General features: G+C 42.8%; 4 protein-coding genes and 5 non-coding genes across 16 annotated transcripts in view; 1 reads left to right on the top strand and 8 right to left on the bottom strand.

Moving 5' to 3' along the window:
- gpr34l (G protein-coupled receptor 34 like) overlaps positions 1-1,318 on the bottom strand; it is a 1,633-nt gene extending 315 nt beyond the window's left edge. Inside the window, exons 1-2 of the mRNA XM_023987182.2 lie at positions 1,210-1,318; positions 1-954 (exon numbers count right to left, since the gene is read on the bottom strand). The exon at positions 1-954 is cut by the window's left edge and continues 315 nt beyond it. Coding sequence (XP_023842950.1) covers positions 1-867 — 867 coding nt within the window. The 5' untranslated portion in view covers positions 868-954; positions 1,210-1,318. The remainder of the gene's footprint in view (positions 955-1,209) is intronic.
- A 28,455-nt stretch (positions 1,319-29,773) lies between these two features.
- Positions 29,774-48,489, top strand: LOC111964145 (55 kDa erythrocyte membrane protein-like). The gene is made up of 12 exons (XM_023987893.2): positions 29,774-30,091; positions 43,418-43,546; positions 43,718-43,796; positions 43,973-44,058; positions 44,203-44,271; positions 45,626-45,822; positions 46,385-46,488; positions 46,627-46,707; positions 46,823-46,903; positions 47,001-47,203; positions 47,316-47,390; positions 47,609-48,489. The coding sequence occupies exons 1-12, from the start codon at positions 29,969-29,971 to the stop codon at positions 47,783-47,785; spliced, it is 1,404 nt and encodes a 467-aa protein (XP_023843661.1). The 5' UTR covers positions 29,774-29,968; the 3' UTR covers positions 47,786-48,489.
- A 288-nt stretch (positions 48,490-48,777) lies between these two features.
- LOC111964144 (H/ACA ribonucleoprotein complex subunit DKC1) lies at positions 48,778-55,672 on the bottom strand. Of its 2 annotated transcripts, none has more exons than XM_023987891.2 (15): positions 55,574-55,672; positions 54,448-54,506; positions 54,247-54,333; positions 53,806-53,897; positions 52,657-52,841; positions 52,479-52,543; positions 51,942-52,068; positions 51,715-51,845; positions 51,292-51,435; positions 51,060-51,180; positions 50,743-50,861; positions 50,412-50,515; positions 50,026-50,065; positions 49,729-49,881; positions 48,778-49,284 (listed from the first exon to the last, which is right to left on the bottom strand). In XM_023987891.2, the coding sequence occupies exons 1-15, from the start codon at positions 55,623-55,625 to the stop codon at positions 49,219-49,221; spliced, it is 1,545 nt and encodes a 514-aa protein (XP_023843659.1). In that variant the 5' UTR covers positions 55,626-55,672; the 3' UTR covers positions 48,778-49,218. The 2 variants fall into 2 exon arrangements, with proteins under 2 accessions (XP_023843659.1, XP_023843660.1); XM_023987892.1 differs by lacking the exon at positions 55,574-55,672 and adding an exon at positions 55,261-55,291.
- Positions 50,933-51,010, bottom strand: LOC111964539 (small nucleolar RNA SNORD83). The gene has a single exon (XR_002877395.1). It is a non-coding gene; the product is annotated as a small nucleolar RNA SNORD83 (small nucleolar RNA).
- Positions 51,523-51,655, bottom strand: LOC111964541 (small nucleolar RNA SNORA36 family). The gene has a single exon (XR_002877397.1). It is a non-coding gene; the product is annotated as a small nucleolar RNA SNORA36 family (small nucleolar RNA).
- Positions 52,141-52,351, bottom strand: LOC111964547 (small nucleolar RNA SNORD17). The gene has a single exon (XR_002877402.1). It is a non-coding gene; the product is annotated as a small nucleolar RNA SNORD17 (small nucleolar RNA).
- Positions 53,681-53,760, bottom strand: LOC111964540 (small nucleolar RNA SNORD83). Its single transcript, XR_002877396.1, has one exon. It is a non-coding gene; the product is annotated as a small nucleolar RNA SNORD83 (small nucleolar RNA).
- On the bottom strand, positions 53,980-54,192 carry LOC111964546 (small nucleolar RNA SNORD17). The gene has a single exon (XR_002877401.1). It is a non-coding gene; the product is annotated as a small nucleolar RNA SNORD17 (small nucleolar RNA).
- A 504-nt stretch (positions 55,673-56,176) lies between the features above and the next one.
- LOC111964143 (trimethyllysine dioxygenase, mitochondrial) lies at positions 56,177-65,678 on the bottom strand. Of its 7 annotated transcripts, none has more exons than XM_070443650.1 (8): positions 65,578-65,678; positions 65,022-65,470; positions 62,004-62,180; positions 61,018-61,297; positions 60,119-60,237; positions 57,531-57,768; positions 57,061-57,199; positions 56,177-56,874 (listed from the first exon to the last, which is right to left on the bottom strand). In XM_070443650.1, exons 2-8 carry the CDS (start codon positions 65,191-65,193, stop codon positions 56,743-56,745), a joined length of 1,257 nt encoding a protein of 418 aa, XP_070299751.1. In that variant the 5' UTR covers positions 65,194-65,470; positions 65,578-65,678; the 3' UTR covers positions 56,177-56,742. The 7 variants fall into 7 exon arrangements, with proteins under 7 accessions (XP_070299751.1, XP_070299752.1, XP_070299753.1 ...); XM_070443651.1 differs by lacking the exon at positions 65,578-65,678 and having other exon boundaries at positions 65,022-65,199; positions 65,372-65,571; XM_070443652.1 differs by lacking the exon at positions 65,578-65,678 and having other exon boundaries at positions 65,022-65,196; positions 65,372-65,571.
- Positions 65,679-70,952: the final 5,274 nt, after the last annotated feature.

The following is a 70,952-nucleotide window of genomic DNA, read 5'->3' as shown; positions in this document are numbered from 1 at the left end:
GTCCAGACAGCTGTTGAGGGCAGACAGGAGCAGAGTGAGCTCGTTGAGGATGTGGAGAATCTGTTTACTGCCCAGGGCCTGGATCACATTCATCTGGGCCAGCACGTAGGGCACTCTCACCAGGTGGTATGGCAGGAAGCAGAGCGTGAAGATTACCGGCACCACAAAGGTCTTCAGGATCACCCTGCTCTTCCTCCGCTGGGCCTTGGGGTCCCGGTTGCCTAAGGACATGTTCCTCAGCTTGGTGGTTATCCGAGCGTAGAAGCAGATAAAGAGGAGGAAGACAGCATAAAAGAAGGCCACCACGGTGAGGTTGGCCGTGCCCCCCAGGAGTCCTTTGTGGTGGAAGTGGAAGCAGATCCTATCACAAGGGTGCTCCTTGTCTTTCTTTAGGGAAAAAATAGACATGGCCAGGACCAGAACTGCCCACACGGATAAGGATGCCCGGTGGCTCCACCGCACCTTGTGGATGTTCAGGACCCACACAGGCTTGATGATCTTCAGGTAGCGATCCAAACTGATCAGGCTGAGGAACAGGATGCTGGCATACATGTTGACGTAGAAGAAGACYCCCAGTACCTTGCAGAGGTAAAAGGGTCCCGGGCTGTTGTGGTAGTAGACCCGCAGGGGAAGACACATCACCAGCAGGAAGTCAGCCATGGCCAGGTGGTTCATGTACACAGCCATGGACGAGTCAGAGTGTTTCCTCAGGAAGAACACAAATATGGTSATGATGTTGCTGACCAGGCCGAAGAAGCAGATTATTGAGTAGAGAATTGGTAAGGCAGGAGAGAGGATGCTGTCATGGACCTCACAGGAGGTGCCGTTCACATCAAGCCCACTGGAGTTGTCTCCTAGTTGCCTCATCGTCCCACTAACAGGGTGGTATTCAATCTAGTCCCACTGGCCGAGACACAAGCTGAATCACAAGGACGACGCACTCTGATCAATCACCTAAAGAAAGGCAAAGCTGTAATTAAAACCCATGCATTTCAAGGACATAATTTTATAAACACCATGCATACATGGATTTTCTTTCAATGGAAGGAAACAAATGTTGATCAAATCATTTGATCAAATCAAATTTTAAAAATGTTAAAATTGATGAAAGTTGCAATATTTGTATAATATATGCTGTGTTGATTGAAGTCTGAAATAAACTATTATCAAGCCATGTTATTACAACAAGAAATTTAAGCGAGAACTTACCTGGGTAGCTGCTCTGCCCTCCGCTCCGCTCCACTCTCAGTCTCAGACTGAAATGAATGAGTTCCTGTCCATGAGCAGTGCTTTCGACAGAACTAAGTCCCATCAAGAAAATACTGAAGTAAGTCAACCATCAAATATCCCCTGTCGCGGTAGCTTCTGTGACTTCCTCTATCGCACAGCTTTCAGCAAAGGGAAAATGACACAGACGTTTCTGAGTGCCCTGTCTTGACGTGGACAAGCTAGATGTGGAGGAGTAATACTTGAAGAAAAAACAACATTGTCTTGACATCATTGTTTTGGGGACTATAAGAGGTTATGATATTCTGCTCCTGGGTCTATGGAGTACAATCATTTTGCAGCAGATTCCTTTGCTTGTCATATGTGAATATGATTATTAAATAATATTACACATTATTGGAATACAGGTTATGTTTCACCAAGGGAAATACTACATTTACAGAAGTATTACAAGGTGCAACGATTTACCATAATCAATTTACCTCTGCTGAGAACACTATGGTTCATATTCCATCAGCACAACTACCTCTTGTTATGTAACTTATTCATAAAGAACAGTGATTTTATATGTTGTTGAGGAACACAAGAAGAGCATACTGGAAGTTCTAACTTCTGCTCAAGAAATGATTGGACTATCATATGTCATATTTAAATCTCCACAGGACTGGCCACCCCTCAGAGCCTGGTTCTTCTCTAAGTTTCTTCCTAGTTTCCTGCCTTCTATGGAGTTTTTCCTAGACACTGTGCTTCCGCATCTGCATTGCTTGCTCTGGGATTTTATGCTGGGTATCTGATGTAAAAAAGGGTTTATAAAATGTAGAACAATTTTGAAAGAGTTGGGCCTCACAATTCAAAGATTGTGTCAGCTTTCTCAAATACTGTGACATGATGATTTGATATCTGCCTTATTCAGACAATAGTATGTCCTATCAAGCATCACTAACAATGAATGACCAATGGCACACAACTATTTATGAATAGGAGGAACAAGAATATTACTTCCTATGCTTATTAAATACTAAAATAGTCTCAATAGTAAATCTGATCAAGTAAGGGGAAGTTGGAGATTTGTGTGAATATTTGGATGCTTCAAGTGACTTCCTACTTCATGAACACTTCATCAAGATATCACGGGAGACTAAACTATGACTCTTCGGTGTCTTGTTACAGGATGTAGCAGCATGTTGTGTTCTAGATACAGAGTCTCACTTCCCGTCAAGACAAAACCTCAGACCCTTCACCACACTAACCTGATAGAAGATATAGCTGGACCTGCAGTGACCATCCTATGTTGCCTAGTTAAGTAAAGGTTAAATAAAAAATATATCCGGCTAGAAGGGGTACAGCTTTCATCAGATTAACGTCAAAAGCTGATTTTTTTGTGCATTTTAGCTAACCATAACCCTAACACCTTTCCTAACGTTAACATAGTTATCCTAACCTGCTATGTTCATTTTCCTAACCTGCTGAGTAAGTTCTCCTAATCTGCTATGAAATGTCAAATCTGACAAAAGCTGTATCCCATCTAGTCAAATTTCTATAGCAGTGTTTCCCAACTCCGATCCATGACTACCCCCAACAGTAKATMTTTTGTTGTGGCCCCGAACAAGCACACCTGATTCTACTTGTTGACAACTAATCATCAAGCCCTTGACATGTTGAATCAGGTGCTGTTGTCCGGGGCTACAACAAAAATGTGTGCTGTTGGGGGTACTGGAGTTGGAACATACTGTCTTATAGGATCCAAGGTGATGTCCACATGCTGCCATCCCTCCAGTGTAGTCTGATTAATCAGGCTGTAATACACAATTCATTGGTTTATACAGCCTGAAACMAATGCCTCCAGAATTGTGTAAATGTTCCTTAAAAGCCAGAATGTTGAATAAAATTACATTTAAAATGACTCTACCGCTTGTCTGTGCGGTTTGTACTTCAGCTGATTAGTCAGACGACCTCTAGAGTAGCTACTGACCCGAGTGGAGCAGCAGTCCAGGGCACTGCATCTCAGTGCAAGAGGTGTCACTACAGTCCCTGGTTTGAATCCAGGCTGTATCACATCTGGCTGTGATTGTAAATACCATAGGGGGGTGCACAATTGGCCGAGTTTGGCTGGGGTAGGCCATCATTGTAAATAAGAATTTGTTCTTAACTGACTTGCTAGTTAAACAAATAAAAAATACAGACAGAAGGCAGAGAGCTAACAACCTTTGTGGTGGGCTTGATTCTACTGACGGTGCATCACTTTACGTGCTGGTTCATGACAGACAGATTTCCTGTTCAAGAGGATGGAAGTTTTCAGGGTTTTTTCATTTGTGGTATAGCAGCTTGAACCTTATACTGGATTAGCAAACCACATATTGAAAAACAAACATGTAGAACAGGAAAGTACATGCCCTAGCAGTCTGCAAAAGCACACAAAAAACGAAACATTAACAACAGCCCACTTTTTGTTATCTTTAAGTCTGGTTTCAACACCCTCACCGCCCACATGCTAAAACTCCCCGAGTCACCTACCGCCAAATTCAGTCATCAGATAAGTTTATGTTATCTATAGTGCCTTGCAACTTTCCTTCTCAGTGTACTTACAAGAGGTGAAGCTACTTCATACACCAGTATGTTTTCAGCAGTTTCCCTTCTCAGTTGTCTTCTGGAATTTCGGAAGCATACTTTAGGCATCTGGAAGCATTTATCATTTGTCATCTGATAGAATGGACTGTGGCCAGGGAAGTAGCTAAATTGGGTGGGGGGACCTCAGTCGGCAACTCAACAACTGTTGAAAGCTAGAATAGTATAATATACCAAATGCAAGTTCTAAACATGGTTGCGCATCAGCAGTTTTCCTCTTGTAATATATCAGTCACTGACAGTCATTCAATTAGTCAATCAGTTAAAGGTAGACTCAGCGATATTACGTAGATGCGTAGATGAAGCGAACCCCTGCTCATACACAGATACTGTGTGTGACAGTGTGAGAGTGAAGTCTTGCATCTCGCTCATCTCAATATCTGCGGTCCTGCTCGTTGCAATGTCATTTCTCTGAGTCTACATTTAAACATTTTTAGATTGGTAAATTAGCCTAGTTAGTCTAGCCAACTATCTAAACTTGTAGTAATCATGGTCGAATTACCGATCAGGCACACAGGGCAGGTGCCCAGCAGACCCCGATTGATTTTGTTAGTCACTCTCACTCAGATATCATATTAACATAAGTGACGGCAAAATGTGTAGAATTGCAAGGAATTCGCTGTAAAACTGCAACAACAAAAAGTTATGCAAAGCAAACATACCTCACTAAAACTCAGACCCTGGCTACAGCCCTACGACTGTGGCTGGGGATTCAACCTGTTTACACCTGGGTCTGCACTAACACACCTACAGAGGATGGCATTGGGACTGTTTGAGTGGTACCAAATAAATACACTGTCTATTATTATTACCAGTCTCCCCTGTGTCACTCTGTGGGACATGTAGTGTAGAGGCCTCCAATCTTTTTAAGATACACCTACCCGAGGTAGAACAAAACACAAGCATGTTTTTTCACATCTCTAATGTCTCCCATGTATGAAATAAATGGTTGCGTAAAAATATTTTACTGCAAAAGTGGTTAAATTGATAGATATTGTGACACACCCCGTAAACTAAAAAAAACAGAATAATGCCTGGCTGGAGGTGGGATGGGCCACATAAAGAAGTGTAACCCAATATTGAAGCTCTGATGTTGCTAGACTTTGAAATACAAGTAGTCAGTTGTCTGCACTACATACACAAACAAACATCGTCAGGATATCTTAATGCATCTTGGAATTACAGTCCTGGAGACACAGAGATACAATAGGCAGAAATATCAACTATGAATATTTATGATGAATGTAAGCTTAACTTTTTGGTGGCTAATTAATAGGCAGGTCAGATTTGCTATCTTTCAGTGCTGTTTGGTCCTGCCTGACAAAAATACACTGTATTTTGATGTTGCGGCTATTGTAATCGGGTCTAAGGAAAACAAGTGGGCTCAGACATCGTAATTACCTTTTTGGGGCTCCAAGGTTCTTTGAAGGATTTTCTATCTTTAGCCGCTACTCCTGTAATTTAGTCAGGGGGCCAGCACAGATTATCTTTGGGGCCACCCTGCCTCAAATCCAATATGGCATCTAAAATGCAATATGGCTGCCATAATAKCATTTGATGGAAGTCAAATAACATATAAATATGAATTTTATTGATGAATTGTGTACAACCCTCATGCCCTTAAAGACTGTTTTGTAAATACAATATGGCCAACATAATTACACTCAGACACCTTCGCCTGCATATAAATTGCCCTGGTTTATTTAGTATTGTCACGACTTCCGCCGAAGTCGGCTCCTCTCCTTGTTCGGGCGGCGTTCGGCGGTCGGCGTCACCGGCTTTCTAGCCTGCGCCGCTCTATTTTTCATGTATCCATTTGTTTTGTCTTGTTCCCTGCACACCTGGTTTTCATCCCCCAATCAATTCATATGTATTTATTCCTCTGTTCCCCATCATGTCTTTGTGTAGGATTATTTGTGTTACGTGTATTTTGATATTGTGGATATTGTTACGCACATTACTTGTTGTCTATGTTCCGTGTTTTAGGCACATTTTATGTTATTTTGTGCTGTCATTTTGACCGGAATAAAAAGTGTGCCTGTTCACTACACGTTGCTCTCCTGCACCTGACTTCGCCTCCGATACACACTCCTAACAGAATCCTACACCTAACCATGGAGTCAGCAGGAGCAGGTACCCCGGTCAGAGGAGTCGAGGAACGRGTCCAGGAACACGCGGCTATGCTACATCATCTCGGTACCATGATGGATCGTGTTGTCCAGACCATGGACCGCTGGGAGAGACAGGAAGTCTCAGGCGCATTCATTGCGCCTCGACCAGCTCAACCGGGGTTATCTCTACCCGTCCCGTCCGGATCCAGCTCCAGTGTAATAAGTCTCTCCCTTCCCAGGGAGTATGATGGGACAGCGCACAGTGCCAGGGGTTCCTTTTACAACTGGACCTATACCTGGCCACTGTTCACCCAGCTCCCTCAGGAAGGGAGAGAGTATCCGCCCTTGTCTCATGCCTCTCGGGMAGAGCTCTGGAGTGTGCAAGCGCCGTGTGGGGAGAGGAAGACGCGGCGTTGGACCACTTCGAGGAGTTTACCCGCCGTTTCCGGTCCGTCTTTGACCATCCGCCCGAAGGTAGAGCGGCGGGTGAATGACTCTTCCATTTGAGCACGGGGACGAGGAGTTCACAGGATTTCGTGCTGGAATTCCGGACTTTGGCCGCCGGAGCAGGATGGAACGACAGGGCCCTCATCGACCACTATCGATGCAGCTTACGTGAGGACGTCCGACGGGATTTGATCTGCAGGGATGCCACCACCACCTTTGACCAACTGGTGGATATGTCCATCCGGTTGGATAACCTGCTAGTCATCCGTGGACGTCCTGAGGGGGCTCTGTCGGTTCCATCTCCCAGCACTCCCGCTCCAGTGCCCATGGAGTTGGGAGGGGCTGCGTGTAGGGAGGCTGGAGGAGGGGCCGTCACGTGCACCATCTGTGGCCGCAGAGGGCACACTGCCAGTCGGTGCCGGGTTGGTCCCTCTGGGAGTCGAGGCAGCAGGCAGGGCACTCTGACGTCACCCCATGTGAGTACGCACCACTCTCATCCAGAGTCCTCTATTGTCCACCTGTTTGTACCTGTTTGTTTCCCTGAGTTCTCCCCGCATTCCCAGCATAAGGCGCTCGTCGATTCAGGCGCAGCTGGGAATTTTATTGACAGAGCGTTAGCACTTAGTTTAGGGATCCCCATTATTCCTGTGGATAGACCTTTTCCGGTTCACACTCTGGATAGTCGACCATTAGGGTCAGGGCTAATCAGGGAGGCCACCATCTCTCTGGCCATGGAGACGCAGGGGGTTCACGATGAGAGAATCAGTCTCTTTCTCATTGACTCTCCTGCGTTTCCCGTGGAACTAGGCCTTCCCTGGTTGGCTTGTCATAACCCCACCATTTCCTGGCAACAGAGGGCTCTCACGGGGTGGTCACGAGAGTGCTCGGGGAGGTGTATAGGGGTTTCCGTTGGTGCTATCACGGTGGAAAGTCCAGACCAGGTCTCCACCGTGCGCATTCCCCCAGAATATGCCGATTTGMCTCTCGCCTTCTGTAAGAAGAAGGTGACTCAATTACCACCCCATCGACGGGGGGATTGTGCGATAAATCTCCTGGTAGACGCTGCACTTTCCAGGAGTCACGTGTGTCCCCTGTCACAAGCGGAGACGGTGGCTACGGAGACATATGTCTCCGAATCCCTGCGTCAGGGGTACATTCGGTCCTCCACTTCACCCGCCTCCTCGAGTTTCTTTTTTGTGAAGAAGAAGGATGGAGGTCTGCACCCGTGCATTGATTATAGAGGTCTCAATCAAATCACGGTGAGGTACAGTTACCCGCTACCTCTTATCGCCACGGCGATTGAGTCAATGCATGGGGCGCGCTTCTTCACTAAACTGGATCTCAGGAGTGTGTACAATCTGGTGCGTATCCGAGAGGGAGACGAGTGTAAGACGGCATTTAGTACCACCTCAGGGTATTATGAGTACCTCGTCATGCTGTACGGGTTGATGAATGCTCCATCAGTCTTCCAATCCTTTGTAGACGAGATTTTCAGGTACCTGCATGGGCGTGGTGTAGTGGTGTATATCGATGACATTCTGATATACTCCTCTACATACGCCGAGCATGTGTCCTTGGTGCGCAAGGTACTTGGACGACTGTTGGAGCATGACCTGTACGTCAAGGCTGAGAAATGCCTGTTCTTCCAGCAGTCCGTCTCCTTCCTAGGGTATCGCATTTCCACATCAGTGGTGGAGATGGAGAGTGAACACATTGCAGCTGTGCGTAATTGGCCGACTCCCACCACGGTAAAGGAGGTGCAGCGATTTTTATGGTTTACCAATTACTACCGGAGACCTCACTGCTGAAGAGGGGTCCTGTACGTCTGCAGTGGTCGGTTGAGGCCGGACAGGGCTTTTGGGCAGCTGAGAGCTCTGTTTACCTCGGCTCCCGTGCTGGCCCATCCGGATCCCTCTTTGGCATTCATAGTGGAGGTGGACGCGTCAGAGGCTGGGATCGGAGCCGTGCTCTCTCAGCGCTCGGGCACGCCACCGAAGCTCCGCCCCTGTGCTTTCTTCTCGAAGAAGCTCAGCCCGGCAGAGCGGAACTATGATGTGGGGGACCGGGAGCTGTTGGCTGTGGTTAAGGTTTTGAAGGKGTGGAGACTMTGGCTTGAGGGGGCTAAACACCCTTTCCTCATCTGGACTGACCACCGCAACCTGGAGTACATCCAGGCAGCTAGGAGACTGAATCATCGTCAGGCAAGGTGGGCCATGTTCTTTACTCGTTTTGTGTTTACCCTGTCCTACAGACCAGGTTCCCAGAATGTTAAGGCAGACGCACTGTCCCGGCTGTATGACACAGAGGAGCGGCCCATGGATCAGACTCCCATTCTCCCGGCCTCCTGCCTGGTAGCGCCGGTCGTGTGGGAGCTGGACACGGACATTGAGCGGGCATTGCATACTGAACCCGCTCCACTCCAGTGTCCCGTCGGACTTCAGTACGTTCCGTCTGCTGTCCGTGACCAGTTGATCTATTGGGCCCACATATCACCCTGCTCTGGTCATCTGGGGATCGGTCGGACGGTGCGCTGTCTGTCTGGGAAGTACTGGTGGCCCACCTTGGCCCGGGACATGAGGGTTTATATTATGGTCACCTCCAGCAGGCCGCGCTGCACCAAAAGACCAGCGCGGACCGTCACCGCAGTGAGGCCCCGGTGTTCGCACTGGGGGACAGGGTCTGGCTCTCGACACGAAACCTGCCCCTTCGCCTGCCCTGCCGGAAGCTGGGCCCGCGGTTTGTGGGGCCATTCAAAGACTTGAGGAGAGTGAACGAGGTATGTTACAGGTTACAGCTTCCCCCCGGTTACCATATTAACCCCTCGTTCCATGTGTCTCTCCTCAGGCCGGTGGTGGCTGGTCCGCTCCAGGAGTCTGAGATACGGAAGGTTCCTCCGCCCCCTCTGGACATCGAGGGAGCCCCGGCGTACTCCGTCTGTTGCATCCTGGATTCAAGGCGTCGGGCGGGGGGCCTTCAGTACCTCGTGGAGTGGGAGGGGTACGGTCCGGAGGAGAGGTGCTGGGTTCTGGTGGCTGATGTATTAGACCCTGAACTACTGCGTGAGTTCCACCGTCGCCGGCCGGAGCGCCCTGCGCCTCGCCCTCTGGGTCGTCCCCGAGGCCGGTGTCGACGCACCGCTGGAGCCGCACGTCAGGGGGGAGGTACTGTCACGACTTCCGCCGAAGTCTGCTCCTCTCCTTGTTCGGGCGGCGTTCATCGCCGCTCCATTTTTCATGTATCCATTTGTTTTGTCTTGTTCCCTGCACACCTGGTTTTCATTCCCCAATCAATTCATATGCATTTATTCCTCTGTTCCCCATCATGTCTTTGTGTAGGATTGTTTGTGTTTTGTGTATTTCAATATTGTGGATATTGTCACGCGCATTACTTTTTGTCTATGTTCCGTGTTTTGGGCACATTTTTATGCTATTTTGTGCTGTCATTTTGACCGGAATAAAAAGTGCGCCTGTTCACTATACTCTGCTCTCCTGCACCTGACTTCGCCTCCGATACACACTCCAAACAAGTATTGTGTTATTGTGTCTTTAAACGGGTATGCTACGGCTCTTGGTATAACTAGAACTATGAGTGGCACTGCCATGCCTCTGTTGTGTTTGAATAGCTGAAACCAGCTAGCTGTTCAATGTGCATTCATGTATTTCACAACACATGCACATAGTAGTGTAACCAAGTTACAGGAAAGCAACCTGTAATACAACAGCCAGCTACTCTAGTAGCGTATATGTACAGCTTTAACATGTTTCCTCTTTTCCCTACTGAAATTAAGTGTGCAAGGTTGATTCAAAGTCTTTCAGGTGAGGAGACAAAGTAGTCGGTAGTGGTTGTAGTTCTGGGGCCTGACCAGCTTGCACAGCTAACTGGTGATTATGGGCAAGCTGCAGTGACAAAGCCAGTATCCTTCCTGTATGACTGGCAGGGTATTCAGGGTGATCAGTTTCCATTTCTACCGGCACTCAGATGCAGCTTGCATGCCAACGAGACCCACTAACCAACTGGAATGTTAGCTCAGCCTGAATGATGCAGGGGATACTCCAGTATTGGAATGGTTAGTTGTTTGGTTGTGAAGGATAGTCTGTAAAAGGGTTGTCACAAACAGACCGGCCCTTAGATCTTCATAATGTGGAACGCTGTTTGGGTCGTTCCGTGTCAAAAAAGATACACGTGTCAAATAACCCTATTTGACATGTCAAATAAGCTTGTTGGCCAATCAGGACCTGAATATGACTGCACGTCACATAATAATTTAACGCGATCATTATTTTTGTACGTAGTTATTACACATTGAGTACACTATCACTCGTATTTCATATGTCACAACGATTAATCGATACGTATGCTGTGATGCTGGTAAAGRTGTCTTGTGCACCTACAGTGCTGGTCATAAAAAAAAGCTAGCTAGCTCYWMGATYCAAACAATGTTCTTCCCCAAAAACATAGCAAAACGACATAATCTGTTTCAGTAGCTATAGTTAGCTAGCTAACTATATTGCTAGGTGTCATCATCTAAAATAACCCTAATTTATAAGACAGTTCTTATTTGATTAATGGTGGTCGGACCCATCTATGTGAAGCTAGCCACAATAAGGATTAGCCACAATAGTGGACTTTGTGGTTAGCCTTCAATTTTTTATTTATTTATCCTTTATTTAACTAGGCAAGTCAGTTAAGAACAAATTCTTATTTACAATGACGGCCTACCCCGGCCAAACCCAGACGATGCTGGGCCAATTTATGGGACTCTCAATCACGGCCGGATGTGATACAGCCTGGATTCAAACCAGGCACTATAGCCTCTTGCACTGAGATGCAGTGCCTTCTATCGCTGCGCCACTCTATGCCATAATTGAATAGATTTTGCTAAACGAGGTTGAAATGTTGTTATATAAAATCAACAAAAGACAATCATTTGTTAATTTGACAAAATCTGTTGAAATCACACTGGATGTATTTGACTTTAGAATTGCATTGGGGGCATACTAATTTCACTGTACAGCCTTACCTATGAAATATGGATCAATGACATGGGGTATCAGTCTACTCAGTGACACCCAGAGAACATTAGTGTTGTAGCTCTTATTGCGGGACTCTGAAACAACTGTGAATTGAGACACATTTATTGTCAACCTACTATGTGTATTGACCACTATTCACGAGAAAAAACAATACTGCGTGGATGTTTTGGAGTCTGATAACTCTTGAGGAGAACGATGGGAAAAAATATATTTGGTATTGAGTAGACTGATACCCCATTTCATTGATCCCCAATCCTTAGGTAAAGCTGTACAGTGCAATATGAATGTCAATACACACAATAGGCTGACTGGGGAGGTGATATTTGCGTAAACTCTTCACAGTTGTGTTCTGTGGGTGTCACCGAGTAGACTGATACCCCATTTCATTATTTCACATTCCAACCTTGTTTAACATTATCTAGTCTAAATATGGCACGATTCCACCAATTGTACCCTTCCGCATCACTTTCAAAGAGTTCCTTTTATTTTGAAGGCAAACCGCAAATTCCACTATTGTGCCTAATCCTTATTGTGGCTAGCTTCACAACACATTACCCGGTCCGGTCGTGCCTCACTAGCTAGATGAAGCTAGCTGGCTGCTTATAACGTTAGCTTTGGGCAACAGGGTTAAGTAGCTGGCTAGCTATTTATTTTCATGAACTGAAGTTCAATGTCAATAAGCGAACAACAAGTGGCTACCTAGCCAATACTACGCACAAGGATTCCTAAATCATTGCTAAGAATAATGAAAATGACTGCAGTTTCAACTGGTCATTGTTTTCAGGCTGGTAGTATTGGCGCTAGCTAGGTACCAAGCTAAAGCTAGCTACCTACCCCAGAAGTTGCGGTCGAACAAATAATGTTGTATTTCCAATGATCGTCGTGACCAGTGTGTGCTTGCTTGCAGACTTTTTTGTACAGCTTTGACAGTGCTACTGATAGTAGTGGTGGCGTTTGGCTTGCACGTGCAAATTCGGCACACAACATTCTATAATAGAATTGTGTTTTTMGACGTGTCAAATTAAAAGCTTATTTAACACGTCAAATAGTGTTATTTGACATGTATCTTTTTTGACTGGCAAATACCAAAAGGCGTTCCATATTCCAACACCTAATTGACCTGTGGTTGGAGTTTTTAGTGTTGAATGTTGCAAAAAGTCCTGCCATTACTCACGTTCTAAATATTCCTTTGGAAGTCGGGTAGGATGATTATGATGCCAATATTTACTGTGGTTAGTTGGCTGTGGTCGGGCAGGAGATAAAGAGAGTGACAGAACCAGTAAGGGCAAGCTCAGGTTAACTAGAGATTACTGAGATCGTAGGTCATAGAGTACGACTAAGAAGCATTGTGAGGGTCGTAACACAGCTCCACACACATACATTTGAAGATGATCCCTGGGCTTTGACAGTAAAGGGGTTGCAGAAGTGGTGGAGCCTATCAAGCAGCCACCATACATGGTGACATACAGCATCTTTGTTTATGTTTGTGTCATGCCCTGATCTGTTTCACCTGTCCTTGTGCTTGTTTCCACTCCAGGTGTCGCCCATCTTCCCCACTTATCCCCTGGGTATTTATACCTGTGTTTTCTGTCTGTCTGTGCGAATTCGTCTTGTTTGTTCGAGTCAACCAGCTCCTGTTTTTCCCCCAGTCTCTCTTTTTCTCCTTCTGGTTTTGACCTTTGCCTGTCCTGACTCTGAGCCCGCCTGCCTGACCACTTTGCCTGACCCTGAGCCTGAGCCTGCCTGCCATCCTGTACCTTTGCCGCTACTCTTGATTATCGACCCCTGCCTGCCTTGACCTGTCGTTTCCCTGCCCCTGTTGTTGCAATAAACATTGTTACTTCAACACAGTCTACACTTGGATCTTACCTGATAGTARGAATTGGCCATGACTGACCCAGCAGACTTGGACCAGCTCCGCAATGCCATCTCCTCCCAAGGAGCCATCATTAGTAGACACGAGGAGTTTCTTCGCGGTTTGATGGAAGGGTTCCAGGACATGGCTGAACATCACGACCTAGCATTGGCCACATTGCGGGAGCAATTCCGTGGGTTGCCTACCAGACAGCCTACCACGACGGTAACCTCTCAGCCCCTCAGTAACCCGACTGCTAGCAGCGCCGTGACCCCGGTTTCCCGGGAACCCCGCTTACCTCCCCCGGAGCGCTACGATGGAGATTCCAGAACCTGCCGGGCCTTTATCTCCCAGTGCTCCCTCGTTTTCGAGCTGCAGCCTTCTTCATTCCCCTCGGACCACTCAAAGATTGCGTACAATATTACGCTGATGTCCGGGAGGGCAATCACCAGGGCATGGCGGTGTGGGAGCAACAATGCACCGTCTGCCTCAGTCTGGAGCCTGAGATTTGTGGCGGAGGTGAGAAAAGTTTTTGAGGCTCCGGTGTCCGGGAGAGAGGCTGCCCAGAAGTTACTCCAGCTTCGGCAGGACGCCTTCAGTGTGGCAGACTATGCGGTGGAGTTCTGCACGCTAGCAGCGGAGGGTATCTGAAACCCGGAAGCGCTGTTCGACACGTTCCTGCGCGGATTATCAGAGAAGATAAAGGATGAGCTGGCAGCCCGAGAACTACCGTCGGATCTCGACTCACTCATCGGTTTAAACCATCCGGATCGATGGTCGGCTATGGGAACGTAGGAGGGAGAAGAGTTCCGATTGCAGTCCCAATCGCTCACTCAGGGATCCCATCTTGCATCTGATGAACTCCGGATGTCCCTAGCATCTACATCCTCGAGAGGATCCGAGCTTACCTGAGTCCCTCCAAGAGCCTCCGGAGACTGCCGATTCACCTCTTCCTGAGCCGATGCAGCTCGGCAGGGCTAGGCTGTATCCAGCCTAACACGTACGCAGACTTGAGACCCAGAGTTAGTTGTCTGTATTGCGGTACTGCCGGTTATTATGTGTCTACCTGTCCCTTCAAGAGACCTAGCTCATTCGTTGGAGTGAGTACTCTGGTGGGCCAGAGTCTCCCCTTGCTCGCCCCCCTCTCTGTGCCATCCTGCGGTGGGGCGACCAGTCCAAGTCTCTCCAGGTACTCATCGACTCGGGGGCCGATGTGAGTCTCATGGACGTTACCCTGGCATCRGAGCTGGGCATCCCCACTCAACCCCTCTCCATTCCCATGGGTGTTAGAGTGCTGGACGGGCGCTCTATAGGCCGGGTCACCCACCAGACCACCCCCGTCAACCTACGAGTGTCGGGAAACCACAGCGAGACGATCCAATTCCTGCAGGTTGAGACTCCGCAGGTTCCCGTGGTATTGGGATTCTCTTGGCTCCAGCAACACAATCCCTCCATTGACTGGGATACTGGTGCCACCTGCCACACTCATTGCCTGATGTCAGCTCTGCCTGCCCCAGGACGTCTTCCTGGGGGCTTGGAAATTGCCAGCGTTCTGGAGAGGTTCCAACCAACTCAATGCACCATAGTAAACGTCAATCAGGAATTCTGCCTGGGCAGTCCCAGCAGTTGTCTTATATATGGCTATACACAGACAAGTTATATTTGCATGATTTACGATAATTAATTCATCATTACRGTTTTGTTTCATTCATGTGACAGACCAATACTGGTTCATAACATGAGACAGACCAATAGGCTTCTCTTTAAGCTGAGACCTTGAAACTGAGATATCGTTCGTTCACAAAACAAGGTCTAGGCGTACTGCCAAATTGCAGCTACTGGTAGTGAGGATTTGTACAGTCAGCCACTTGCATGAACACAAAAATTGGTTTATAGAACAGCACATGAATAGAACACAGAAATTAGTTATAAAAAAAAAGCACAAACATTAAAATTCCATTACAACAGTTTCCCAGACCAATGCATAAGTCACCACAGCCATGCGAATCCAGTTCAGGTGTCACATGTGCTGGCCAGCCATGGGTGGTAGCACATAAGGGCAATTCACTTTCCAGATGGCATTTTGGTCGGTTGAATGGCCAACTGATGGTCCAGTTGCATGGTGTCTCTTTCTGTAGTAACTGCCAGAGGGGAGTACTGATGGTGGAGTGTGGCTTTCAATGTCAGTTCTGGGAGATTCAGGATGAGATTGACATTGGAGACGTGTGTTGGTTCACTATGATGAACACCGGCCTTATGATCTTGTGGTTGCATCCTCCCCATACACCATAACGTCACCAAATCAACATGTACGGCAACTCCAAGGCAGACTGGAGAGGTGCAATTCCTATGACATGTGATGACCCAGTAAATTGATGGTTGTGTTACACCATAATGTCACCAAGTCAACATACAGCAACTCCAGGACAGACTCCCAGGATGGTGGACAAGATTTTTAAACTGTTTTAAAAATGTGCCAGCTCAACCCAAGCAGAAGAGTGCACCGGAACATCCCAATGTGCATCACAAATTCAGTGAGGCAGCGGAAGGTCATGTTGGATTCAGGCAGCTGTTGTGGACTAGCATTGAGTCAAAGCTTAAGGAGACACAAGTTATACCACAGTCAGTATACCGCAAGTTGTAGAGCTAGGGYGAGGGTGTCCAGAGTTCTCTTTCCTTTCGTTGGAGCCTCCGAGTTGCCTCATTGATCCTAAAAGAGGCTTGTGACTTGGAATACTAGGTGTTTAAATGCCAAGCTGTCTGCTGCCTTTTCTATATTCAGATAATCCCAGCTAACATCAAACGTTCCCACAACTTTAGAGAAGGCTCCCATTAGGTCATTAACTAACGTTTTCATAGGAGTGTTCCTGTGATGTGCGAGGAATGTTTCCAAGAGACCATTCCCTTAATGTCAAATAGAACTTACCCAGAATGTGGTTACCATGTTCTCAAAATTTAAGATATGAATGTTTTAGACACATTTCATGGGAATGTTACAAGAACATTAATGTGTCCAGTTTTCTGAGGGTTAGAATATTCCATCAACTTCCCACCAAACGTACACTGATCACTGATTTAATATACTCATTTCAGCAATTTAAGGCCTTTCTGTATAGTTGTCTTATGTTGGTGGGGCATGTTAACCTGTTTTAATGACAGTACTGAATCACTATGATCAATAAAATCATTTTTCTTCAGTGTACTTCTAACAGAGCTGAGATTTACTTAAAAGTGCATTCACCCTTTTTCTTAAGCCTATCAAGTAGTTTCATCTACATAAGTGCCTATGGAGGAGGGGTTCAGGTTTCTTCTGGACAGTGCCTAACTATTCTGGCCCAATAAGCAAATGCCTTAAAAATATATTTTATTGGGACCGTGGTTGGGGCATTTGAAATTGGTGCTGGTGGTCTGGGTTCAAGACCCAGTAGGATAGTCACCCTACTCTGCCCTTGACCAGCACAAAAACATTCTGTGGCATTCTGCATTATCATCGAATAGCCCCCGCAATATGCAACTTTTCAGGGAAGTTAYGAACCAATATACACAGGCAGTTAGGAAAGCAAAGGCTAGCTTTTTCAAACAGAAATTTGCATCCTGTAGCACAAACTCCAAAATGTTCTGGGACACTGTAAAGTCCATGGAGAATAAGAGCACCTCCTCCCAGCTGCCCACTGCACTGAGGCTAGGAAACACTGTCACCACCGATAAATCTGCGATAATTGAGAATTTAAATAAGCATTTTTCTACGGCTGGCCATGCTTTCCACCTGGCTACCCCTACCCCGGTCAACAGCCCTGCACCCCCCACAGAAACTTGCCGAAGCCTCCCCCATTTATCCTTCACCCAAATCCAGACAGCTGATGTTCTGAAAGAGCTGCAAAATCTGGAACCCTACAAATCAGCCGGGCTAGACAATCTGGACCCTCTCTTTCTAAAATTATCCGCCAAAATTGTTGCAACCCCTACTACTAGCCTGTTCAACCTCTCTTTCGTATAGTCTGAGATCCCCAAATATTGGAAAGCTGCCACAGTCATCCCCCTCTTCAAAGGGGTAGACACTCTAGACCCAAACTGCTACAGACCTATATCTATCCTACCCTGCATTTCTAAGGTCTTTGAAAGCCAAGTTAKRAAACAGATCACCGACCATTTCGATTCCCACCGTACCCTCTCCGCTATGCAATCTGTTTTCCGAGCTGGTCATGGGTGCACCTCAGCCACGCTCAAGGTCCTAAACAATATCATAACCGTCATCGATAAGAGACAATACTGTGCAGCTGTATTCATCGAATTGGCAAAGGCTTTCAACTCTGTCAATCACCACATTCTTATCAGCAGACTCAACAGCCTTGGTTTCTCAAATGACTGCATCGCTTGGTTCACCAACTACTTCTCAGACAGAGTTCAGTGTGTCAATTCGGAGGGCATGTTGTCCGGACCTCTGGCAGTCTATGGGGGTGCCACAGTGTTCAATCCTCAGGCCGACTCTTTTCTCTGTATACATCAATGATGTCGCTCTTGCTGCTGGTGATTCTCTGATCCACCTCTACGCAGATGACACCATTCTGTATACTTCTGGCCCTTTTTTGGACACTGTGTTAACTAACCTCCAAACGAGCTTCAATGCCATACAACTCTCCTTTCCTCATGGCCTCCAACTGCTCTTAAATGCAAGTAAAACTAAATGCATGCTCTTCAACCGATCGCTGCCCACACCTGCCCGCCCGTCCAGCATCACTACTCTGGACGGTTCTGACTTAGAATATGTAGACAACTACAAATACCTAGGTGTCTGGTTAGACTGTAAACTCCCCTTCCAGACTCACATTAAGAATCTCCAATCCAAAATTAAATCTAGAATCGGCTTCCTATTTCGCAACAAAGCATCCTTCACTCATGCTGCCAAACATACCCTCGTAAAACTGACCATCCTACCGATCCTCGACTTAGGCGATGTCATTTATGAAATAGCCTCCAACACTCTACTCAGCAAATTGGATGAAGTCTGTCACAGTGCCATCCGTTTTGTCACCAAAGCCCCATATACTACCCACCACTGAGACCTGTATGCTCTCGTTGACTGACCCTCGCTTCATATTCGTCGCCATCTCAGCTCACTGGTCACCATAGCAGCTCCCACCCGTAGCACGCGCTCCAGCGGGTATATTTCACTGGTCATCCCCAAAGCCAATTCCTCTTTCGGCCGCCTTTCCTTCCAGTTCTCTGCTGCCAATGACTGGAACGAATTGCAAAAATCACTGAAACTGAAGACTCATATCTCCCTCACTAGCTTTAAGCACCAGCTGTCAGAGCAGCTCACATATCACTGCACCTGTACATAGCCCATCTGTAAATAGCCCATCCAACTACCTCATCCCCATACTGTTATTTATTTGACTGTAAATAGACTATTTCTATGTTATTATTGACTGTATGTTTGTTTATTGTTTWTGTGTAACTCTGTGTTGTTGTTTGTGTCGCACTGCTTTGCTTTATCTTGGCCAGGTTGCAGTTGTAAATGAGAACTTGTTCTCAACTAGCCTACCTGGTTAAATACAGGTGAAAAACAAAATTTAAAATCTCACATTCTTAGCAATATATAGTAATGCCCTTATTTGGCAACAGTTACAACATGCCTATCTGATCTAATTCAAATGAGTTTGTTCTACATTGTATATGTGGTGTAGATTTTAAAAAAGACAAAAGAGTTCTCTTTGAGATGCTCAGCTATATAGAATGAATAAATACTGATCATTTATGAGGTGGAAATGTAGTTATAATTCATGCTCAAGGGGAAATCCTACCGATTCCCGTCTTTCAATAAGAAACTCATTTTAATTTGATCCGATAGGTGTGTTGCAAATGTTGCCAAATAATGACACTAAAATATTTTGTTAAGTGTGAGAGTAGGGTGATTCCCCTAGCGCAGAGTTCCCCAACTGGTGACCCGAGGGCCAAATTTGGGCTGTGGGTCATTAAGTTTTCTGAGCCCCCCCKAAAAAAGTGTTTACTATTTATATTTTATTGTTGGACATACAATACTTTAAAAACAACAGCAAATCAGCTCCAAGTGATTTTAATTTTAGAAATCTGTTACAAAGTATTCCCACGCACTGAGTATACCAAACATTAGGACACCCCCCCCTTTTGCCCTCAGAACAGACTCAATTTGTCGGGGATGGACTCTACAAAGTGTTCCACAGGGATGCTGGCCCATGCTCCAATGCTTCCCACAGTTGTGTCAAGTGGGCAGGATGTCCTTTGGGCGGTGGACCATTCTTGATACACATGGTAAACAGAGTGAAAAATCCAGCAGCATTGCAGTTCTTGCCACAGCCAACCAGGCATTGTACTGCACGTTTTGAGTTTAGGGGGTGTGTCACAATATCTATAAATTTAACCACTTTTTCAGTAAAATATTTTTCCACAACCATCCATTTTATAAAGAAGAGACATTACAGATGTTAAAAAATCATGGTTGTGTTTTGTTTTACCTTGACTAGGGGTATATCAAAAACGAAAGGCCTTTTTTAGGATTGGCCACTAGCCTATTTTATGTGGTGGTCACTGTGGCAAGGGCTGACCATGGATGCATTAACATAATTAAACCACAGGATGGCAGACAAGGGTTAATTACCAAGAGCAATCGGATATGAAATAATGTGACAGGGCTTTTCTCAAATCAAAATKGAATCCAATTTTATATGTCACGAGCTTCGTGAACAACAGGTGTAGACTAACAATGAAATGCTTACTTCTCAACAATGCAGAGAGAAAATTTTTGAAATAATATAATAATAATAACACTAGGAGTAACGATAACTTGGCTATATACACAGGGTACCAGTACTGAGTCGATGTGCAGGGGTATGATGTAATTGAGGTAGATATGTACATATAGGTAGGGATAAAGTGACTCGGCAACAGGATAGATAATTAACAGTAGCAGTAGCGTGTGTGAGGAGTCAAAAGAGTTAGTGCAAAAAGGGTCAGTGCAGGTAATTGGTTAACTATTTAGCAGTCTTATGGCTTGGAGGTAGAAACTGATCAGGGTTCTGTTGGTTCCAGACATGGTGCATAGATACCGCTTGCTGTGTGGTAACAGAGAGAACAGTCTATCACTTAGGTGGCTGGAATCTTTGACAATTTATAGGGCCTTTCTCTGACACAGCCTGGTATAGAGGATCTGGGAGGCAGGGTGCTCTGACCAATGATGTAATGGGCCGTACTTACTACCCTCTGTAGCGCCTTGTGGTTGGATGCCAAGCAGTTGCCATACCAAACGGTGATGCAGCCAGTCAAGATGCTCTCAATGGTGCAGCTGTAGAACTTTTTGAGGATCTGAGGCCCCATGATGAATCTTTTCWGCCTCCTGAGCGCGAAGTGGCGTTGTCGTGCCTTCATCACTGCTGTGTTGGTGTGTGTACCAAAGGATCAGCTCCTTTGTCTTGCTGACGTTGAGAGGAGGTTGTTGTTCTGGCACCACACTGACAGATCACTGACCTCCTCCCTATAGGCCCTCAAATAGGCTTACTTTGGTAAACTCATGAAATCCTTGGTAATGTTTCATAACACACTTACTGAGATATTTGTCATAGGGTCTATTTATCACACTATTTATTAACATAGGCAGCCGATAGTGGGCGCTAGATCTGCACTATCGTCGTCGATTGATGTGCCAAGCCTGTAATACACTCATGTCGCCCGTGGACCTAAAGCTGGACATAAAGCTTCCTCTATTCAGGCTGCAAAGGCATAATTTCGCTCCATAACTAGTTTTAATGGTGGGCCGTTGGAATAAAAACAGAAAAAACATCTGTACCATCTTAATAAACCACAAAAAAACACCATGTTCAGCCAAGGGTATGCAACATTTGAAGTTGTCTCAATATCCGAAAATGGTGGTGGAAAATTGTGTTTTATTAAGATGGCTTGCCATTAAAGCTAGTTAAGGAAAAATATGCCTTTGCATCTTAAATGGAGGATGCTGTACGAGTGTGTTACCGGCTGGGCAAATCAATAATAGAAGACAGTGCAGATCTAGCTTCCACTATCGGTTGTCACTAACTATTTATTGGTGTGGGGCACATTTGTGTAGGCTAACCTACACTTTTTCATATCCTAGGTGTAGCGTGGTTCATTCTGCGTTGTGTATTTTTAATTAGGACGCTGCCACAACTGATGGTCTGCTCGTTGAAATCTTTTTATTTGCCCTGCACACGAAGAGACAACACACGTTACCCTTGGTGCAGTCACAGCTCTCCGGCACCTTGCTAGCCGAGGGTCAGGCAAAAGAGAACGATAAAGTGGTATGGGAATACAGATAACCCGCGATGGGCCAAACCAAAATATACAAAACTTTTACAATCACTTGTATGTACAATATTGATATGAAAAAGTGTTTGTACACCAAATAAAAACATTAGCTATGCAGCTGTAATTAAATAAAAAAATACACTGAATTATTATTATTATTATCAAATTATTAACATCCCCTCTTGACCTGGCCTATTTGAATTGGTCCTTGTGTGCAATTTGGTGCGTAATCTAGGGGAACAACATCACACTGCTACATAGGCATATTTATAATTTTCTTACCTCAAATAACATAAGCAGCTGCTTCAAGTTGGCTGTTTTCACCAGTAGCATATACCATGGTTATTAGGCCTAGGCTATATGATGCAAATGTTTTGAAGGTCCCAAACAATCATTCTGAATCCAGGGGCGAAAATCTGATATCAACCTTGGAGGGGACAATTACATTACATTTTCTCAAGAGCAATTCCTGAGGGGGACACCAAAAGTAGTGCTGTAACACATAGCCTACGTTGTAATATGTTAAATGTATATTGAGGAACCATAATTCCTACAACTGAATAATTGATAGGTACAGTAGTTAACTGAAGGGTTTAACCAACTTGTTCAAATGTTTAAATCATTATAATACTACTACTAATAATAGTTATAGCAGTGCTCCTTACCAGTCCAGTATGTATGCAGGTATTCGTACTTACAACTAGCAATATCAAGAAAGGCCAGTAGGTAGCAATGGTACTGTACACTGTATGGTGTAGTTTTCATAATACATGGAACATGGTGTGGATCTCATCTAAAATAAATCTCCATTGAAACCGATCACAAAGTAGTCTCTCGATATGAATTGAACCTTTTAATTTGACTTTTCTGATACATGAAAGTCATTAAATGTGCCACTGGGCCTGAGTCTACTACAATATCTTTACAAGACAAAAAGCTTAAAATAAGTACAGTTCTAAAAGCAAAATAACTACTTCAATTGAAAAACCCAAATAAATCAAACCAAATATCCGTCAGTCAGTGTCTCAACCTTCAAACAGCAGCTATGGACAAGTAGAATGTCGCACAAAAGTATGCAATTTTAAATAAAAAACATGAAATAAATCATTTTGTAAGTGTACTGAAACTACAAACAAAAAGAACAACTATCAATTACACCATGGGTTCTCAAACAGGGCGTCCATGACTAATTGCAAGGGCAAAAAAAAAAAAAAAAATGGGGTCCTGTGAAATAAAAAAGTGTAATGAATGTAGTCAGTACCACAAGGTCAAAGCTTACAGAGGTAGTAAGCGGCGCCTGTAAGGTCCTTGGTAGAAGCCCGGCTCAACCTTTCGCGCTGTGTCGAGAAAGCATATGCAGGAAGTCCAGTCACCCCAAAAGTGTTGACTGTTCTCTCTGTTACCACACAGCAAGCGGTATCTATGCACCATGTCTGGAACCAACAGAACCCTGATCAGTTTCTACCTCCAAGCCATAAGACTGCTAAATAGTTAACCAATTACCTGCACTGACCCTTTTTGCACTAACTCTTTTGACTCCTCACACACGCTACTGCTACTGTTAATTATCTATCCTGTTGCCGAGTCACTTTATCCCTACCTATATGTACATATCTACCTCAATTACATCATACCCCTGCACATCGACTCAGTACTGGTACCCTGTGTATATAGCCAAGTTATCGTTACTCCTAGTGTTATTATTATTATATTATTTCAAAAATTTTCTCTCTGCATTGTTGAGAAGTAAGCATTTCATTGTTAGTCTACACCTGTTGTTCACGAAGCCGTGACATATAAAATTGGATTCATTTTGATTTGAGAAAAGCCCTGTCACATTATTTCATATCCGATTGCTCTTGGTAATTAACCCTTGTCTGCCATCCTGTGGTTTAATTATGTTAATGCATCCATGGTCAGCCCTTGCCACAGTGACCACCACATAAAATAGGCTAGTGGGCCAATCCTAAAAAAGGCCTTTCGTTTTTGATATACCCTAGTCAAGGTAAAACAAACACAACCATGATTTTTTAACATCTGTAATGTCTCTTCTTTATAAAATGGATGGTTGTGAAAAATATTTACTGAAAAGTGGTAAATTTATAGATATTGTGACACACCCCTAAACTCAAAACGTGCAGTACAATGCCTGGTTGGCTGTGGCAAGAACTGCAATGCTGCTGGATTTTTCACTCTGTTTACCATGTGTATCAAGAATGGTCCACCGCCCAAAGGACATCCTGCCACTTGACACAACTGTGGGAAGCATTGGAGCATGGGCCAGCATCCCTGTGGAACACTTTGTAGAGTCCATCCCCGACAAATTGAGTCTGTTTGAGGGCAAAAGAGGGGGGTGTCCTAATGTTTGGTATACTCAGTGCGTGGGAATACTTTGTAACAGATTTCTAAAATTAAAATCACTTGGAGCTGATTTGCTGTTGTTTTTAAAGTATTGTATGTCCAACAATAAAATATAAATAGTAAACACTTTTTTGGGGGGGCTCAGAAAACTTAATGACCCACAGCCCAAATTTGGCCCTCGGGTCACCAGTTGGGAACTCTGCGCTAGGGGAATCACCCTACTCTCACACTTAACAAAATATTTTAGTGTCATTATTGGCAACATTTGCAACACACCTATCGGATCAAATTAAAATGAGTTTCTTATTGAAAGACGGGAATCGGTAGGATTTCCCCTTGAGCATGAATTATAACTACATTTCCACCTCATAAATGATCAGTATTTATTCATTCTATATAGCTGAGCATCTCAAAGAGAACTCTTTTGTCTTTTTAAAATCTACACCACATATACAATGTAGAACAAACTCATTTGAATAGATCAGATAGCATGTTGTAACACCCATCTGTTCCAAAACTTAAACGAAAGACAAAGATAACCGAAGCATTATATTTCTTAGCAGAGTGTCTCTCAAGCAAGACACATCTATATGTTGGGTACAAATCTTGTGTCTGCCTGCGCCTTCACTTTCTAAGTTCCGAGTCTCTAGACCACCGCTGTATAGGCCAATACACTCTTTTGAGGAACATGCGTCATGGTCAAAACATAACGCAGACAACATTCTCCTGTTCAGCACCAGAGACATCTTGGTTAGTACCATCAACAATTAATGAAAAAATTGTAACTCAATTCGGAAGAGAAGGAACAAGTTCTCATTTACAAACTGCAAACCTGGCCAACAACTGAGAATCTTACAGACGTGCCCGCATCGAAGATCACGTGATATTGCGCAACACTGAGACTTACAGAACAAATTTACCAACATGCTATGTTAGCCTTCAGAGAGAACCCATATTGACAAACGATAACACAATACCGTACTGTATATAGTCACAAGTAAGAGTTTTGCGGTTTACTAAAGTCTAATTTATCGAGTCTCGAAATAGGAGATATATCGCGAGGCTTGAGGGTATGATGATTTTGTGCCATCACTGATAGTTGGATGGGCTATTTTACAGGATGTGCAATCATGGAGACCAATGACTGTGCCCACTTGTACTCACTGCTGATAGACTGCTTGGCGTGACCAGCTTGCGTGTGCAACCTATAAGGGTATGGCATCAACGTGCGTATGGGGAGACCTGAGTCCGAGTCTGTCGGCAGTTGTCACCAAGTGGTATTTGCAACTCTACGTTACACAGTTCTCCTCATCTCTCTGGGCTAGCCATATACACCTTGTTGCAATGCGATAACCGACGCCCCCGAATACATACAGGCAATCTTGAGCTCTGAGGGTCTGTTCTCCTAGAAAAGAAATAAGGTGTATTGCACCAGTGAAACGTAACATAACCCCGCTCGTAAGCATAGCGTGCTACGGGGTACCCGTAGAGGAGAGCGATAGCTAGCACATATTAATGCACGATGACACACGAGCAATTAGACGACTTGGACCATAAACAAAATCTTAGGTTAGTCATCAGGTTAAGTAGAGCGGGGGTATCCATGGCATTTCCAATTATGTCCCTATTTACAAAGTTAAAAAAACTTTGATGAGAGGCGACCTTATCGCATAAATAATTGGAAGGCCGAAACAAGACTCAACAAACTTTAACCTGAGACTCCCTGTCTCTGCCAGTCTGTTTCCCTGCCTAGCTTCCCCAGCTCTGCTGTCTGTGTGCAATTCTGTGCCTGCTCTGCTAAATGACATCATTTGTGAACATCACGGTCAGTCAGCAAATCAGCAATGATGCTCTTATAATGCAGACATCCTTTAGCGAACCGTCTTGTGAGATATTTAGGCTACTAGAGTTCTTTACTTTGCGTTTTGGTGGTAGGTGTAATATGGCTGGACATTGAATACTGCTGGACATCAGCGCGTCATTGGCACTTGTATCGTATCAGATCTTTCCTTGCCAATTTTTTCGTACCGCGTGGCTGAGTCTGTAGAGTGTTGGAGGGCTATCTCTGTAAATGACATCGCTGAAGTCAAGATCGGTCTAGGCATGTAGTCAAGGCAGTCACACACATTTACGAACGAAGCAGTAATTGCTTTATCTACCTTTGTCCTAAATATTGTAAGAGTGTAATAGATTCGTGTTTCTAGTGATCTCGGAAAGTCATGGCAATCCTCATCTAACATGATACTTTAAATTTTTGTAAGGCTTTAGGAGAGCGAGCATTAACCTAGATTACCGTGTTCGTGGAAAGTGGTGGTGCAGTGTTATAACCCAGAGATCTAAACCAAACAACATAAAAGAAATAATATGAAATGTGTCGTATCAGTAATCTATACTATATAGTCAGAAATAACATGTCACAAAGAAAGTTCACTAGTGATACTGACGTGCGACAATTTAGCTTTGCAACCGGAACCATTAAATTATTTAAACAATGGCTTATAGAGAGTGAGTTCTGTTCAGTGCGACTTCGAGTGCTACAGGTGTTGAACCTTTATCACAGGACTCGAACAGACACTAAAGCTGCTCAGGCGTGATCTTTGAGGAGACAATGGAGACATTATTATGACTTATACTTGCATGTCATAACGAAAGAGCAGTTTGCGACATGCATGTGGAGAACGAGAGCGACCTTATATATTAACAGTATAGTAACCGTGGTTACGTAGGCCGTTATGACGTTTAACAGCTAGCTATAATGTGCGTTTCCGATAAATTGACAGGCCAGACAGGCTATGCACAGTAGACTCATGTCGGAATATGTCACATCTAGCCTGTACGTCGGTGAGAGTGAAGCCCTGGACTCACAGCAATAAAAATAAAGCAACATTGCTATGGAAGCACAAGATATGCCGTGAGCATTACCTCACGTCAATGTATAACCAGGAAGAACATGTATGACCTGTATTCGGCCTGTCGGACCAAGGAGATATTCAGCAACCCTCTTGCACACTACCCTAGCCAGCTAATAAGAGAGCGACTGCCAAATGGGAGTTCAAGAGCAACCATATGCATTGGACCGCGCTCTCCGAAGATGTCGGACACGATCTAACTCGTCACGTCGCAAGATCTTTTGAGATCACTTAAAAACCAAGGCCTGAAATGAAGGTGCGTATACAGAGCTCACAAACTCTTTTGCAAGTATAACGTCAAGTGTCATGTATATGAGATACTGGATCTGAGAATATACTATAAACGTATGTGTAGATGACAGAGTTGAAAGCCATTTGCCAATAGTTTATGATGAATTACAGGTGATAGATTGGGGGGGACAAATCATATTTTTCCCAGGATGGGGGGGTCGTGTCCCCCCCGTCCCCCCCGGGATTTCCGCCTATGCCCATGTAAAATAGTATTTAGAGTGACTAAAATATCACTCATAATATTTTGGGGGGATAGAAATACAGATTTTTTTTTTCATGTATGGCTAACTAACAGGAAGTTTGAAAAGACAGGCTGAGTGGAGCTTGAATTAATGAGCTAGCGTTGACTGACAGTTCTTTGAAACGCCTACAGTGCCTTCAGAAAGTATTCATTTGTCCATTATTCCTTTCAAAATTCTTCAAGCTCTGTCAAATTGGTTGTTGATCATTGCTAGACAACCATTTTCAGGTCTTGCCATAGATTTTCAAGTAGATTTAAGTCAAAACTTTAACTTGGTCACTCAGGAACATTCACTGTCTTCTTGGAAAGCAACTCCAGTGTAGATTTGGCCTTGTGTTTTAGGTTATTGTCCTGCTGAAAGATGAATTAATCTCCTTGTGTAATGGGTGCGTGTTGGTGGCAGGGAAGTCAGGTGCAGGAGAACGAACTTGGTATAAACGGAGTCGTTTAATAAGTGCTGACAAAACTCCAAAAACCAAAATAACAAAAGTGGGTACAAAACCCGTCGCACACCAACACATAACTTACACATCACATTCAATCAAACAATCTCCGACAAGGACATGAGGGGAAACAGAGGGTTAAATACACAACATGTAAATGATGGGATTGGAACCAGGTGTGAAGGAAGACAAGACAAAACCAATGGAAAATGAAAAATGGATCAGTGATGGCTAGAAGGTCGGTAACGTCGACCGCCGAACACCGCCCGAACAAGGAGAGGGACCGACTTCGGTGGAAGTCATGACACCTAGTGCCTGGTGAAAAGCAGCTTTCCTCACAGATTTTTCCTGTGCCTAGCTCCATTCTGTTTCTTTTTTATCCTGAAAAACTCCCCGGTCCTTAAAGAGTATAAGCATACCCATAACATGATGTAGCCACCACTATGCTTGAAAATATGGAGAGTGGTACTCAGTAATGTGTTGTATTGAATTTGTCCCAACCATAACACTTTGTATTCTGGACAAAAAGTGAATTGCTTTGCCACATTATTTTTGAAGTATTACTTTAGTGCCTTGTTGCAAACATGTTTTGGAATATTTGTATTCTGTACAAGCTTCCTTCTTTTCACTCTGTCAATTAAGTTAGTATTGTAGAGGGACTGCAATGTTGTTGATCCATCCTCAGTTTTCTCCTATCACAGCCATTAAACTCTGTAAATGTTTTAAAGGCACCATTGGCCTCATAGTGAAATCGCTGAATGGTTTCCTTCCTCTCCGGCAACTGAGTTAGGAAGGACGCCTGTATCTTTGTAGTGACTGGGTGTATTGATACACCATCTAAAGTGTAATTAATAACTTCATCATGCTCAAAGGGATATTCAATGTCTGCTTTTTTTGACCCATCTACCAAAAGGTGCCCTTCTTTGCGAGGCATTGGAAAACCTCCCTGGTCTTTGTGGTTGAATCTGTGTTTGACTGAGGGACCTTACAGATAATTGTATGTGTGGGGTACAGAGATGAGGTAGTGATTAAAAATTATGCTTGCCATAAGAAAGGGGTTGAATAATTTCGAAAAACATAATTCCACTTTCAAATGATGGAGTATTGTGTGTAGGCCAGTGACAAAAATGTTCAATTGAATCCATTGAAAATTCAGGCTGTAACACAACAAAATGTGGAAAAGGTTAAGGGGTTTGAATAATTTCTGAAGGCACTGTATCAAGAAATGTGGATGCAGTAAGCAGTATTGCAGTAAAATCACCTCAAGCTAATGTGGTGATACACAAAGCAATTCAAACAACACTGAAATTGCATCAATTATGTCATTTTGTTTTGCAATGATGTCACCTTATTCCTTTAATAATCCTGCCTCCTGAATCCAGGTGTTTGACATGGGGGAGGGGACTAGTAACTTTATGATCAAACTTTATCAATGTAGAAGCAACAGTCATTTTTCCTACTTTGGTCATCATACTTTGATCTAGTTTAATCCAAATATCTACTAATTTCATGAAAAACATGATTTTACTGTTCATCACCTTAAACTTTKTTTCATGAGCATTATTGGTTTCAGTCTAGTTTTCAGTGTACATCGCTCCATAGATATGTGTCTGGCTGTCTTCTATGGTGTCTGCAGACACTGCGTCGAGATTAGAAGAAAACACCATTTTTTAGGGGTATCCTCTAGGCTGAAGTGGTCTTTACTGGTGTACGACATTTCCCAGGTGTTTCATATAGCAGCCCGATGTAAAAACCAGTGACGCTGTAATACCGCCTTTATGCATGAAGGTAGCCTCTCGTAGCGTATTCCCCTCTGCCCTCAGCAGCACGTAAGAGCTCTACCACTGAGGAAGCTGCATTGAGCCAGCCTCCTTTAGCCCTGGAATGGTTTCTTGCTTTGTCAGCTGTGTCCTTGCAGCCTATAATGGAATAATGCTACCTCCGTCTTGATCAAAACCACGGACTTTAACCTAGAACAGCAATTMATCAGAGCGCCAGGGTTCCTTATCACTCATTTCCCCTTGCCCTGCTACACCTAGGACCAGCCTATTGCGGACCTTGAACAAGGGCGCATCACGTTCACTTTTATTTTTTTGCTAACCAGTTAAGATGACTTTAAAATCCAATAAAAACGAACCTGCTGTCATACTTGAGCGGGACTACAGCGCTCGAACAGCCCTCTCCGACCTGTACCTGGAGCAGCTCCTCCAAAATAAACCAATGCCGGAAAAGGTAAGCGGTTTACTCTACAATACATTCATACGATTGCCATAATAATATAATTATAGAAAATGTCTTAATCAGATAAGCAGTAGGACTATACGCCTATATGGAAGGCTGTAGCCTACATTCATTCCTTGGTTATGTTGTAAAGCGATACAGATATGTCCATCAACTTCATTGCATCAGTTTAAGACGCAGGGGGTAAGAGGATGCGCTGGTCAGCGCTGATACAACCCGGTTTAAGACGATCATCTTGGTGTTCATGTGCTTTTTGTGTTTTTCATAACATGATTAAATATAGGTTTAATGCTATTCTTCACATTTTGCCATGAGGATGAGAGAACATTTTAAAGTTTGAAAGCTAATTCCCTGCTACTCTACACATTTTGGCATGAGGCAGAGAGAACATTTTGCATTTTTTAAGTAACTGTCCAGTGAATATTCTGTTAACTCATTCTCAAATAATGTTGTTAGGAAAACGGTTACTTCTTGCATTTCAACAATGCACAATGCAGAAAAATGTGTAGTTTTATTGCTCATCTCATGCTGTTCTACACATTTCGCCATGAGGATGAGAGAACATTTTGCAGATTTAAAGCAAATGTTCTGCTACTCTACAAATGTTGCCATGAGGCTAAGAGAACATTTTGCGGTTTTAAAGTAACTGTCCAGTGAATATTTTGTTAACTCATACCCAAATAATGTTGTTGACCCATCCTATATTCGTATTTGTGGCCAAAGCATAAATTGTAGAAAAAAACACTTAAATAAACCCACCTCAAACTTGTATCTCAAGCAGACCATTTAAAAAAAAATCTTGTTATTTCCTCATAGAGGATGGCGTCATCCTCCTGAGGAAGTTGAGCTGGCCAATKAGCGGTCTACTCGCATGAATATTTTGAATGACCGGTATAAGCCCACACCATTCTGGTGTTGGACTACACCCACCCACAACAGAATAGCTGCTTTTTAACATACTTAATTACCATTTTTTGGAAGTAAAACTATTTCACTCATATTGTAATTAATTATAGGCATATTTCATAAAAATCTGGAAACACTGGACAGGTACTTTAAAGGTCGACTTTAGGCAAAAACGCAAGAGTAACAGCTTTAAACTATATATTTTTTATACATTTTTTATTTCACCTTTATTTAACCAGGTTGGCCAGTTGAGAACAAGTTCTCATTTACAACTGCGACCTGGCCAAGATAAAGCAAAGCAGTGCCACAAAAACAACAACACAGAGTTACACATAAACAAACGTACAGTCATATAACTGACCAATGCACCTTCATACCAGGTCATTTAATGCAACAACAAAAAAAGGTGATGAATAAGATATTTGGTTACAGATCTTATTGATCTCTACAGCTTCCATCCAAAAACAAATGCTGTGAAATGACGTCAACACATACTGGAGGAGTTACTGGCTAGCTACAAGTGGCTAGCTTAGTTAGCAAACTAGCTACGTCACATCAACACATACTGGAGGAGTTACTGGCTAGCTACAAGTGGCTAGCTTAGTTAGCAAACTAGCTACGTCACATCAACACATACTGGAGGAGTTACTGGCTAGCTACAAGTGGCTASCTTAGTTAGCAAACTAGCTACGTCGGTCGCGGTGCGCATTACCAGAATTACACATCACTGAACCACCAAAGGCACACTCCATTTCTGTTTGGAAATTGAGAAGTAGGAGTTGGACCMGTCAACTTCGAGCCCAAATATGACCGTTGAAGCTKATTTCCTGCAATTATACACATTCTGCCATTACTTATAACAAGGGGGGGGGGGGGGGGMCGACTTGACCTGAATATTGGGGGGGACATGTGGCAATTTCACCTATGTCATGCACATGTTCAAAGTTTCAGTCTAGGTCACTCCCAAGACATTACTGCATCATGAAAAATTCACTGCTTGTCAAATCCCATCTTAATTTGTTCCAGACAAGTCATAATAAGTAAGATTCAGTTCTGCTATTTCTCTAACAAGGAACAGAAACCACACACCAGGCACATAGAGGAAACAGGTTAACAGTTTCACAGCAATAGGGAAGATACATGTGATGTCTACATAATGGATAGTTGTATCCTTTAGAAGAGGGGACTGACATTGGTACTCATAGACAGTATAGGCCTACTACTGTTTTTAACACTTCTTTCCACTTGTTTAGACATGTACATATGTTGACCATGTACAGCATCTCAATTCAACAATGTGTTACGCTCCTATAATAAGCTGCAATTARATCAAGGGATGTTTTCCAAACTGAGACACCTGCTCTGGATGTTTTAATATGGATTTTCATCTGTCTTCTTAATTATTTGTGATAGAATTCCACGTGTCTTTTAAGGGTCTTACAGCAGTAGTATGATCCCATTCCAACCACACAATTCACCATGGACCTTTAACCCCACAGGTGAGGACTTAATGTRATCAGCCTCTTGATGAGGCACTACTGTAGTAGATTAGCCGAGCCCAGGCTGATTGTTAATCCCCTCAGTCCCCTAGATCAGGTTGACATTCTCAAGTCCTTGTCTTTGTTTGCTTGCTTGGGTTAAATGCAGAGCCAGGTGTACCTATTCGACGCAGGCAGGAGGTTAACGAACAAGCCCCTCTTCTCCTTTGTCTGTCTCAAGGGGAGATTTCTTGGCATATGATGATTGGACAATAGGCCTGGTCAGGGTCAGAGGATTAGGGTTAGGGTGCATGGTAGAGCTGGATGATAGGGACAAAAATCCATATCGCGATGAATTGCCTGAATTGATGCAATACTGATCAATATAAGGATACATGTATTACATTACTACTAGTTTGATGGTTGTAGCCATCAGTTGTCCTATTAACAATCAGCCATATTATCACACTCGAGTGCCCTGTAGGGCCCCTACTGCTTGGAGTTTGATGGGATTTACTTGAGGAATGGGTCACCCCTCTATTTTAGGCTCCTGAGTGGCGCAGCGGTCTAAGGCACTGAACCTCAGTGCTAGAGGCGTCACTAGAGACCCTGGTTCGATCCCAGGCTGTATCACAACTGGCTGTGATTGGGCGGTGCAAAATTGTCTCAGCGTCGTCCAGGTTAGGGGAGGGTTTGGAGGGGTAGGCCATCATTGTAAAATAAGAATTTTATCTTAACTGACTTGCCTAGTTAAATAAAGGTTAAATAAAAACATTTTAAAAATGGATGTTTATTGGCCGCGTACACAGTTTAGCAGGTGTTATAGCGGGTGCAGCGAAATGCTTATGTTACTAGCTCCCAACAATGCAGTAAAATGTCAACCAATTAAAATGTAATGGACAGAAAAAAATACAAGAAATCAAGAACGATGGGATAAATCTGATTAACAAGCCAKATAGCACTGTAGGAGTAATCAAATTCAATCTATATGTATGTACACCAGGAGAATTGATACAAGATCAACTAATAATGATATGTACAGCAGTAGACGTATTAGAGTAAGCAATGTCAAGAATCCAGTGTATGAATAAATATGCAGTGTGTATAAACAGTGTAATTAAAATACAATGTACAGTAGTAGAAATATTCTGATGATCTACGTCGGGGATACAGTATTTAAATACGCAGTGCGAAACGGGAAATGACCCGTGGTTCAATGTCTCTATAACATAGGTTCCAGTGGTTCACTCTGCTTGATCAGTGAAGGAGGAGCAAATGAGTGAGGGAGAAAGTCAGCCAATCAAGTTCGAAAGAAGTCATGATACTTCCAAAAAGGAAAACATGTCCCCTGATTGATACGTAAAACAAAGTATGTCTGAAAGTGACATTGAAGTAGCAACTTTAACATTGTTAAACGTTGAGTGCTGAGAAGGGAAGCCTTGCATGGAGTCTTTCCCTGACATCATGTGTAGTAACCTAGTGCAGAGCCTCATGTTAAAGTGTACCTCAACGAGAAGCTGAAATGTGAAATCTGCATCTATTGTGAGATCTGGAATATRATAGAGATGAGTGCTGGTGTCTCGTTGTTTGCATGTATGTGTGTGTGTCCAACATTGACTTTACTTTTCCATCTTTGTGATGCTTGCCTTGGACTGCAAGTGTGTATTTTGTGTCTGTAGCTGAACTGAAAAGCGACTCTAGCCAGATCGATTAGAGTGCAGTATGTTTGTATTTGCTTGCGTGTGAATAAGGCTTCCTGTGTGTGTTACCCGCCTGACGTGTGCAGACTCAGCCTGCTCCTGCCTGCTACACACTGAGTCATGTTTCACTAGAGACTAGCCTAATCATCCAGGCTAAAGAACTGCAGCTTTCTATAAATAGACACATAGCCACGTCTGCCTAACACACAATGTATCCCATCCTAAACCCCTGTGTCATTGGTGCAGTTTAACCCTATCAGTCCCGAGACCCCAGCAAAAATCATCTTTTCATTTATCCGACTTTCATTTAGCATGTCCAGCCCTTATATTTAATAATCATTTTGCAGGTGCTTATATTTGTCCTGTTTTACACAAGTGTGTAATGGAAATGTGTTTTTTTCCATATCCCAACTCCCCCTGAGACACCCGCAGAGATTGGGGTCATGGCCAGGGTCGCCATTGTACAGCAATTAGGATTAAGTGTCGTGCTCAAGGGCACAGCAACAGATTTATCACCTTGTTGGCTCCGGTATTCAAACCAGCAACCTTTCAGTTACTGGCCCAACYTGCTAACCTCGAGGCTACATGCCAATGAAGTCCTTTTCAGGACAACCATGGCTGCAAGTAGAACACAAAACAATTTGACATAAACAGTTGCATTCATGAATATTATTGACAAATGTAAATAAATCAAAAATAGGTCCGCCAAAGCAAAAACCTGATAAAAAGGAATTTKTATGAATGCTGTATGTACATAAATTGTTTGCTCAATGGGAAATGAATATCTAACTAGTTAGTGACAACTGTATGAAGTTTGGATTTTGTGACAGCAACTATGTGAGCTTATTGCAAAATTAGAGACACTATTTCCTGGGACTTCCTATGATCTTCTATAGAAGAACCCCTTACTTTCTAACGACTCTTGTATAGCTTGTGAGCATCATAGAGCAGAACATGTGCAGGTTCGTCAGCCTCAGCTTTTCATAGTGACAGTAGCTTTTAATAGTTCGTAGCTCAAACCATTCGGGACTTTACAGACTTTTTGTACAAAGTACGGGCCCCTTCGGGATCCGTCCTTGTCTCACAAACASCACTCTAGCTCAGCCCCCGTAATCACACAGACTAATGTTTGGTATCTACAGATGCAGAGGAAATAGACAAATCCAATGGTACAACAAGTTAGAAGTCCAAAACGCGCAGGCGTTACAGTGGGACTCATAGGATTAAACAGGGACAGACAGACACTAGAACATTGTGAATGTGCTTGTGTTAAGAGACTAGCCTAATCATCCAGGCTAAAGAACTGCAGCTTTCTATAAATAGACACATAGCCACGTCTGCCTAACACACAATGTATCCCATCCTAAACCCCTGTGTCATTGGTGCAGTTTAACCCTATCAGTCCCGTGTTGCATTCCATGCTCTTATCCCCTCATTTAAACAAAAAACATGACCCCATGAACAATGTTGCTCTCTGATTTCATATCAAACTTTGCTGGCCTTGACATCCCTCAAACATGATATTTTAATTATAAAGGGATTATATGCGTTACATTGGTTAAAGCCCCAGTGCAGTTAAAATTATATGTTTACTGTGTTTTGTATAATATTGTAGAACAGCTGATGAAACTAACACTGTAAAAGTGTGAAAACATTTTATCAGTGTCATTCCTGATAGTTGCTGGTTAAAAATACAATTTACACAGGACCTTGTAATCAGCAGGTTTGCATGGGTGGGAGTTTCAGCTTTCCATGGTGACATCACCATGTGGAAAATTGGTTAATAGACCAATAACAAAGAGAGTTCCAAACATCTCTGCCAATAACAGCTAGTTTTCAGTTTCCCCCTCCCTACTCAGACCACTCACAGGCAGTCCTAGCAAAAATCTTGCTTGAGAAATTTTGGGGGGGTATAAAACAGCTATTTTTACCCTCATTAATGGAAATCAATTACAGTAAAGTACTTAATTGTTACCCTGAAATAATTGTATATTGATTTAAAAACAGCTGCATTGGGTTTTTAAGTATGTATTCTCTGTTACAATGTGTAGGCACACTGTAGTTATGCCTTTGTAATTACCATCTAAAAACATATGTTTTAGCAAAACACAAGTGTGACCCAATCCAACATGAGCTTGTCTAAACAAAATGCCTACAGCTGAACATGTGAGCGTAGGTGTAATGCCCGGGGTGTAGTGGAGGGAGAAGTCAGACGCAGGAGACAGAGAGTTCAGAGTAGCGTACTACTTTAATCACCACATAGGTGAAAACGACTCCACTTAAACAAATGCCCCAAAACACAGGGAAACTAATCAGTTCCGAAAATAACCAACTTACACGAACAACCGTGACATACAGCATGTACAACAGTACACATCAAACAATCCCGCACACCCAGCAGGCGGGCCGGCTGGGTAATAAAGCCCAACTAATAAACCTAATTACAAACAGGTGTAACTAATAAATAGACAAGGAGGGGTGAGGAAATAATCAGTGGCAGCTAGTAGGCCGGTGACGACGACCGCCGAGCGCCACCCGAACAGGAAGGGGAGCCACCTTCGGTAGGAGTTGTGACAGTAGGCAAAAGCTTGTCTGATATTTTCTCATATTTCCTGAATGCCATTTAAGTAGCATTTACATTAAGATATAGGGAGGGGCTCACAGATATATGTACTGCCTTAGTTACTGCTGTGGCCCTGCAAGGTCTTGTGGATCAATAGTTCTAGGCTGGAAATCTACCCTAACCTTACCTTGGTAAGTGGGGAGGCCTGGTATGTGGGGGGGGGGTGATTACAGAGACATTAGATTCAGTTTCCACCTTAAACTATTTGTCTAGCAATATTGTGCTGTTCCTGTTTCACTGGAACACTTCTTCTTTCAAATGGTGTATTCACAGCCATCTTCAACACTGGATTAGATGATGGGAACCACAGACAAATGAAAGAACACACAACACTGAGCCTTATAGCTGTCTTGTAAAAAAACATGGCCCTGTTGTTTTTTACACCCCTCCCCCACTTTTTCCTTTTCCCTTTCAATAACCAAGCTTCCTTCAGAGATGGAAGAGGAAGCGAGAAACCACACTCACTGTTTTTTTTCTCTGTTTTTTTTCTGGTTCAATTAAAGTCAATGAACTTAGTAGACCAGACTTAGCTGCTATTGCATTGATGTCTATGGGTGACACACCCAGTTAAGTATACCGGAACAGACCATTTTTTTCAATGGTAAATGGCCTGAGTGAACTATCTTCATTTGTGAACATGTTTACTTACATTGATCCGTAGATACTTTGCGTCGGTCACTGGTGCATGACTACAACTCCCAGAGGCCTCTGTTCACACAATGAGATCAGGGGTCAGCACCAATGACTCACTTGTACAAAAAAAACAAGAATTCAAGACAGCTTGTTTTTCTTTGACTCTGAGATCACGTGACCCCCCTACCCTCTGACACTGCTCAGTGCAGTTGGAGTAGGAAGCCACAGAAGAACAGAGTGTTTTTCTTCTGGGAGACTGGGAGTGCCAAGGAACTGCACAGTTGAATCCGCACTGGCACGTTGGAGCCTGTAACTGTTTTTTCAGATAGCGTATCATACTATGTTGCATTCCTGACTCCTTGACTAGTTTAGCAATATGAMATAAAGGGGGTTATTGAGAATACTTAGTCTCTGACATTAGGAGGGATTATACAATGAGTAGCTGTAATATTTTAATAATGCTATATTTAAACGTTGAGACCTGCACGAGGAGAACTACGCAATGTGTTTACTGTTAAACTGCCAATACCTACAGTGGGTGCCTGCCTCATTTCACTCTAACAGCATGACGAATTCCGTATTTCACATTACATAGAAACAGGACTCTTTTGGCATGAGGCACTGTTTGGCCTTGTCACCGGGATATGGTGCCAGTAATTTATTATGTTGAAATAAAAGAAGATACTTTTGCTTTAACTGGACTGTTTTGATAGCTCACTTGGTAAACTAGTTTTCAAACTTTATTGGGTATTGAAAGGCTGTAAGCTTTCTTTTTATGTCTCACTTTAGACGCACACCTTCTTGATTCTTGTTTGTAACTATGGAAATGGGATTTTCAACAACAAAAAAACAACCTTGGTCCTCACTTCAGAAGTTKCAAATAAAGCTTCAGGAAACCTGGAGCTTGTCAATTATACAAAGGTGATCTTAAAATCCTAGACCAGTGGACAGACTATGGGAGGTAAAAGTGGGAACCATGTGTGCCTTGGTCATCATTAACACAACATTGGAAAGTAAAAGGTTTTTGCAACTTTGTAAGTTGAGCTTATTCAATACATTACAGTGCTGTGTGTTCTCCTGCTATTCTCGGCTGTTTTCTGCTATTACATATATTAATTATCCAGATGATACCAGTTGACCTTTAGACCAAAGTCTGACGGTTTCCTTTAGACATGTGACTTCCCTCTCAGTCCAACCAGGGTCAGCACTTCGCAGGAGGATTTATTGGCGGCTGAGTGAGCCCTCCCTGTCTCTTTATGACTCAGTTCTGTGTGCTGAACAATATGAGTAATGAACGTTCAAGGCTTCAACCTGTTTGTCTGTATGATGGTGAAACTGTTAAGCCCCAGGTGTCTCCTACAGGACTGGTGCATCTTAGTGGACAAGCAGCATACTGCACTCTATGCACTCTTTACTGCATTCTATGCCCTTGTGTGGGGATGTCATTTCATCAGAGTTTATCGAGGGATGCAGTCCAGAGAGAGCTCTACTACATTGATGACAGGGACTATTTCTACTCTCCTAGTACTGGTGTCCTGTAAATATCTGTATTATGTTGCAAAGTAAACAACATGTTTACTTACATTGACCATAAGACACCTCTAGGCTTTCCTTGAACACTGCAGGCTAGTCATATATGGTGTGTAAGTCTAGGTGTGTGTGTGTTGTGTGTGTGTGTGTGTGTGGTGTGGTGTGTGTGTGTGTGTGTGTGTGTGTGTGTGTGTGTGTGTGTGTGTGTGTGGTGTGGTGTGTGTGTGTGTGTGTGTGTGTGTGTGTGTGTGTGTGTGTGTGTTGTGTGTGTGTGTGTGTGTGTGTGTGTGGACCTTGTTCTGTTCCGTCTCAGACACACGGTGAAGGAAGAGGAGGGGAATCCTGACTCTGCATGATTAGGTTTCCCCAGACAGGGCTGCTACATATCCATTCTACTTCTGGCCCCCTTGGCTGCTGTGACAATAGCCACACCCTTCTCAGTCTCCACCATTCCCCATGGCCAGTGCCAGTGGCTGCTGCAGCTGCACCAAACAACAAGGTGCAGATGTTAGGCGCTTTAGCCATTAGTGTTTTCATGGTGTTTTGCATTGAAGTCAATTCAAATTTAGGGGGGATATGGTCAGGGTCAATTTCCCTCTAGCTCAGGATTTTTCTCAAGACTCCACACAAGATGTTACAATAGAGCCTGGCATCTCCATAGTGAGAAAGGGTAATAGTGGAAAGGGGTACATAGTGAGAGAAGGTCCATAGTGAGAGAGGGTCCATAGTGAGAAAGGGTACATAGTGAGAGGGGTCATAGTGAGAGAGGGTCCATAGTGAGAAAGGTCATAGTGAGAGAGGGTCCATAGTGAGAAGGGTAAATAGTGAGAGAGTGTTCCAAAGTGAGAAGGGGTACATAGTGAGAGAGGGTCCATAGTGAGAAAGGGTACATAGTGAGAAAGGGTAATAGTGAGAGAGGGTCCATAGTGAGAGAGGGGTCATAGTGAGAAGGTCATCTAGTCTATGAGAGGGTCCATAGTGAAGAGAAGGGTTCCAAGTGAGAAAGGTCTACTATTAGTGAGAGAGGGTCCAAGTGGTGAAGGGTACATAGTGAAGAGGTCATAGTCCTAGTGGAGAGGGTCCATAGTGAGAGACTGTGAGGTTCCAATAGTGAGAGAGGGTCCATAGTGAGGAGGGTCATAGTGAGATGAGGTGTCATAGTGAGAGAGGTCCATAGTGAGAGAGGGTCCATAGTGAGAGAGGGTCCATAGTGAGAGAGGGTCCATAGTGAGAGAGGTCCATAGTGAGAGAGGGTCCATAGTGAGAGAGGTTCCATAGTGAGAGAAGGTCCATAGTGAGAGAGGGTCCATATAGTGAGAGAGGGTCCATAGTGAGAGAGGTCCATAGTGATAGAGGGTACATAGTGAGAGAGGTCCATAGTGAGAGAGGGTCCATAGTGAGAGAGGGTCCATAGTGAGAGAGGGTACATAGTGAGAGGGGTCCATTGAGAGAGGGTCATAGTGAGAGAGGTTCCATAGTGAAGAGGTTCATAGTGAGAGAAGTCATAGTGAGAGAGGGTCCATAGTGAGAGAGGGTCCATAGTGGAGAGGGTCCATAGTGATAGAGGGTACATAGTGAGAGAAGGTCCATAGTGAGAGAGGTACATAGTGAGAGAGGGTCCATAGTGAGAGAGGTTCCATAGTGAGAGAGGTCCAAAGTGAGAGAGGTTCCATAGTGGGAGAAGGTCCATAGTGAGAGAGGGTCCATAGTGAGAGAGGGTCCATAGTGAGAGAGGTTCCATAGTGAGAGAGGGTCAAGTGAGAGAGGTCATAGTGAGAGAGGTCCATAGTGGAGAAGGTCCATAGTGAGAGAGGGTCCATAGTGAGAGAGGGTCCATAGTGAGAGAGGGTCCATAGTGAGAGAGGTACATAGTGAGAGAGGTACATAGTGAGAGAGGGTACATAGTGAGAGAGGGTACAATAGTGAGAGAGGGTCCATGGTGAGAGAGGTCAATAGTGAGAGAGGTTCCATAGTGAGAGAGGGTACATAGTGAGAGAGGGTACATAGTGAGAGAGGGTACATAGTGAGAGAGGGTCCATAGTGAGAGAGGGTACATAATGAAGAGGGTCATAGTGAGAGAGGGTCATAGTGAGAGATGAGATAGTGAGAGAGGGTCCATAGTGAGAGAGGGTCCATAGTGAGAGCGGGTACATAGTGAGAGAGGGTCCATGGTGAGAGGGGTACATAATGAGAGAGGTTACATACTGAGAGAAGGTCCATATGAGAAGACGGGTCCATAGTGAGAGAGGGTCCGTAGTGAGAGCGGGTACATAGTGAGAGAGGGTCCGTAGTGAGAGCGGGTACATAGTGAGAGAGGGTCCGTAGTGAGAGCGGGTACATAGTGAGAGAGGGTACATAGTGAGAGAAGGTACGTAGTGAGAGAAGGTACATAGTGAGAGAGGGTACATACTGAGAGAAGGTACGTGTTAAGAGAAGGTACATAGTGAAAGACTGTCCATAGTGAAAGAGGGTACATAGTGAGAGAGGGTAGATAGTGAGAGAGGGTCTGTGGTGAGAGAGGGTACATAATGAGAGAGGGTACATAGTGAGAGAGGGTATATATAGTGAGAGAGGGTCCAATGTGAGAGAGGGTACATTCAGTGTCAAGGAACAAGGAGAAACTAAAACAAATAAGATAAAGGAAATGCCTTTGTGAAATTATGATGATGGAAGTAACAGCTCATTGCCATTGGGGTTGTTAATCATTTTTATGGCCTTGTAGTTTTCTCTCAAAGACATCATCGCCACCTCCCGTTCCTTTAGCCAGTGGATCTGACTAGACTAGACAAAACTACTGGCGTATTGATTTCCATTCATATAAAGAATGATTATGACAGATTACCCCCTTCTTATAGGCCTAATTATTTTTATGTGAGCGGATAACTGTGAAAACAAAGCTGCCAGAGTCACTGCAAATTAATTTGTGTCAGCATTGTGTGGTCAAACACATTGAACACATTCTTAACGTATCTAAAAAGAAAAGGTGTTTCTGTTTGCATGGTTGACGAAGTCACCTTGTGATTTCTCTGAACTAATYTTATTACTTTCCATGTCCCTATACAGCCTGAGATCGCTAACAGTAAAGGAACACTAGCAGTTATCTATGAAAAGATAATCAAACGTATCTATGTTAGATAACAAACTTTTGCTGCCGTAGCTGGCAGCATGTTCCTACAGGGAATATAGGAGGCTTAATTTCATTATTGCACAATAACGGTGGTAAGTAACCTTTGTCACCCTGGGGTCCATGTACAGAACAGTCAGGGGCTAGATTAGTATGATGGCCATCCACGTGAGTGGTTTTACTAATCCCTGGCAGGGCTAGCAATGTGATAATGCCCATGTGGCCGGGGGCAGTAAAAGGGATTACGTTAATGTGATAAAAGCATGTGTAATGGAGGGACATCCACACAGCAGAACAGGCCAAATCCCACAGGAGGTCCCACTTCAATTATTGCTATGTGGAATTAAGGAAAGGAAAGACTCCAATCTAGACTAAAAGAATCTCATGGTGTACATTTGGATCTATGTTTTGAATTTGCTGCTGTGGTATTTCATGGTCATAAAAAGGTCATTAACATAGTGTACTTTTGGTGTACTTAAGCATTTGGCATTGGATTCAATCAAACCTGGTTGAAATGGAACGGGTGGAGTGGAGGGATCACCAGTAAAGGCCACATTCCTTTGAGTGACATTACACACCGTTCAGTGTTCTCACAGCCAGACAGTGGTCAAATAGTCAGGGTTGTTATTTGTGGATGTAATGTATGTCTTCACCTTTATGAGGGATTTGTTTTTTCATATCAATACTTTTCTTCTTAACACGATTTCACTCAGGCGTAGCCATGACAACCTTTTGTGTACCAGAGTAGCGGACATGGGTTGTCCCTGCCTAATGAGCTGGTGAAAATGTGGAGTTAATTTTTAACCTCGAACAGATGCTGAAACTGCAAATTAAACATGGCTGTTGGGATGCAGACGAAAAAAGCTTTTAATAACGCCACTGGAAATGCCAGTGTTCTAATTATGTGACATCAGATGATCAGAACGTTTAGCTCATTGTAACAATCAATTTATTTATTCCTAGCCCACAAAATTTGACTAATTGTAGCTGTACTGCTGCAACGGGCAATTATTTATCATTTTGAGTTGTTTGGGTGCTTGGCACGAGATATTAAAAATTATTTTCATGATTGCACTGCCTCACAATTTATAAAAGTAATAGGGCCAACCATTGACACCTAGTAACCTTCCAAACTTGGATGTTTTGGACAGATTATGACATTTTGCCAAGATGATAATCCAAAATGGCATTTTGTATAGGAGAAGTGCATTCCAGTTGTGTGCACATTGGGTTTTTCACCCCAGTTTTTCACCCCAGTAAGCCATGTTAATGAATCCATCTCCTATGCCTATTGATGTTAAGTGTTGACATGTTTTTCCGTAGGGGCTTATGCCAGCCTATGAGACAAAGGGAGCTGAAGTATACACCAACGGCAGTGCTGCTCACATGAACGGAACTGAGCTAACCAGGATGCGTGAGGTGGCATTTGAAAAAAATCCCTCAGAGCCCATGGTAAACCATTCAGATGCTAATTACTCTCTTTTTTTCTCTCTCAGTCCCTTTCTGTCTTTCTCTCTCCATTATTTCCCTCYTCTCTCCTCTCTATCTCTCAGTGACTCAATCTGTCATTTTGAGGAAAGATTGTCATGTGCTGTTTTCATGACTCATGCTTTTTGCCTTTAGGGGGTGACTCTAAAATGTAATGGAAAACAGAAGTGCACTGTGGCCAGAATATTACATGGGGGCATGATACACAGACAAGGTACAGAACTCAACCACACTGACTGACATACTGAAGTGATTGTAATGAATTTGTATTAGAAAAGCAACAGTATTCCCATACTTGTGTAGCAAATAGATGTTAGTTATTTGCCTGATAACACTCTTTGGTCATACTGATCCTCTGTACTGTGCTGATAATTTGTTGTCCATCTCCAGGTTATCTAAATGAAGGGGATGAAATAGCAGAGATCAATGGAAAGAGTGTGGCCAACCAATCTGTCGACCAGCTACAAAAGATCCTGGCAAGTCGCTACCATCTCTGTTTTAACACAAATTATACTGAAGAGCATTCTGCCCCTGAGAGAATGGGTGACATGTTGTAATCTCACAATCCTAGTTTTGATAGTGTGGAGTGTAAGTAAAATGGTTGTCATCCTCCATTACAGAAAGATACCAACGGAGTAGTCACAATGAAAATCATCCCCAACCAACCAAGGTGCTCTCCTGTGTGTGAGGTAAGACAATAAATTACCCATTGGATCTGCACATTTTCCCCTTTATGAATGGACTGATTTAATAATTTTTTTGCACCCTGAAATCGAATTTCAACTGCATGCATGATCAAAGAAATGGTTACTATTCAAGCAGGGTTACACTCTTTTGTTGTACTAGTTCTGCTATGATATCCCAAATGATTTCATCAGAGAAATACACCAGGTATAGTACATAGTGTAATAGTATACCCTTTAGTTTACAAGGGGTTGACAGTTATTACAGAGGACATCAGTCACTTTATTTAGTCATCTATTGGTGACTCATAACCTATTCTAGTCACGTGTTATAACGTCATCTACATACTATTCCTATTATATTTTGACCATATCAGCAAATTGCTGGATTATTCACCACCACCATTGTAATAAGACAGATAAACATGGTTCCGCAGTGTTACGGTTCTTTCTCTACGATACCATGCTTGAAGCGTAACCACATCTTTGATACGGTACCGTCCTGTACCTCCAATCATGTCTTCTCCCAAATTCTCTTGATTAAATTGAGTTTGTTCTTTTGTCAGGCGAACCCTACCCTTAAGACAATGAAAGACACAGATGACTATACACCCATTAGATTCCACTAATGGTCTAATATACAGATCATCAGTCATGTTAGACTGGTGAACTGAACTGAAACACATTGGCAGTGCTCAGCGTTTCACTCTGCCATCTGCTGGTCACATTATGCCATCACATCTCCCCCAACAGTCTGCCTCTCAACCTATAATAATTCAACATTTCGAGAAATTAGTTTCATTTATGAATGTAAACTAATTGGAAAACAGTGTTATAGCATTCATGTTTGTCAATTCCATAATAACAGAAGCATGTCCATTGTCCAGGCAGTATGATAACTGCACGGATAGTGTGGTCAGTGATGAGAGTCTAATTTTAAGCATTTTACCAATTGATAGATTAGTAGCCTGTCCTAAACTATACGGTAAATATATACAAAACAATAACCTTTTACAGACCAAATCCCTCCTGTGGATGCTGCTAGATCCTCTGTGTGTTGCATCATAGAGCATACCACAGGAAGGATCTCTGACCCATTAACTGATATATTACCCTCTAACTCTAACATCTAGGATGCTGTTTAGACAGGTACATTTAATCTGAGCCAGAGTACTATCTCCTGAGTTAATTCAGAATAATATACGATTTTGCACCATATGCTAGTGCTACACGTCATTACAACAAACATATCAACCACAATGCACAGATGGTGAACATGATTTCCCAGTTGCCAGAAAGGGCATCATGTCATTTCAGCCATCTCTATGTGTGCAGCAGTTCTGTGTTACTTCCTCCACAGATGTACATGAGAGCTCAGGTTGACTACGACCCTGCCAAAGATGACCTCATCCCATGCAAAGAGGCAGGGCTGAAGTTTAAAACGGGTGACATCATTCATATCATTAACAAGCAGGACCCAAATTGGTGGCAAGGCAGGGTGGACAGCTCTACCGCCGATTTCGCTGGACTCATCCCCTCCCCAGAACTTCAAGAATGGTAATAGTACACAAAGTAGGAGAGTACACCCACTTCTGATTACCTGTAAAAAAGCTTTTMCCTCAACGTTGCTTTAAGCACTGAAATTGACATGCATATTATTAATGTTAGCTCTCTGTGTACATCCTAGGGCCAACCGTGCTTCCCTGTTCTGAGCCAATTGCAATTTTCCTAAGTCCCTCTTTGTGGCACGTGATCACATGACTAAACAGTAGTTCAGGTGCGACGAAACTAGGGCCTGTAGGACCTGCCTTGTTGATAGTGTTGTTAAGAAGGCAGAGTGACGCTTTATTATGGACAGACTTCTCCCCATCTTAGCTGCTGTTGTATCAATATGTTTAAGCACTGAAATCCCTAGGATCGGGATGGCATTATCCTAATCCTAATTTAGTTTGTTGAGTGAGTCAGTGACTGACAGAACAAGAGAAAAACTGCTGATGCACAACTAAAATTCAAAAATGCACCTTGTGTATTCTATTACTCTAACTCTCAACATTAAGTTGAGACCCGCTCTAAAATATTCAGTGTGTGAGTAACCCCCAGTCTCTCCTTTCTGCTCCAGGCGGATGGCAAGTAAAAGCAAGGCCACAGAGGGCACCCAATCCTGCAGCCCCTTTGGAAAGAAGAAAAAGTGCAAAGACAAGTATCTGGCCAAGCACAGCTCTAGTAAGACTTGCCATTTGTTTATACCCAATACAATCTTGAGAACTACCTATACTAACTAGATGTATAATGTTTTTGACATTGCATGGCATTGTTTTAGATCCCTAAACCACCAATTTATATTCTCTTCTCCCTTGTTAGTCTTTGACCAATTGGACGTGATTTCCTATGAAGAGGTTGTTCGGCTCCCTGCCTTCAGCAGAAAAACCTTGGTGCTTATTGGTAAGCTCCATATATGATCATCATAAGCGAGACCTGCCTGCCTTTAACCTCATTTTAAACCCAATATTTGAGGTTGTCACACTAAAAGTGAGTAGTTGAACCTCTCTCTGTGCAGGTGCACCGGGTGTAGGAAGGAGCCATATCAAAAGCCTGTTGCTGACCAAATACCCAGAGAAGTTTGCCTACCCAGCACCACGTAAGTAGGGCCTTTACTTCTAATGGTCTTCTATCTGGTTTGAGAGCAATTTGTTTTCCCAAACCCACCATTAACTGTGGCTCGATCCAAACAACAGACACCACCAGACCCCCACGTAAGGACGAGGAGAACGGGCAGGAGTACTACTTCATCTCCAACGACGCCATGACCAAGTGCATCACTGGGAATGAGCTGCTGGAGTATGGCAGCTTCCAGGGGTTCATGTTTGGAACCAAAATAGAGACTATCCAGAAGATCCATGAGCAAGGAAAAATCGCTCTGCTGGATGTTGAACCACAGGTAGGCATAGAAATAACTATTTACACAAACCCAAGGTTAGCAGAATAAGGTATTTGTTTCAGATGTCAGATGAATAACAATATGGTTTGGCTTCTTTTTTCTTGTTATGCAGACATTGAAACTCTTGAGGACGGCAGACTTTGCACCTCTGGTGGTTTTCATTGCACCCACCAACTCAGCTACTCAGGTACGCTACTGCTCATTCCTTACATCCAGAAATGAAGGTTATTTCAATTAWGGACCATTCGCAATATGGCTCTCAAAAGTTATTTCAATTAAGGACCATTCGCAATATGGCTCTCCAACCAGTCACACTACAGTATCAACATTTCCAGTCTGTAATGAGATGCTGAACCCCTCAGGAGTTTGACTTTGTAGTCTGATCATTTGTACCTTTCCTTGTAGTCAGAAGCGGTGCAGTTGATCCAGAAGGAGTCAGACGCCATCCTCTCCAGCTACAGCCACTTCTTTGATGTGCAGCTGGTTAACAATGATATTGATGAGAGTGTGAAAGGAGTGGAGGAAGGGATAGAGCAAGCCACCTCCACCCCACAATGGGTGCCTGTTTCCTGGGTCTACTGACCTGTGTACCCCTGAAGAACCATCATATATTTAACAAAAGCTGGTGCAATATCACACCCCCACAAAACCTGGGCCAATATCCACAGTGCTGATCTAAGATAAGCTGCCTTTTAGATCATAATGGGAAAAGATTATGGCAGACTAGTAACCGAAAAGTTGCAAGATGAAATCCCCGAGCTGACAAGGTAAAAAATCTGTCGTTCTGCCCCTGAACAAGGCAGTGAACCCACTGTTCCTAGGCCGTCAAAATAAGAATTTCTTAACTGACTTGCCTAGTTAAAGATAAAATAAAAGATCAGCACACATACTCCGAGGGGCTTTGTGAATACAGACCCTGGTGACTCATACACCATTCTTTGCATAGCAGCTAATCACTATGTAATTGTAACTAAGTTTCACACAGAAGCAAAACAAAAAGCAATAGATATATTTCAGAGAAAGTATAATGAACCCAACCAAAGGGATAATTTACATGTTTGTAAAACCTTAGTGAATCAGGCTTTTTAGGTGCCAAGTGATTGGTACCATATGGCTGCAGATAGGATTGTTAGTCTATTAACAATTAAAGTGGACCACTACTGTGAACACAATGCCACTACCTGACAAGTTTATCAGTATCCTTAACTCGGGTTTAATATTAATAGTCATGAAATTATGCATAGCTGTATTAATATACCTGGTAATGTGTTAAAATACAGGGAGACGTGTTCRACATGAAATTGTCATGTCTGTCATGTTAAGTGAATCATTCTGTTGACAACCTCAGTACTGGTCTCAACTCAGAAATATATACCTCATGTCATGATGTAAGGCACTCTCAAACCATTAAACCCCCGCATTCCATATTACTGATTGAAGTTTCACACTCATTTGGTGCAAAAGGTCCGAATAAGAAATTAAATAAATTATTTACTCCATCCATCAAGTCATTACACTGAGAAAATAACCTCAGAGATCCCAGCAACTGGGTAGAAAAATGACACCAAGGCAGWTACAAAAAAGCATATTCATTTCAAATTACAATTTATGATCACAGTTGGTTTCTGTATTTACAGTACAATATAAAATAAAAWAAACYGATCGCATRTCATGTAGAGGTACACACAGAGAATACTGCTGTCAACACAGGGAGTACTTAAAACATGTCAAAACTAAATGTCACTGTCATGAGTACAAAAACATGTTCATACCGTGGTGGTTGAGATGGCAACCATTAGCCGCGTGATCACAAGCCTTACCTAGTCCAAGCCCCTTATGATTATCCATGTGGGCCATGTGCAGCATTTCCGGACACAGACTTGATTAACAAAAAATGTTTAAATCTCTGGGTTCTTGCTATGCCTGCTGCCTCTTCAGGGCCCATTCCATCCGTTAGGTAAATATCACCAGGCACTCCTATGGTCCTTTCATTGTCCGTGTGCTTCATAAGCGTTTCACTCTGTTTCTGCCTCTGCTTCCTTCTTCTTCTTCTTTTTCTTCTTCTTGGCACTCTCACCAACCTGTGCATAAGAAGAGATTTGTTATTCCTCTGGCTAATGTTTAAAGCAATTCAAGTGTCCTAAGTGAAAATGCCCTCTGCAGTTTGAGGCATGTTGGGTGTAGCTGTAGTGACTTTGCTAACTAAATAGGTGTAGAAGATGTAAGGAACCAACATGACCAAATGCTCATGCTAGAAAAACACCTGCAATAATGTAGCAGACTGACTCCCTCTGAAGACAACAAGTAGGTTGGAAAGGGATAACTTTCTGCATGGGATATATAAACATTCCAGATGGGATATATAAACATTCCAGTGCACCAGTGATAGGCAAGGCACTCCATTAACTGGATGTATATTAGAGAAAATACTGCTGAAAACCACAACATGTCTCCCTGTGACCAGAGCATAGACCAGAGCCACAAGGTCATACTGCTGTCCATTCTGACCAGAAGCAGAAACACACCTCTCCGTCTGTCTCTGCTGCTGGCTCCGTATCCGCTTCTAGTTTCTGCTTCTTTTCCTTCTTTTTCTTCTTCTTCTCTTTCTTCTCTTCTGCTGACGGAGTGGAAGGAGCCGAGGGTGCTGCTGCATCACTGTCACTGTCTTCACGCTTCCTCTGAAAGACGGAGACATTGTTTAGTCCATCTCATTATGCACATTAGTTCATACATGGAATAAACTATACCTTCTTTGGAGTGCGTCCCAATACTGATCCATTTCAAATCAATCAATACAACATTATCAACTCATGTAAGCATACCTTTGCATCACCATTTCCGTCAGCCTTGGATTTCGACGCACTGAAATGGAGAAGGCAACATGTTACTCTTTGTATTAGACTCATTCCTTAAGACCGATTAACAAAATGCACCTACATGCAAACTACTGAACAACTGTTGACAAACGTTTGGATTGCAAGTTACCACACATGGGTGGAAAATAGTAGCTATGAATGTTCACACAGCTCAGCTGCCAGCCAGGCAGAATGCATTACCAGATCTCTGCTGAGCTACGAGAGTTGATGTTGCAGACTGACTCCCTCAGAGACCACAGGGCAGACCAGAAAGGGATAACTGTCTGCTGACTAGAATCACAACATGCATACTAAACTGCTCCATCTAGGCCCCTACCAGACTGGTTTCACACCTGTAATCTACGTAGCCCTCCTTCCAGTTTGATGGAGTGCTGCCGTTGGCTTTGCCATGTTTGTCCAGCAGACCCTTCTGGATCATCATCTTCTTCTGGCTGGCCTGTTCATTACAAATCAGAGTTTGAATCTTCCTGATACAGGACTAAAAGCATAAACTGTTATAGTCCCGTGTGGCTCACACACCAGGGTCGTGGGTTTGAGTCCCACTGGGGACCAGTATGAAAATGTATGCACTCACTACTGTAAGTCACTCTGGATAAGAGCAGCTGCTAAAAAGACTCAAATGTAAATGGGTAGACTACCAATAGTTTGCACAAGAGGCATTACCTTTGGGCCTAAGCCCCACTTGCGGGGGTAGGTGTCTCGTTCCATGATGACTCTCTTGATCTTGGCCACCACCCCATGGTCACATGTGGAGATCACTGCAGTCGTCATGAGGGCAGTAGCTGGAAAATTGAAAGGAAACAAACTTGAGATGGGAGCATAAATATGCATATGGAGAAATTTGTTTTTTTTAAGCCATCAGTCAAGGGTGATAGATAATAGGTCATCTTTGCACAAAGTGCTAATGCCATCTATGAGATCATCATGTGGCCTTTTGAAAAACCAACTGCTTTGSAGAACAGCATACTTCTATTGCTCACCTATACAAATAGCCTCTCCTTTGGTCGTTATAACCACAATATCCTGGTTGATCTCAATGCCATCTTCATATCGAAGGACACCAGGCAGCATGATCTTTGCTCCATAGCAGATCGCATTCACCTGGGGAGAAAATCATACAACTCATTCAAAAACTTGTTCAGTCCTCTACACAGGGTCACGCTTGGAAAATGACATCGACTGTCAATTAAGAGTCAGAAAACAAGAACTCACTGCACTGTCTTTCATGACCAGACGTTTGTGAGATATTAGAAGCTTTTCCAGTGGGTAGATGACTCTGCGAAGGTACGTCTCGTCCTTGTTGTGGTCATACTGCCATTGAGCATCTAGCACATCGTGCATGGTCACCAAATTGTCCTGCAGAGAACACATTCCAACATCGAATGAGTTCAAAATACATGACACATTAAGCAGAACACAGGCCTAAGTATCAACATTCCCATAACATGTTGGCTAGAGTGGAATCAAGTGGCTGGCATGTCCACTTTCTATTCAGAGCCACTCTATGCCATTTCTGTGCCAAAGAATAATTACCAGGACTGGGGAGAGGCCCAGAACCGAACTCAACACTTTGGACCTCACAATGTAACCAGACAAAACACGGCCAAAGGAGTATGAAAGAGGTACGAGACTCACCCTCTCTCCCAGAACACCAGAGCGAACTCTCCTCAGCTCCTGCATCTGACCACCAACACCCAGGAGGAGCCCCAGGTGGACACACAGGGTCCTGATGTAGGTCCCAGCCTCACAGCTCACCCAGAAAATACCTGCAACAAATAGGTTTAAATCATCATCTCTAAAACAGCAGTACTGACAAACATTTTTAACCTGAGCATAGGGAAATAAATAATTGGATTCCTCACCCAATCTCCTCTCTGGGTCATACTCAATGAGTTTGCTTTCATAAACGGTCCTAACTCTCAACTGCCGCTTAACAGCTGCGATGAGTGGTGGTCGCTGGAACAAAGCTCCTGTAAGGGTTTCAATACCCTAAAGAAAAAAGCGCAGGATTACCCACGATGTCCCACAACACTGGTATGACACCAATTTCCTTACTAATGTGTGATCAGGTGTGTCAACTCGTCTTTGTTATCGCAGGGCCCTCCAGTCCTGCCCCTTTCCCCACCACAAGCTGCCCCAGTAGAACATTGAGGTGGCAGAGTGGAGCCAGGGGCACAGCAGACACTCACGGCTAAAACAGGCATGAGCACCACAGAGAAAGTAGGACCCTAGCAAGCACTCAGAGAATGGATAAACACGTTCATCATCTCACATCCATGTCAAGAGGCAGTAACTTATTATTACAAAAGCAGTCACCAATTTATTGGCATACTTTTACAGTTAAATTACAAACTCTGAACCATGCTAGGAGTAAAAACTACATCAACAAGAGAACTTACCCTAGCAAGTGTGTGCTCATTCTCAATAGCATTGTGCAGCCGAACAATTCCCACATACTCTTTGCCTGAAACAGACGGCAGAAGAGTAGTAAGGAGWGGCCAATCTTAATGTGTTTACATKACRAMCAGGAYGTAAACAMTCAGAGCAGGAAGGGGTTGGGGACACAAAGGGACTCACCTGCACTCTGCTGGGACTTGACCAGTCGTGTGGCTCTGTCCACACACACAATGAGGCAGCCTGTCACCTTGGGGTCCAGGGTGCCACTGTGGCCAGTCTTCTCCACTCGCAGGATACGTCGGATCCAGGCCACCACCTCATGAGAGGAGGGATTGGCAGGCTTGTCCAAGTTGATGAAGCCGGTCCTGAAAATCACATGGATAGAGATGGGGTTAAAGTGGAGCAAAATGAAATCACAGACAACACTTCAATARTTTAAAAGGGCATCGGTTGTAGAGCCTAGAGTTCGACCGAAATACGGAAGTGAAATACGGAACTGTTCCGTATTTTATCGAACGGGTGTCAACCCTAAGTATAAATACTGCTGTTCCACTGCACAACCGTCAATGTTATGTAAAAWTCTGACAAATTACTGTCTTCACACAGTTCACAACAAGRCAGGTGGCCCAAACTGTTGCATATACCCCAACTCTGCTTGCACTGAGCGCAATAGAAGTGACAATTTCCCTAGTTAATATTGCCTGCTAACATTAATCTATTTTAACTAAATACGCAGGTAAAAAAAATACACATCTGTGTATTGATTTTAAGCAGGGCATTGAGGTTTATGGTTAGGTACATTTGTGAAACGATTGTGCTTTTTTCGCAAATTCCCTTTTGTTAAATCGTCGCCCGTCAGGCGAAGTAGACTTGATTCGATGATAATCAATGCGGTGCCTGTTAATTTATATGCAACGCAGGACAAGCTAGTTAACCTAGTAATATCATCAACCATGTGTAGTTAACTAGTGATTATGTTAAGATGGATTGTTTTTTATAAGATAAGTTTAATGCTAGCTAGCAACTTACCGTGGCTCCTTGCAGCCACAAGGCCCCTTTGACGCTGCACTCGCGTAACAGGTGGTCAAGCCTGCCACGCAGTTTCCCCGTGGATCACAATGTAATCAGCCATAATCGGCATCCAAAAAGCTGATTACTGATTACCAAACTTGAAATAGGCCTAATTAAAATCGACCTCTAGTGGAGCCATCAGACATGGGTGATAGATAAGGAGTCATCTTCGCATATAGTGCTAGTGCAATCTATTTACATTCATCATGTGGCTCCATAACTGTTTTACGAGACTGAGCAAAAAATACCAAAAGTTACCTAACATAATCCTGAATGTTCCTCTTCAGAGGGTTGGAGCCATTTGGCAAGGGTGTGTAGTGAGCTGTCCGGATGTTGAGTTTGTCAAAATTCTGCATGACAAAATGAGTCAAAGGGGGAGAAGTTAGAATTAAGAATTTACCTTACAAATAACCAAATGTAACTGGAAGGGATGTGATCAGGAGTTTATGCTCGTCTTAGTTGTGGCCGGTCCCTTAACCATTGCACCAGCACACCTGCCCCCAACGCAGTTAACCCCAGTAGAACACTGGGGCAAAAGCATAGAGTCAAGCCGCTGAACCTCCTGAGTCAAGAACAGACACAGGGGGCTGCAAGGCCAGGGCCCAGCAGCACTCAGCGAATGGATAAACAAGTTCATCATTTCAAAAACAGCATCCTGCTTCTACAGATGGATGACAGGACAAGAGTAGCCAAACTCACTTTCAGCAGCAAAGGCCATTGAGATGTGTCCAGACTAGCAACTTTGGACTCTGGTTTGATGAGGAAATCTCCACTCTCCTGAATATCCTGTACCCAAAAAATGAGGAATTTAGGAATAATGCGCGTTCATACCATTTGAATCTAACAGTGAAAAAAGCTTGTAGRGAACTGGTGCGTCAGTCAATTACTGTAAGGACTTACCCCAACGTCATCAACAGCAATGGTCTTTTCCTTCTTCTTCTGCTTTTTCGCAGAGTTCACTTGAAAGGGAAAAACAAAGGGATAATGTTACTTTCCAGCAACAAACATGTTTCGTTCCCTGACGTTTCCATATTAGAGGATTCCCCCTCGTTTTCAACAGAAGTGGATTGTCGAGAAGAAACTTGTACATACTGTATGCACTTCTTTGGACGATGTATACCCATGCACATCCCGTAAATACGACTAATAAAACTAAACTCAATCGTTGAGTTTACCCAGCTAATTGATAGATAGCTAATAACTGTCTCATCAGCATACCAACACTATTTGGCAAAGTGCTCCCACGTGGCCGACACGAGGTACTTTTGCTAGTACTAAAAATGTGCCTTCACGGGTAAATTTTACCCAAATATGTACGGTGTCTGCAGTCACAGAAACGTGTATAACGACACATTCAACTCAGATATTGCAAGTAAGCAAGTTAACTTAAAGTCGTTAATATTAATGAATTCGCAGGACCGTTTCAGACCACGTGGCCACCCTCGGAACGTGGCCACCATTCATTCAGCGTCTGGATGAAACCTTTAGTTGCGTGTGAATATTAACAAAATGGCGTAACGTTAGTTAGCTAGGATAAAGTTCCGAGGCTGCCGTTGGGCACGACTGTTACACAAAATCGTGTACTTTGTTGATAGTTAAATAACTACGTCATTAGTTACTTGCCATCTAGATGTGTACAGAGGCCAACTAACGTTATTTAGTAACTACGTTACCTATGACGACTTAGTGGTTAAAGTTAGCTAGGCATCTTACCATCAGAATTCAGCATGATTGCAATACCACGATCCGGGAGTATGCGCAGGTAACTTAAACTAGATATAGCAGTATATTAATTGATGTAAGTGTAGCTAGTTTGATAACCACATGGTTTACGATGGGTCATGCGAAGTTAATGGTAACGTGGCCGCCTGTTTGATCATGCCTCAATGTTGGGTGCAGTGCTGCTGGTAGTATTTCACAATTTCCTAGGAAAAAAACATATACAACAAACACCTAAAATTCCACAGCAGTTGTAGCTAGCTACTTTGAAATAAGATAGTACTGTTACTGTGCAAGGGCTACTTACTTTGTACGTCCGCCATCTTCGGTCTGCTGTGCAACTGACTTGAGGACAACATGTGTGCTCAATGGGATCCCGGATAGCACGAAACGTGCTCAGTACGCATGACTTTTCAAGAAAAAGCACCTACCGCCTCACCAAGCCGCGCGATAGTTCATTCCAAATCCAACCAAACGAGAAAAAGTAGATCGAACAGTAAGCGTCGCTCGAGCGGAGTTTCAACAAAGATGGTAGTATGAGTAATTCTATGCGCTCGAGACAACATAAAACAAATGTTCTGTTAACATGCTACCTTTATATATACACGGTCTATGCATGACAACCAGACCAAATAACTCTAATCTGGGGCGCGTTCAGCAGGATTTAACGTTTTGGAACGTTCAACTTCTGATAGCCTAATTCTATGTAGATRAAACATGCTTCTCTGACATGTAGACTAAGGAATCACATCGGCTCTATTCATGATTTGCTATCTGCGACGTTCGAGAACATTTTGCCAAGCGGCTCTGTACTTTCCTTTTAATGCTGGATATGGCTTCATCAGAGATATGTATAATTAACTCCCTTGTTGTCTGGGCATGACAAAAAAATACAGTCACCCAATATAAATCAGGAGAAAAGGTGCTGAAAAATCACCCAATTTATTTCATTATGTAAACAAGGCAACATTTCCTAATACATTCATAAACAAATGACTAGCAAAAGTACTTCAGAAATACTAGAAACAAATCCCTAAAACAAAGCCAAAAATCTAGTTAAACACCTCAATATGTTAAGTTCCAGTTCAAAATATGATTGTTGTGACAAGAGCTTAATGCATGTCTACAAATCTTAAATCCCAAACAGATCACAGTCCATTTTCTTGACTTCATCAAGTCTAACAATATCTCCACATGTAAAATATTTCTGGGTAGAGAACATTTCTAAAGTACAGTACAATTATTTTATGCCCATATTAGGAATGGCATTTAGTTCTGCATTAACAATATATAACTGCATTCATGCAGTGGAAATACTTGATTTCACTCAGTAAATACTCATAATAGAAAAACGATTTGATTCTACAAGACTTTTCGGTCACCTTAAACATGTATGACTGATTGGGTGATGGTGCTTTATCTCTAAAGGACTTTGGTGTTGGCTGGAAGGGTTGGAGACTCAGGGTGGCTCTTCACTCAGGCCTGCAGACCCAGGGAGCGGGCAGTGTTCATGACGTCGTCTCTGGTCAGGTAGCAGCCACACAGTTGCCGCAGGCCTGTGAAGGACTCCCGGCCATGCATGACACGCCAGTTATCAATGAAGAGAACCTTACAGAAAAAGAGGGAACATATTTTTTGTTTAAGATTTTGTAAGACCACCCATCACCTACAGCTTAATCGTGGTTTACAGTTAAGTGTGGGATGTCTCCCCCCCATGTCAATATCTTGCTCAACTGATCAAGTAGTGCTAAATCCTTTGTCTCGATCAATGAAAAGGCAACTATTTTTCCTTACCTTTCCAGGCTTCAGTTTGACCCACAACTCATTCTCCGGCTTCCTCAGCTCTGTGGTCAACTCTCTGTGAGCCACATACCATCGCTTGACAATGTCATGGGGGATTGTGTTTATGACTGCACGGTCGTAGTTATTGTATCTGTAAGACAGGCGACCAAACAGAAGGTGATACCATATTAATACTCAATATCAGATCATATATTCATAACATTGATCTCAAAGGAGATGGAATAACACAAGTTTTGCTGCGTATGAGCGCCAGATCCTGAGCCTTCCAATAAGAACCTTCCAAAGTGAGTTAATTTGTATTGATGGGTGTATAATTTTTCAAACACATACAACATTGTAAGTTAATAGGTAACCAAGACTGGTTAATGTAAGGTTGTACGGCCAATGACGTTGGAAGATATGTTTAAAGCAAGACATTCAGGGAGACATACACATCTCAAATTACAACAGATTGGTCATACCGGATCATGTACACCTCATTGTTCCAGGGATACACGTTGAGCACAGGGCCAATGCCGATCATGTGGTTACGGTGGTCGCTGGCATTTTCAATGTACTCGTGCTTGATAGGAACCCGTGCTAGCAGATCAAAGTTCTCAGGGGTCTTCTGGAGCACTTTGTCAGCAGAATAGAATCCATCTACAAGTAGTGTCCTTCCTCCTGTTCCCTCATGCCTAAGGCAATGGAACACTTGGATCCTGCAAGTCAAAGTCAATGGCATCAAAGTAAGTCACATGTTATTATGAAACGCCCAGTAAGTGGCTATTGCCCTGTCATTTGATGGGAGGCCAAGGGAGAGCTTAGTTTCATGTTGTACTATAACTTATTTTATCAAGATGTCTGTGGCATAGCAATGTGCGTCTGGCTTGTGTCTTATCAGTTGAAGAGATTCTCCGGTACTTTTGTATACTTTTAGCCAGTAGTTCAGAAAGTAGCTCTCACAAGCAAAAAGTGGTCCCAGAAAATGGCATACCATATCACATATGTGCACCACATTGCTCTCGCTCTGCTGTGTGTGCGTGCGTCTTTCTAGCGGTCACTCAAATGGCGAAGGGCTAAAGCTCATTGGCTAGAACTCAAATCGCTAGTAGCTGGCCCACGTGGGGGGGAAAAGCAGGGAAAATGACTTCTAGAAAACAGCCCCTTTCAAACTAGGGATTTTGTGGCTAATTGAGATATTGAGATAAGACACTAATGTACATATGAACTACACATTGACACATTCAGCCCAAAGTGGGAGGTTTAAAAAAATACATACAAGCCGCCAAAGCTCTGGAGCATGTCTTTAAAAAAGGCCAATGCTGGATCTGTTGTTACAACTGTCAATTTTTGTAACATCACTGTAATAGCCTAACACAATAACCTATATACATACACTGCCTTCGGAAAGTATTCAGACCCTTTGACTTTTTCCAGGTTACAGCCTTATTTTAAAATTGATTAAATTGTCCCCCCCCCCATCAAGCTACACACAATACCCCATAAGGACAAAGAAAAAACTGCTTTTTAGAACTGTTTCCTAGTTTATTGAAAATAAAAATACACATCACATTTACATAAGTATTCAGACGCTTTACTCAGTACTTTGTTGAAGCACCTTTACAAACTTGGCACACCTGTATTTTGGGGAGTTTATCCCATTTTTCTATGCAGATCCTGTCAAGCTCTGTCACGTTGGATGGGGAGTGTTGCTGCACAGCTACTTTCAGGTCTCTCAAGAGATGTTCGATCGGGTTCAAGTCAGGGCTCTGGCTTGGCCACTCATGGATATTCAGAGATTTGTCCTGAAGCCATTCCTACGTTGTCTTGGTTGTGTGCTTAGTGTTGTTGTCCTGTTGGAAGGTGAACCTTCGCCCCATTCTGAGGTCCTGAGCAGGTTGTCATCAAGGATCTCTGTACTTTGCTCTGTTCACCTTTCCCTTGATCCCGACTAGTCTCACTGTCCCTGAAAAACAACCCCACAGCATGATGCTGCCAACGCCATGCTTCACCATGGGGATGGTGCCAGGTTTCCTCCAGATGTGAGTCTTGGCATTCAGGCCAAAGAGTAGAATCTTAGTTTCATCAGACCAGAGAATCTTGTTTCTCATGGTCTGAGAGTCTTTAGGTGCCTTTTGGAAAACTCCAAGCGGGCTGTCATGTACCTTTTACTGAGGAGTGGCTTCTGTCTGGCCACTCTACCATAAAGGTCTGATTGGTGGAATGCTGCAGATATGGGAGAACCTTCCAGAAGGACAACCATCTCCACAGAGGAACTCTAGAGCTCTGTCAGTGACCATCGGGTTCTTGGTCACCTTCCTGACCAAGGTCATTCTCCTCCGATTGCTCAGTTTGGCCGAGCGGCCAGCTCTGGGAAGTGTCTTGGTGGTTCCAAACTTCTTCCATTTAAGAATGATGGAGGCCACTGTTCTTGGGGACCTTCAATGCTGCAGAAGTGTTTTGTTACCCTTCCCCAGATCTGTGCCTCAACACAATCCTGTCTCTGAGCTCTACGAACCATACCTTCTACCTCATGGCTTTGTTTTTGCTCTGACATGAACTGTGGGACCTTATATAGACAGGTGTGCCTTTCCAAATCATGTCCAATCAATTAAATTTACCACAGGTGGACTCCAATCAAGTTGTAGAAACATCTTAAAGATGATCAATGGAAACAGGATGCACATGAGCTCAATTTTGAGTCTCAGAGCAAAGGGTCTGAATACTTATGTAAATAAGGTAGGTTTTTTATTTTTAATACATTTGCAAAAATGCCTAAACCTATTTCACTTTGTCATTATGGGGTATTGTGTGTGTAGATTCCTGAGGATTTTAATTTATTTAATCAATTTTAGAATAAGGCTGTAATGTAACAAAATGTGGAAAAAGTCAAGGCGTCTGAATACTTTCCGATGGCACTGTAGATGTCTAAAGTGTGTCTATCTGAGGAATCTCAACCTAACCAATATACAGATCAACATGTGTACTGCCTTGCTACTTTGACCTGACATGATCACTCCAATACAGTTCAAATAACACCTATCCATGTGTGAACATCTAAATACTTCCCCACATGGCTCCTGGAAGTATGAGGTGTCTGTATGACGGTCCAGTGCCAGTTTGGTGTAGGCAGTATCTCCTCGGGAGAAATCGGATGTCAAGTTCCACATCTTGCCATACATAGTCTCCCTAGTAGGAAACAAGAATGAAAACACAAAGTAGAGTCAAAAGTGATACCTAAAACATTATACAGTACAATAACAATTCAAATAAGATTATAATGGCAACTGTGATCCAAATAGTGAGTGATATTTAGTTTCTTTGGGGTGTCAGGAGGAGGGCAATTACTTCTGATGACCAAATATACTCACTGGACTAGAATAAGAAAATGGCCTCATCTGGCAACCATGAGCAATGCATTTCTTATAACACGCTGCTTCCTCCCTCCCTCCCTTCCCTTCACCCCAAAGTAGAGTCCAGTACAAAGAGGGATTAGTGCGCTTGCTCAGGCGTTTGAAACTTCAAAACCACACCACCTGCAGAGTCCTTAATGAACAGACCTGGTGGATTAATGAGGACAAAGTACCTCTCCTTTCTCACTACACTGTCAAAGTGCAACAATGCCCATTCTTTTGACAATTCCACCCTCCATTCCAACTGCAGAGAGAAGTCTGTTGTGCATGTTAACTTGACAAACGTATCAAAGTTGATGTTAAGTAAACCAAAACCTTCTCTGTAGCACTGTTACTTTGCAAAACAAAGAGTGTAAACAAGCCAACCCTGATAAATATCAAGCTTATTTAATGCTCCCCCAAAAATAGATATCTGGGMTGTTTGTTCTCATTCCTTATTAAATAATCCCTCACTCTAAAACCATGCATGTTTCGTATGCATTGTGGTGGGTGGTATGCCATTACCTTTAAGCCCCCTCAACCCCACCCCAGGCAATCACAGAGGGGCTTACTATACCTGATGAGGCTGACCCTCTGGGTAAGAGTCTCTGTGGCCTCAACAGTCGGCGGGACACCCTCCACAAAAGCAATGCCGTACAGCAGAAAGCCCCCAAGGAACTTTTTCAGTTCATCATCACAGCTCATAAACATGTCCCAGTTAGCAGAGGGCACCTTGGCACTGGTATAGATATCAGAGTTCCAGATGATGTGTGGCTGCATGGCACTCTGCTTCTGTACCTCATAGCTGTTCTGAGCCAGCCAGTTCAGGTTGTACCTTGTCACATGACCATCAGGCCCTGAGGTAGACAAAACAAAGASAATTCCATCTATTATACATTCAATAACTGTTAAAAAGAATGGATGAGTAACAATAGGTGCATAGATCACAGTTCTGCCATAAAGAAAATGGGATTGCGGTTGAAAATGATCAAATGATAGGCTTAACTACTGGCATGGATTTAGAGTTCTTGACAACAGCAAACTGACCTAGATTCAGTACCTCACTGAAATGTTCAACCGATTGCACCTTGAGTAAGTGAGAACGGTTAGTTTAACCAATGCCCTGTGAAAAGATGTACCATTGTACAAACATGTAATTCAAATAAAGCATATGGCAGCAATATCTGCAGTACATTACAACCTTTTTTCAAGAGTCAAAGGTCTCCCCAAAAGATGCTTGTTTTTAAGAAGATAACTATCTCAGGTTTGGCAGTGGAGAATATCACTTTTAGGCTAGGCTACTCCATAATGTGGGCTTCCAACAGGGTCTAAAAGGGAGGGAAAAAACAAGCTCAATTCTTCACTTTGGTTCCAAAGAAAACTGTTTCTCATGCCAAAACCAACTATAGCTCTTCATTTGGAGAATTATTATAAAAATAAATAAAAAATCTACAACAAATCAAAACAAAGAAAGCCACCTACTGTATGTGATGTGAGACGAACTGGGTAGAGAATATTTTCCATCCCTCAGTTGGGAAAATAAATCTTTACACCAAGACTTACATGTGAGGAAGATATTCTCATCATCCACCCTGGTGTTGGCAGGACGTATGTTTAGCTCCACATTTGCTGTATCCAGGTTCCTCTGGTTGGTCTTGCTGTTGAAGCAGGAGGCAGATTGGCAATGATCCCGTAGCCACACATAGGCAAAGTGCATCACAAGCCCTCCATAGCTGAGCTCTGCCAAATCAAAATGTCAGATTTACAAGTACATATTAGCCTATAATGTAAAAACTGGCCAATTCAAGTGTGAAGTGCCAGTTCCAGACTAGGATTTACTATGTAAAATATATATACACAAACACACAATAAAGATACATTATGATGTCATAGCCTATAGGAGGGTATATTAAAAACAAGAAAAGGAACAGGAAGGCTGTTGGTATCTGGCACTGTGGGTCCTGCATGAAGACTGTTGGTGTAGGCGCCTGGACATACAACACAACATCACAGTGAAGTCGGCCATCAGGAGACTGAAGGAGCTGAAAGACCAGTAGACTGTTACTGGAGGATCAGACTGTCACTGTTGTGTACAGTTTGACCTGGACACTGTGTCGAACATCTACCACAATAAAAAGCAGTCTAGAGTGAGAAAAAAAAAATGTACATAAAAAAATAACAAGAAAAGGGATATTCCTCGTTGAGACCTGCTGAGTCAAGAGTGGCCAAGTGGTCCATCCAATAAGTCATTTTCCCCCATCTCCTCCCTCATTGTGGTTGCGAATGGAGCTCTTATACACACAAATCCTTGTCTTAAGTTCACGTTTGGTCTTTCTTATCCACATAATAAAAATTCACAGGAACACTTAAGGAGATACACAACATATTTTGTTTTACAGGTTATTCTACCAAACCTTTATCCGCTCACCCAGATGGGGATGGATTAGAGTTCCCGCTGATCATGGCATAACAGTGAATGCAGTTGTGACAAGGGAAATTGCCATCAGGAATGACAGACATGAAATGTGATGTTTTTTTCTTAGGCCAATCATTCTCTTATCTTCATCATTGTAATGACATGTTTGAATAATACAGGACTAGAATAAGATGAAGATGGCTTTTGCTTCTCTTTATGAAGATTGAATGGTTATGGGTCTGTAAATAAATGCTATAGCCTATCGCCATTGCGCATTCTCCCTACTGGGCAAAAACTGGTTGAATCAATGTTGTTTCCATGTAACTTCAACCAAAACAATATATATGTGATGACATTGAATCAATGTGGAAAACTGATTGGATTTGCAAAAAGTAATCAACGTAACGGCATGATGTTTTTTTCTACCCAACTTTTAACCTAAATCCAATGAAACTGACATGTTTTGTTGATTTCACATTAGTTGACTACTCAACCAAATGTAAATCAAAACTAGACATTGAACTGACATCTGTGCCCAGTGGGTCTCTTCTTTCAAAAACTCTTGAGTTCCTTTGGCTGCTGTATTTAAACATTCAAATGGACTATTACAGGGTTCCCCAACTGGCGGCCCTAATTTGGCCCACGGTTGGTTTTATTTGGCCCCCCAAGAGTGTGCAAAGCTGTCATCAAGGCAAAGGGTGGCTACTTTAAAAAATCTCAAATATAAAATATATTTTGATTTGTTTAAAACTTCTTTGGTTAATACATGATTCCATATGAGTTATTCTATAGTTTTGATGTCTTCACTATTATTCTACAATGTAGAAAATAGTCAAAATAAAGAAGAACCATTGAATGAGTAGGTGTGTCCAAACTTTTGACTGGTACTGTACATATTAGAAACATTTGGGAAATAAGACTGTAAAATCACCAAGAAAATCAGCTATAAGTGATTTTAATTTAGGAAACCTGTTCAAGTATTCCCACTGATGGGTTCTGACTTGAAAATATGAAATATCCTTATTCATGTCCCTGAGGGAGTGGGGGTAATGTAGAATGTTCACATTCTGTCAGAACGTGTTATTGTTAGACATCAGATATTCGATTGGAAGGAGAAGGGCCACAGTCTGGTACAAGTCAACAGGACAGCATAATTTGGGCTGAGTTCAGGTCAAATGAATTGAGACAGAACATGCATCACTAAAGTCCTGTCTAGCAACAGAGGTGCATTGGCTGTTCAGATGTGTAAGGAGGAGACTCAGCATAGAAGGAAGGGTTATACCAGTGCTTGTGTGAATATGTATTTTCAGCTGTCTGACGGAGCTGAAAGGTGAATAAACTTGGTTTGAGCGTTTCATAGTTGTCCGTCAGTTTTTACCCTGTTATTTAGAACCTAACACCACGCATAACAGAGATGTCATTGTACACAAATGTAAGCAAGGTTTGAAATGATGTTAAAATATATCTGTTTGGGCTTCTTGAGGTCAATTTAGTCTACAAATTATTTGTAATCATGTTTCGGTCCCCGACAATCCGCTCAAGAAAAAAATATTGTCCCACGGCTGAATCCAGTTGCTGATCCCTGCCTGGTCTATTAGTATAAGATATGAAGTAATTTATTACTTTAAAAAAAGGTYTAGGTTAGGACATATGCAATTATTATTATTATTTGTGCATGGCAGAAGTACTCAGACACCTTGGATTTCTTCACATTTTATTGTGTTACAAAATGGGATTAAAACAGATTAAAATTATATATTTTTTGTCCACAATTTACAAAATACTCAGTCAAAGTGGATGAAAAATTATATATTTTTTATAAATAGAAAATTCAGCACTAAAATAGCAATTTCATAAGTATTCAACCCCTTCGTTAAGGCAAGCTTAAATTAGTTCAGCAGTAAAATGTGGCTTAACAAATCACATAATAAGTTACATGGACTCACTGTGTTAAATAAGGGTTGACATGATTTTTTAATGACTAGCCCTTCCTCTTGAAGTATTGAACTTCAAGCACAGATTCAACTACAAAGACCAGCGAGCTTTTCAAAAGCCTCAAAGAAGGGCAGACACATATGGAGCTGTATTCAAAAACAGACTGTCTAGAGCAAATAAAATGTTAATTTAGAGTTTGGTAAAGGGCTGATAGAACTAGTCATACTTACCAAGGCAGTCTTCCTGAAGCTGCCAGTGACAACTCGTCGATTGTGGAGCATTATGCTGCCAACGTCTCACTTCATTCTGGGTTCGTATGAATCCAGAGACTAAAGGAGCCCGTGCTTTCGATATGGGTTGCAAATAGCCATTTAAACGGCACAATATCCGAGCCAAAGACATTGTCTGCTAATGGAAAATAAATGTAGATGGAACACTCTTCATGGACAGATTCAGAACACAACTATACGTTATTTGATCGAGTCTGACATTGACTCCCGCACAAATGATAATTTCCCCATCTTAATTGCTGTGATTAATAACAAATCAGCTTATGTTGATCTGATCATGGAATACTCACACACCGGAGCTCGTGTGGATTCCAGTCAGTTGTGTTTATGTAGCTAGCAGCACTAATTACTGTGACCTGGAATTAAGACTTCTTGGACCTTCGATGAAGCTACATTGACAATCGATGAGATAAATTATTAAGCAAGTTAGTTTTTTCCAAGTCGTTTATATACTTTGCGTGCTAGCATTGCAGGATAGTACACTTTGGACACGTACCTTGTTAACGTTGACGCTAAGAACCGCTAGTTAGCAACTACCAAAGAGGTACAATAGCTATCAGCATAGAGGAAGAGGCGAAGCGAGAGGATCCACTCTTCTTCTTCTTCTTCTTCTTCTTCGATATAATGGCGGTCCGCAAACCAACGTTAAAGGTATATGCCGCCACCTACTGTGCTGGAGTGTGTGGTCAATCACGGTTTACAACATTTCTAAATCCTCCTKCCTAACTCATTACTCCTGAGAAAATAAAAAAGAGCCCTACTAACTTCTAAGACCCTCCACCATCCCCTAAATTCCTTCCACCCCCCCAACCAACCTCAATGACCCTAAACTTCAATCTTTCACCCTCTTCAACATACTTGCAACAATATAACACATGATCCACTGTTTCATCGACCATGCACTCCAGACACAAACCATTCACATGCTTGCCAATCAAATGTAATGAAGAGTTCAATGTACAATGTCCTAAGCGGAATTGAGAGAATTGGTGTAGTAATGGCATATTACATCATTTATGCAGCAGCATACAAGACATTTTTGGACTCACCTTGGCGGCAGTCCTTCGTGGGCAAATTTTGTCATCAAAGTCTGCCATTCTCTGGATTTATGGTGCTTTCAAGACAACTGGGAACTCAAACGTATTTTCCCAGTCCTAGCTCGTTTTTCCCAAGTTCCCAGTTGTCTTGAACTCACTAAAGTCAGATTTTGCAGTTCTGTGTTAACAGTTGTTTGGAGTACGGCACAAATCATGCTTCGTTGACAGCATGGCCAATGTTGAATGTTTATCATTTTAAACTAGGAAAAGAGACCCTTAATCTTAGACTTGGGACCACACAACCACTCCACTGAATAACAGGCTAATGATTGCTTTGCAATGCTTGCACTTAGCCACTGATTCCTTCCAAACCACTCATTGTTGAATTTGCGATTTCCAACTTGTGTAATGTTTATGTCCAATGGCCGATAAGCACCGATACGTTTTATCTATAATTTCTCTTCATTATTTCTCTTCATATGACAAGGATTAAAAAGGATTTTTCAGTAGATTGTCGACTTGATTCATGATGATGACTGCTAGCTAAGATTTAGAAAGTATGATGTTGACATGATCAGTCCAATCAAAGCTACTGTAGATATAACGTGACTTGGCATCATTTTATCTGTGGCCAATGACCTTGAGCCTTCTTGGATGGGCACTTCTAATGTAACTCTATGGCAGCACCCAAGGGGCTAGAATTATAGAGCTCTACCCTTAGACTTGGCGTTGACGTAGTGTCCCCATGAGTGACAGAACACTGAGCTAATCACGGTGCAACGCTCCATATTTTCTGCTGGCTTGTACCACCACCACCACAGAAAGCACTGAGCTAGGCTGAAACACCTGCATTTTGGGGCTGCCTTACTCAAGAAAACAAAAAAGAGACCATGTTTGTATTTGGCTTTATTAACTCTATGATATATATATTTTTTACATTGTTTGCAAACTGATATGTGACACATATTAATGCCAAAATAACATGCAAAACAGGCTAAATATGTGGGGCTCAAAACTGCCCTGAATGACAGGTCACCACTGGTAATTGTCAACCAGTTTCCCTACATTACTGACTTCTGACCAATCTTTCCTTTTCTCTACCAAGGTTAGATCAACAACAGGATCTGGGAGTAACCATGGAGGAACATCCTCTATCACCACAGAAGGGCCAACCTCCATCTCCCTCAAACCACTCTCATCAGCAAACTTTCCAACCAAAACCACTGCCTTGTCTACTAGTATATTCCCAACAGTCATCTAGAACAGCAGCGGTGGGATGCTCAACCTCACATCCTTTCAACCTAACCCAATAAGCTAATTACAATTTTTTAAGCCATATATCCAAAGGCATCTCACCTGCTTCCACTAGTAAGGCAATATGTTGATTTAAATGCACCAATACATATCTTTAAAGCTATATATTGGATTCTGTCCAGCTTCTGAAACTAAGTCTTTGCCGCTGTTCCATAAACTATACACCCGTAATCAATTGTTGTCCTGATCAGAGCTCTATAAATATCCATCAACGATTGTCTGTCAGCACCCCATTCATAACCGGAGACCGAGCGCATAAGATTCACCACGTTCTTACACTTTGTTACAACATTTATGACATGATCTTTCCATGTATATCACTCATTGACCCAAATATAATAATAGACCCAAATATTTGTACTTAGAAACCCTCCCCATAGACTGTCCATACAGAAACAACTGTATATTAGCAACTTTCATCTCCAAGAAGAATATACAGCAAGACTTCGCCACAGACAATTTAAAACCCCAGTCAATCGACCATCTTTCAACATCCACTGTAGCTTGTTGAATAGATTTGATCACACAAGAGACATTCCTTCCCCTCTTCCAAATAACTCCATCATCAGCATATAGGGAAGCCCCAATACCCCTGCCTAGATTTGAAAATACATCGTTTATCATAATGTTGAACAAAATAGGACTGATAGCACTGCCTTGAGGAATACAATTGTCAACTCCATAGTCATCAGATAAAATTGGATCCATTTTAACTCAAAAAGAGCGATTTAATGAGAAGGCCAAAACCAAGTTATAATCTCCCACCAATACCAATTCTTTCCATCTTAATCAGTAGGCCTTCTCTCCACATAGTGTCATAGGCCTTTTAAAAGTAAAAAAAAAAGACAGTAGCCATCCCTTTTTTCATGACCAGAGTTTAACTTCATTGCTCATCTTTACTAATGCGTCCAAAGTAATCTACCTTTACGGAATCCACTTTGACATTGACTCAATAAACCTCTATGCTCCAGGAAATATGACAATCTATTGACTATCATCTTTTCCATCAGTTTACACAAGTTAGAGGTCAGTGCTATTGGTCTATAACTATCCGCACATGAATGGTTCTTACCAGGCTTTACATAAGGTAATATTACTGCACGTTTCCAACCAGAAGGTATAACCCCTCACTCCAAATCTTATTAAATAATCCCAGGAGAACAAGCATGACCTCATCAGGTAAATGCTTAAACATTACAGCACAACTGATCACAAAATGGGGCTGTATCTCCAAAGCCTATTAAGGCTGAACGCATCTCATTTTTGGTAAAAACAGCATCCAAAGAAGAGGCAACAGTAGCACCATATCTATCTAGAGCCCAATTCTCCTGATATTTCATCAAACATCGCTTCAGATAGTTGACGACAACGGTTGTAATGTAACAGCAGCCTTCCTCCTCTTCATCTGAAGAGGAGGTGTAACAGGGATCGGACCAAGACGCAGCGTAGCTCGTGTTCAACATGTTTAATTACAAACGAAACTGTGAACACTTACAACATTTACAAAATAACAAAACGTGGCAAACCGAAACAGCCCTATCTGGTGCAGAGAAAACACAGAGACAGGAAACAACCACCCACAATCCCCAACACAAAACAAGCCACCTATATATGATTCCCAATCAGAGACAACACAAAACATCTGCTTCTGATTGAGAACCATATTAGGCCAAACATAGAAACGGACAAACAAGACACACAACATAGAATGCCCACCCAGCTCACGTCCTGATCAACACTAAAACAAGCAAAACACACAAGAACTATGGTCAGAACGTGACATGTAAAAATTGTGTAACTTAATATTACTGCTTGCACTGTAGATTTCCACGATCACACATTCATATTCAGATGGGGCAGTTATATTACGATATACAAGACCTTCTCTTATGAACGTAGCAAATCAAGATGTGGTCTAAGTCATGTTTATTGAACACATATCACATCAGGTCGGATCTCTAAATCTATTACATATTTCTTAAAACTCCTGGCCGTTAGCAATAAGGCTTCTGGCATTCCACTGAAGGATAACAAAAACCAGAACTCTTATTAACATCATACTGAGACATTCCATCATTAGAAGTCAACATATCAACAATCATGGCGACAGTAACATCTGTTACTCCTAAAAACCCTTGCTGCTTCCACAGTGATCTTCAACTTGGCAGGTCTGATAACCTTTCCAATGAAGGCTATTGAAGTCAATCTGATGAACTATTAAGGTGCCCTTTGAAACAACACATTTGTGAGAGCAAGATTTCTGAACATTCTTGTATCCGTGTCTGGACCAATTTAAGCAACATTTCCTACAGTAGGTCCACTTATTCCAGGACTGACCCTATTGTCTCCATCATTCTGCCTAATAGTTCAACCAATCTGCCTTGCAGCCTCTGCATAAGAGACATTATGAGTGATTTTATATCTTTGGGCCTCTCTAGCTTCTTTCTGCACCTGGCATCCACCAAATGCTAAACTGTGTTCCCCCCCACAATTACAACATTTAACCTTAACATTGTTCCCACATTCACCATAATCATGTTCCCCTCCACACTTTGCATATCTTTTCTTTCCTTTGCACAGAGCCGCTACATGTCCCATCCTTTGGCATTTAAAGCACCTTAGTGGAGGCGGGACAAACTCTCTAACAGTGAAAGCCAGGAAGCCTTTCTGTACTTTCTTAGGTACAACCTTCTCAAACATTAATAATACTGACAAGCTTTCACTTCTCAAATCAAATCAAATTGTATTTGTCACATGCACTGAATACAACAGCTGTAGACCTTACAGTGAAATGCTTACTTAAAAGCCCTTAACCAACAATGCTTAAGAAGTTTTAAGAAACAATCAGTGTTAAGTAAAAAAGAGAACAAGTAAAAAATAGAAAATAAAAGTAACAAATAATTAAACAACAGCAGTAAAATAACAATAGCGAGGCTATATACAGGGGGTACCGGTACAGAGTCATTGTGCGGGAGCACCGGTTAGTCAGGTAATTGAGGTAATATGTACATGTAGGTAGAGTTAAAGTGACTATGCATAGATAATAAATAGAGAGTAGCAGCGTAAAAGAGGGGTCTGGGTATCCCTTTGATTAGCTGTTCAGGAGTCTTATGGCTTGGGGGTAGAAGCTGTTTAGAAGCCTCTTGGACCTAGACTTGGCGCTCCGGTACCACTTGCCATGCGGTAGCAGAGAGAACAGTCTATGACTAGGGTGGCTGGAGTCTTTGACAATTTTTAGGGCCTTCCTCTGACACCGCCTGGTATAGAGGTCCTGGATGGCAGGGAGCTTGGCCCCAGTGACGTACTGGGCCATACGCACTACCCTCTGTAGTGCCTTGAGGTCGGAGGCTGCGCAGTTGCCATACCAGGCAGTGATACAACCAGTCAGGATGCTCTCGATGGTGCAGCTGTAGAACCTTTTGAGGATCTGAGGAACCATGACTAATARTTTCAGTCTCCTGAGGGGGAATAGGTTTTGTCGTGCCCTCTTCACGACTGTCTTATTGTGTTTAGACCATGA

This window comes from Salvelinus sp. IW2-2015, linkage group LG5 (assembly GCF_002910315.2).
Source record: "Salvelinus sp. IW2-2015 linkage group LG5, ASM291031v2, whole genome shotgun sequence".
NCBI lineage: Eukaryota > Metazoa > Chordata > Actinopteri > Salmoniformes > Salmonidae > Salvelinus > Salvelinus sp. IW2-2015.
Note: the sequence above shows the minus strand (reverse complement) of the source record. Positions and strands in the feature narration are given on the sequence as shown.

Excerpts from the sequence above, each read along its gene's own strand:
- LOC111964144 (XM_023987891.2), bottom strand. The coding sequence starts at position 55,625 with ATGTTGTCCTCAAGTCAGTTGCACAGCAGACCGAAGATGGCGGACGTA. Across the intron at positions 54,507-55,573 it reads GAAGATGGCGGACGTACAAA|TGAACTCTGCGAAAAAGCAG; the intron begins GTAAGTAGCCCT and ends TTCCCTTTCAAG. Across the intron at positions 51,436-51,714 it reads CTGGTGTTCTGGGAGAGAGG|GACAATTTGGTGACCATGCA; the intron begins GTGAGTCTCGTA and ends TGTTCTCTGCAG.
- LOC111964143 (XM_070443650.1), bottom strand. The coding sequence starts at position 65,193 with ATGTCTTTGGCTCGGATATTGTGCCGTTTAAATGGCTATTTGCAACCC. Across the intron at positions 57,769-60,118 it reads ATACTTCCAGGAGCCATGTG|GGATCCAAGTGTTCCATTGC; the intron begins GGGAAGTATTTA and ends CTTTGACTTGCA. Across the intron at positions 57,200-57,530 it reads AATGAGGTGTACATGATCCG|ATACAATAACTACGACCGTG; the intron begins GTATGACCAATC and ends CCTGTCTTACAG.
- LOC111964145 (XM_023987893.2), top strand. The coding sequence starts at position 29,969 with ATGACTTTAAAATCCAATAAAAACGAACCTGCTGTCATACTTGAGCGG. Across the intron at positions 44,272-45,625 it reads GGTGCTCTCCTGTGTGTGAG|ATGTACATGAGAGCTCAGGT; the intron begins GTAAGACAATAA and ends CTTCCTCCACAG. Across the intron at positions 45,823-46,384 it reads TCCCCAGAACTTCAAGAATG|GCGGATGGCAAGTAAAAGCA; the intron begins GTAATAGTACAC and ends TTTCTGCTCCAG.